The 72,089-nt window shown below is 35.5% G+C and overlaps 1 long non-coding RNA gene across 2 annotated transcripts; it reads left to right on the top strand.

The window, feature by feature from the left end:
- Window positions 1-16,645: 16,645 nt before the first annotated feature.
- LOC137205083 (uncharacterized) lies at window positions 16,646-55,585 on the top strand. 2 transcript variants are annotated; one of them, XR_010933994.1, is made up of 3 exons: window positions 16,646-17,407; window positions 40,910-41,010; window positions 55,370-55,585. It is a non-coding gene; the product is annotated as an uncharacterized lncRNA (long non-coding RNA). The 2 variants fall into 2 exon arrangements; XR_010933993.1 differs by lacking the exon at window positions 55,370-55,585 and adding an exon at window positions 41,124-41,225.
- The last annotated feature ends 16,504 nt before the right edge of the window (window positions 55,586-72,089 follow it).

Raw genomic sequence — 72,089 nt, 5'->3', positions numbered from 1 at the left:
AAAACTGGAGAAGTTTATACCATTTTTCTAGATTTCACATATATGTGTTAATATACAATATTTGTTTTTCTCTTCCTGACTTCCTTCACTCTGTATGACAGTCTCCAGGTCCATCCGCATCCCTAAAAATGACCCAATTTTGTTCCTTTTTAAGGCTGAGTAATATGGCAGAAATAGAGGCACAGATGTAGAGAACAAGCGTATGGACACCGGGGTGGGGGGAAGCAGGGTGGGGTGGTGGTGGTGGTGGTGGTGGGATGAATTGGGAAATTGGGATTGACATACATACACTAATATGTGTAAAATAGATAACTAATAAGAACCTGCCATATAAAAAATAAATAAAATTAAAAAAAAAAACGCAGAAGTGCTCCCTGTCTTCCTCTGCAATCACTGTCTCTGGTAGGTAACACTACCCTGCGATTCTGTAATCTCAAAATTAAAAGTTAAATAAGAGGTACGTGGCAAATACTTTTTTTAAAAACAGGTTTGTCAAAATTATTATCATAAAAATCAAACCTAAAATCAAATATTAGTAGTAGTGATAAAATAGATCATGACCTGATAAAAGGAGCAATTCATCCCAAATTTAAAATAAAAGCTGTAATCTATATATGCCTAGCCACACAGCCTCAAAATAAATGACAAAGATTGACATGATTATCAATAAATTGACAAAGCCAAAACTATATAATTTCCTGTATTTAACTTCTTATTTTGGAAGTAGAAATAGATGATTTTTGTTCATTTGTTTCTTTTTTTATTATCATTATTTTGAGTGGGGAGTGCTGATCACTCACTGTTATAAACCACTAGTATACAATTTCTATGACTTGTAGATAGACCATAAAATTTACTAAAAGTTATTATTTGATTTTCTTCACAGAGCACCTTAAATAGTTAAAGTTTGTTAATATTTCCTACTCATCAGGAATATATATTAACTATTGCCTATAGTAATGATTTCAGAACATATGCTCCTGGAGTGCTGCCTAATTTGAAATAATACCTATTCATAGGGAGGCGGAAAGCTAAGCTGGGACGAAGTGAGAGAATGGCATGGACATATATACACCACCAAATATAAAATAGATAGCTAGTGGAAAGCAGCTGCATAGCACAGGGACATCAGCTCAGTGCTTTGTGTCCACCTAGAGGAGTGGGATAGGGAGGGTGGGAGGGAGACACAAGAGGAAGGAGATATGGGGATATATGTATACATATAGCTGATTCACTTTGTTATACAGCAGAAACTAACACACCATTGTAAAGCAATTATACTCCAATAAAGATGTTTAAAAAAAGAAAGAAATAATACCTATACAGACACAATTCAGTAAGAATATTGCTTATCTTTTGACTCTGCAAATGTTGTTCAATCAGTTCAACTCCAATAAGTTTTCTTGAAACTACTTGAAGATATTCCTGCAATGTGGAACTTTTAAAGAACTACATATGATTTGATAAGTTTGGAACGTATATTAATGACTAAATTGTCTTTATCTATCCACCTACATATCAAACATCTACCTATCATCAATCTATTATCTATCTATGATTTATCCATAAAGTCTCCTTATGCCTTGATAAGTGTAAGTATAGCTATAGCTTGTTTTTTATTTATTAATCAAGCATTTATTGATAAGTTGCTGATGAAATTCTAGGCACTGAGGACAAAGCAATGAACAATGGCCTTACATGTTCATGTTATGGCTTTATGATTAACTATAAAACTTTGAGTTTACTGTGGTGCAGACTCTTTGGGTTCAGAACATGTCTTATGGTTCTTCTTCATGTACTTTTAAGTCCCTTGCTGTTCTGTAGCCAAGTATGGCCCAGAGTTTTTTTGATGCAGTTGTCCCAAGTTGATACACTGATTTTTGCTGAATTCTTTAATCTCTTTATTTGTATTTGCTCCAGTGTCAAGCTTTGAAGGCTGATGCTTTCTATTGCAAATGTACACACTTTATTAACTGTGTTTATTGATCTACCTATTTCTATTCATATTCACTATTTTATAAAACATGAGAGAAATTTTATTGCTACTTACCTGCAGTATCAATGCATTCCTCAGACTATCTCCTGTCTGTAAGGATTGGGATATTACCTTCTACAAAATTTCTTTTGAATATATTATGTAAATAGTTTTAAGAACCTTTCTGGCATTTGGGAAAAAATACCACACAGATAGACTCATCATGAAAACTGGGCATGAACCATACATTTTTGTTATTCTTTTTCTATTGTTGTATTTCTTATTGTTATAAGTTGTTTCATTTCACCATTGTCAAACACCCTCTATTTCCATTGCCGCAGCTAAAATTAAAAGCTCAGAGTTTCTCTCTTCAACTGTGCACGTCCACAGATAAATAACATAATATTTATTAAGTCAGTATACTTGAGATTCAGTGTCTTATTATTATTATTTGTGTGTGTGTGTGTGTGGTACACGGGCCTCTCACTCTTGTGGCCTCTCTTGTTGCGGAGCACAGGCTCCGGATGCGCAGGCTCAGCGGCCATGGCTCACAGGCCCAGCCGCTCTGCGGCATGTGGGATCTTCCCGGACCGGAGCACAAACCCGTGTCCCCTGCATTGGCAGGCGGACTCTCAACCACTGCGCCACCAGGGAAGCCTCTCAGTGTCTTATTAACAAAATATAACATAAGTCCTTTTAGAAATTTACTGAGATTAGTATTCCTAAATATACTGGAAAAAAAAGGCAAAAATTGTTAAATTTTTCTGTGAAAAAATTATTTTTATTAAAACATTATATTACCTTTTAAATACTTTATATTTAAAATGAGGTCTTTTTTTTAAAGAAGTGAGTTAGATCTTATTTAATAAAACTTGTGGTAAACATTTATTTAAAGAGGTCTCTGGCCTATTATGTCTCCTTAGGGAATAATTTTTTATTATTTTTCCCAATCTCCAGCTTTAGGAAGTATTGTCAAGGCATTTAGATTTTACAAATCTAGCTACATATAAGCTTTTATAAATAAAGTAAAACTGCACATTAATTAAGCTAATTACTCAGTGGGTTTTATAATAATTAAGGCTGTATTTTAATTCTTACATGGTTGAGAGAGACAGCAAATGTTTTCATTGGAGTATGAGGACATAATTTGATCTACTCTACATAATAGTTGCTATATTATGAAGAAGAGGTTTTAAATAAAACTTTCTATAAAATAAGTGTACATTATACAGTGAGGGTACTAACTGCAATTTATTTGGGGAAATGCTGAAATATAACATGATGGTAAAGTAGAATGACATCTCAGATTCTCAAAATACATGTAAAATTATTTATATCCGTTTGTTTTTCCATTTACCTCTCTTTCCATTACAAGTTATTTACAGTAACTCATAAGTTTTCAAAAATTAGCAAGATATAATGCATTAGATATGTAAGAAGAATGTAGTGAATAGAAATTCAGAATGGTAATTTAAAATAGTGACAGAATACAGTGCCAGAATTTTGACAAAGCCTGTCAAAATCCATTTTATAGTTTTGAAAAGAATAGATAAAGAACCCCAGGGAAAAAAGGACAAACAGTATGCAAAAGTAAAAGTAAGCATAATATGCTTAGTGAAATAAGTCAGACAGAGAAAGACAAATACTGTATGGTATTACATGTGGAATCTAAAAAATAATACAAATGAATGTATATGCAAAACAGAAGCAGATTCAGAGATAAAGAAAACAAACTTGTGGTTACCAAAGAGGAGAGGGAAGGAGGGGAGGGACAAATTAGGGGTATGGGACTAATAGATACAAACTACTATATATAAAATATATAAGCAACAAGGATATACTGTATAGCACAGGGAGTTTTAGCCATTATCTTGTAATAACTTAGAGTGGAGCATAATCTGCAAAAATACTGAATCACTATGCTGTACACCTGAAACTAATATAATATTGTAAGTCAACTATACAATTTACAAAGTAAATCAAATGAATTAGAAAACAAGTGTCTTACTCAATATATCTAAAAATATATAGAATAAAACTGATAAACTGTTGGCAAATATAATCAAGAAAGTTTAAAATAAGAAAGAAGGAGGAAGAGAGGGAGACCCAAAAAGAGGAAAGGAATTCAAGGATAAAGGAACTCAAGTGAATACATTAGCACAGTCTCTTACTCAAAACCGTGAGCCCAGATGTATTTTGGTATCAGAACTTTTGAGAATTTAGAAATGGAACGTAGTGCATATATTGTTATTGCATTTCTAAGAAGAATCAAATGATTCATCATTTGATGATGAATATTATCCATAGACTGTAAAACCAGGCAACATTACATGTTATTTTAATAACCTATTATAACTTTGATACAAGTGATGCACATAAGGAAAATTCTTGCCAAATCCCACTGCTAAAACTAAATTTCAGAATAATAATCAATTTCAGTTTCATATAATATAATTATACCCCATGATCAAGTAAATATGTTTTAGGAATGCAAATGTAGTTCAGTATTAAAATATACAACAGGGGGCTTCCCTGGTGGCGCAGTGGTTGAGAGTCCGCCTGCCGATGCAGGGGACACGGGTTCGTGCCCCGGTCCGGGAAGATCCCACATGCCGCGGAGCAGCTGGACCCGTGAGCGTGAGCCATGGCCGCTGAGCCTGTGCGTCCGGAGCCTGTGCTCCGCAACAGGAGAGGCCATAGCCATGAGAGGCCTGCGTACCGCAAAAAAAAAAACCAAAAAACAGATTCAGTAAGAAAATAAAATTTTTCATTTAGTCTGTGGCAAAATATTTCTAGATAAAGTCACTATAAGTTTATAAATAAATATCTTCTTAATGTTATCTTTGGCATGGTGGAGAGTATAAAATTCCAGATGATTTTTTAGCTTCTACAATATAGCAATAAGAGTTCCCTCATTAGAGTTAAAAACGAAGTGTGATCAGTGATTGCTCTGCTTTCATTAAACTTTGTTTGAACATTTAAGCCGTGGAAATACTGAGAATAGAAATTAAAATTCTAAGTAAAGGAAAGAAGGATCAAATATTATTTTCTAAATTTGTAGATGGTATCTTTATAAAATTTAAGATGATCAGTTAGGGGAGAGGAATGCAGTTATTCTTACACATAGAAGAGTTAACTGCTTTTTACCATAATCAAGAGGTTTTTTTTTTTAACACAATCATGACAGTTAAAAAATATATCATATAAACGTAATCCATTTATAAAACCAACAAAAGCATAAAATCCCTAGGAATTAACTTAACAATAAGCATGAAGGATATGTAACACTTTTACACCAAATTAATTGATATTTTTAATTGATTTCAAAACTTCATAAGCATATATTTTAAATTATCCCTATTATCATCTTACTTGACATTGTGAAAAATCCAATTCAATTTGCATAAACAATAATTTATGAGAAACTACACCAAGCCATAATATAAAATATGTAATGATAAGCAGGAACAGGAAAAAATGTTAATTGCAAAGTGAAAAAAACTCAGGGTATATATATATATATATATATATATATATATAATGATGGCAATTTTCAAAAAACAAATATATATATATATGTTTTTATGTTTCTTATATATATTTTATATATGTTTGTGTATATATTACGTAGGAACATATTTATATGGTGTTTTGTACGTTTGTGAGTGTATAAATTTAATATTAAATATATGCCACCCAAATTAAAGGCAAAGAAAACATACCAATGTATCAACATACTTGTCTTTGTGAGTTGGGACTATACATATTTTCACCATTTTTTCCACTTTTTTGACAAAACATAATTTGTCTACAACAATCAAAATTGCTTATGTAAAATACTTAAAAGTTAATGCACATACAAAGTCATGGGCATAAAAAAATTCCATGCTAAAATATGTTTCATCCTTATTAAATATTATTTTTCCATGTGACTCTAACTTATTTATTTATTTATTTATTTATTTTGCGGTACGTGGGCCTCTCACTGCTGTGGCCTCTCCCGTTGCGGAGCACAGGCTCCGGATGCGCAGGCTTAGCGTCCATGGCTCACAGGCCCAGCCACTCCGCGGCATGTGGGATTTTCCCAGTCCGGGGCACGAACCTGTATTCCCTGCATTGGCACGCGGACTCTCAACCACTGCGCCACCAGGGAAGCCCTGACTCTAACTTTTATAAAAGCTAATATAAATAGGTAATAATAACCAGTCTTTAATAATCACATTCATAGTGTTTTATTCAGGAAAAACACATCTATTAGTCATGTTGAAATTAGAAAAAGATTTTCCCTAAGGAACATCATAGAAAGCTTCCCCTGTAATTTCATTAATTGCATCTTTGCAAATTTTTACATAAAAGAGTGACAATTTTCATGTGATTTTTTAAAGTAATGTTCCAAATAGTGTGCTTTCATCTTCCAATTTAATTCAGCAAAAGCAATTACAAGCTTGGCCAATCTAGCAAGGTCCAAATATGTAGTTAACTGATGGTTAAAGTTAATCCAGGGATAGATTTATTAAAAGCATAATTGGTATATAAATACTATTTTATTGTAAATATGCCAGTAATGTAGAAGGAGATAAATTAGAAATTGGAATTTTCTTTTTAAACTGATAAACATTTCCCTGAATACCATACCCTTTCCCAGTGGTAACCTGTCTTCAAAGTTTGCTGAGTGTGTCATTCTTGAAATTTTCTATGCATTTATCTAGTTTACTCACTAAATCTATATAACATTTTGTTCAGTTTTTTACACTATATGTTTACCTCTAGCCCTATTTACTGATCTCTTTTGTCAAGAATTGCTATCATATTTTTCAAGTGCTTTTGCATTATCTCTCAAGATGGCCTTGTTGTTTTATTTTTTAATCTGTTAATATATGGGATTGTATTGATATATGTATTAATTATCCTCAAATTCTTGGATTAACCCTATTTGGTTATGTTGAAATAGTTCTTTAAAACACTGCTGGAATTTATTTTCTAATGTTTTAGCTGGAAACTTTTAATCTGTCTTTGTAAGTGAAATTGGCTTGCACAATGTGGTGTGTGTGTGTGTGTGTGTGTGTGTGTGTGTGTGTGTTGGTATCTGACTTATTTGGATAGCATGTAAATAATATCCTCATAGAATGAACTGGCAAAGATATTATATTTTCCACATTCTAAAATAGTTTATATGGCATGCAGTTATTTTTTTCCCTGAAGATTAGTTAAAAAATATTTCACATATAAATTTTTAAAGAGTGATGATTTTAATAACATTTATCACGTTACTGTAAACTAGTATGAAAAAAGGAGGCTTTTGGTCCTGAAATGATTGGCTTTCTGTTTTGTCTTTAATCTTTCTACCCCACATGTATGTGCCATCCTGACCCTTCCTGACAGGAAGATGATAAAAGGAAAAATGTAATTTAAAAAAATATATCTAGCTTAAGGTACTAGTAAGTGATGGCATTTTTACCTGGGGACTAAATTGTATTTTAAAATAAACAGAAGTTACACTTTTCATCACTTAGATGACTAGTTGTCCAGATCTGCCTTACTTGTTCTCTAGCCATCATTGCCTGACAGGTTCTCATTGGCCCAGAGACTGTCTGTATCTGTTTGTACTAAGTAAGTGAAGATAAAAATTTGGCATGACTTTTTTTTCAAGAATGCATTCTCACTTAATGAAAAATATTGGATTGTTGAGTACTCATGGACTAAATCTGAAGGACATTTTGATCAAACCATCCAAACTTCATTAAAATCAAGTGGAACATTTACTTCATTATTTCCTTTCCATAAAATGCACTGTTTTCAAATGCAAAGAAAGTTCAATGCTGCAACATTATGAGCAATTAATAAAGGCCTCATAAATTTCATAGTACCTATCATGACAATAGAGAAATTCCTACAAGTCTTCACAATCTCACTGTTGTCAATAGTGTAATTACAGAGACAATGGAGCGTTTTTTTTAAAAAAAATGAATTTCATAGTCAAGGACCAAACTGATAGCTTAGCTGATTTTAACAACCTTTATGTCTTATAAAAGGTCAAAGCACTGTCCTTTTTTCTCCATTGGTTTTATTGAATATTTTATGAAGATAATTTTAAGCAAGTATCAATATGTATTTCACTCAGTGCCTGCCTACAGATGCTGTGAGAGGGAAAATTCTGTTTCCTCCGTCTTCCAAAGCTGATATTATATTTGAATCTTTGTCAGAAACATCCATTGCCAATGATATATAAGTAATGTTGTGGTATAACTTGATGATACTTGACTAACATTAATTTTTTCATCAGAATTTTTGTATTTTAAGCAAAAATAATATTTCTCGCTTGATTTTAACACACTTAGTGTGTTGGTTCCTAGCAGAAAATATGCTTGGGCAAATTTTGAGTTGAAGAATGTACTTCCTTTTAAAAACTACTTAGAAAATGAGACATTCCTTTGACATTAAAAAACTATGAATTCAGTACTATATGACTAATTTGGAAGCTATGTAGAAAGCATTGGGTGTAGTGGATTTGAAACTTTCAGAGAAATACACAAAATGTATTTTGCATTGTAATATGCTATGAGCATTTATAGCCCAAAACCCATGATGGAACTGTGGAAACAATGCATTGGCATTAAAACTTTATTTTCAGAGATTATAAAAAAGAAGAAACACTTACTTTCATACTCTTAATAGATAGAATTATGCATTCATCTCATCTACACATGTTATCAAGTAACTAAGATAAGAGCAACAGCAAATACAACTGTTTCATTCAACTGAAAATTATATTCTGAATAGTTTAAACATTATTCTAATTAACCTATGTCTTAATATCATGGTAAATATTATCAAATAGTACTGCACAATGTTCTATTTTATAATTGTCAATTAAAGGTTATTCATAAAAAAATGAAAGCAAAATTCAGTGAGGTGGATAGTTAAGACACCAAAACTTCTAAATATAAACATAGAACAATGCTGAAGGATTTGAATTTTACTTAAATTAAGTAGAATTGCTGTTAGTATGAAACCATTAATAACTGGTTATTAACCTTGAAGACTGGGTGAACAGAGGATTGACCATACAGGGCATATTGCTACTGAGCTGCAAAGTGTTACCAATTACCCTTCTGGTTCTTAGTGAAATTTAAAGTATAGATTTCATTTCCAAATTCTGATATGGTTTGGGATTTAGTTACCTTGGAGACTGCTTCTCTACCCTTGCCAGAAAAAGGATCATTTGAGGGTTCCCATTGTTTCCAGCTTAGAACAATTGAGAAATTACAACATTTCTTTTGAAATATACTCATAGTTCAAAATTTCCACTATAAAATGCATCAGCAGTATAAATTCCATATCATCAGTAACTGTGTACCACTGTTCATGTAATAGCCTACATCATTGAATGCATATTTGTGACTGGCACTGTCCTAAGGCTCTACATAGATAATCTCACTTAATTTCACAAGAGAATACTGGATTTGTTCATTAGTGCTAACATTGTTTTGGTGGAGCGTTTAGGATTTTCTATGTACAAGATCATATCATCAGCAAACAGAGATAACTACACACACACATACACACAAATTCTATTGGTTGTGTTTCTTTGAGATCCCTGATTTATACATATGTCTTCTTTCTATTTTAACAGTTTTTATCTGTGCTGTAAATTTTTGATTGATTGAATGGGGTGTGATTCTATTTATTATTTTATCCCCTTGAAAGAAAAGAACGTGGTTTGCTTTTAAAGCCTAACACAAAGATTACAATTCTGGGCTTGATTTTGAAGGAAACACATCCAGGGTGATGAAGATGAAAAAAAGGGAATAAAAGGAAGATGAGGCTAGAAAAGATACATAGCAGTAATCCATAAACAGAAACACCAAATTATTTAGTAGATGTTTGTTGCACTAGGCACATGAGACTAACTCATCTTAGAATTATTCATGGAAGAGAGAATTAAGGGAGAAGTGATATGTTCAGCTTTCTTTCTCTTATTACTGATTCACCAATATTAATTACAAAGGGATGCAACAACCCCAGACTTTATGGTTGCAATATATGTCTAATCAGAAAGCCATATTTGCTGCCCTATAGTGTAGTATTTTGTCCAAGAATGGATTTGAGATCCCATGAAAATGCAACCTCAAAGAAAAGAACAAAGAAGACATTCAGAGGAATTGAAGAAGTAACAGAGACACACATAACCTTGCCCAATTCAGTCCACTCATTGTGCCACTTAAATATTTTATGACTTCCCATTTTATCTTAGTTCTATATTCTCCATTTTTTCCTCATGTTAATAAATCATCCCTACTTTATAAATCAAGGAGAAGTATGAGTCTAATTAGTCAGTCTCCTCCAAAATATCAGCTAATTATTGGGTTGACCAAGCAGTTCATTCATTTTTTTCCATAAGAGGGCTCTAGTAGTACTTAGTTGTCTTTAACTTCATTCAAAACAATTTTCTTAAATTGTATTGTGACAGCTGTCATATCAGTGTGCATTTAAAAAAACATCAGAATTGGTGAATTTTTGTGTAGCCATTTTAATACTGAAGATGGAAGAATAAAAGCAACATTTTCGGCATATTATACTTTATTATTTCAAGAAGGGTAAAAACACAACTGAATCGCAAAAAAAGATTCGTGCAGTATATGGAGAAGGTGCTGTGACTGATCAAAAGTGTTGAAAGTGGTTTGCGAAGTTTTGTGATGGAGATTTCTCGCTGGATAATGCTTCACGGTCGGTAGACCAGTTGAAGTTGGTAGCGATCAAATGGAGACATTAATTGAGAACAATCAACGTTATACCACGTAGGAGATAGCAGACATACTCAAAATATCCAAATCAAGCGTTGAAGATCATTTGCACCAGCTTGGTTATGTTAATCACTTTGATGTGTTTGGGTTCCACGTAAGTTAAGCAAAAAATCCCTTCTTGACCATATTTCCACATGCGATTCTCTATTGAAACATAACAAAAAGTTTCGTTTTTAAAACAAATTGTGATGGGTGATGAAAAGTGGATACTGTACAATAATGTGGAATGGAGGAGATCGTGGGGCAAGTGAAATGAACCACCACCAACCACACCAAAGGCTGGTCTTCATCCAAAGAAGGTGGCATTGTGTATATGGTGAGATTAGAACGGGGTCCTCTATTATGAGCTCCTTCTGGAAAACCAAATGATTCATTCCAACAAGTACTGCTCCCATTTAGACCAACTGAAAGAGGCACTCGATGAAAAGCACCCGGAATTAGTCAACAGAAAACGCATAATCTTCCATCAGGATAATGCAAGACCATGTGTTTCTTTGATGACCAGGCAAAAACTGTCACAGCTTGGCTGGGAAGTTCTGATTCATCAGCTGTATTCACCAGATACTGCACCTTCGGATTTCCATTTATTTTGGTCTTAACAAAATTATCTTAATGGAAGACTGTAAAAGGCACTTGGAATAGTTCTTTGCTCAAAAAATAAAAAGTTTGGGGAAGATGGAATTATGAATTTGCCTGAAAAATGGCAGAAGGTAGTGAAACAAAAGGGTGAATACGTTGTTCAATAAAGTTCTTGGTGAAAATGAAGAATTATTATTACTTAATAATAAAAGTAATTATTATTACTTTTATTATTACTTAAAAACCAAAGGAACTTTTTGGCCAACCCAATATCATTGCTTAGAAGTAAAAGAGGCTCATAATTAGCTATCACTTTGGCTAGTCTGGCTTATTTGTTTAGAAGAGGGACCAAGGTTGTCATTCCCAAGGAGTCTGATCTGTTAAATGCTATGTCCTTATTAGGCAGTTGTTTTAGTTGTACCTTGATAGTCATTACCATGCATGACACTATGTTTCATGTCATATTATAGTTATAGTTATATAATATATAGTTATAATTATAGTCATATGTTTTGGATTGATTTTCCTAGCCAATATAATAATTCCTATTTGGCCTATAAGACTAGTGACATGAAATTAAAGTCCCTAATTGGTAATACAATTTCCAATTTAGTAGAAGATCCTGTTGTATTCCTCTAGCAGAAATGTTTCCCATTTCTGATTTGAAGGAACCAGAAATTCTAACCCAGAAGAATATAATATTGGGGGGACAGAATCAAATTTTATAAATGAATCTCTGGGTATTATTTTAAGGGAGATAATTTCTACTCTTCACACATTCCCTTGGCTCCCAGAGGTGTGTATTATAGCTTTAGCAAGCAATTTTATACAGTGGATTTTGTTTCAAGGTGTATACCAGATCAAAGAGGACAGTGCCAGAGCCTGTGCCTTGGATGAGGTTTCATCACTGTGTTCCAATATTCTATCAGGCTGACTGTTTCCAAGAGATAGGGTTCAATGCTATGCATTGGTTCCAGGCAATATTTGTGTGATACCACGTTGATACAATGGGTGTTTGAAGGCAACAGACTCTGATGCTGGTATGGATACTGTGAACAGGGAGGGTAAACCCTCATCTGGAGTATATGTCAAGCCCAGTAAAGACAAATTACTGCTTCCTCCAAGTTGGAAATAGTCCAATATAAATGACAGCCTTCAGGTGGCCAAAATAATAGTGCTATTTTGAGGCCCAATATCTGTCTCTGCTATCATTTTAAACATTCAGCAATGGCAGTAACTGAATCAGCCTCACTGAGAGAAATTCCATGTTATTGGACATATGAATATCTTCCACCTCTGCCACCATGATCCCTCTGTTCATGGGATTTGGGGACGCTCAATAGAGAAGTTGTCTGACATGCAAAATATGGGTGATCCTGACACATGATACTGTAGAAGATGGTGATTTCTGGCAGGTATTATTGTGACATGAAAAATCCTCATAGTTCATGTCCCTCCCATAAGCCCATCATGCATTTCTTCCCTGAAACTTGTTTTTAGTGGTCCTGTCTTGTTTAGTTCAGGTCCTGATGAAATGACCCTGAAAGTATCCACAGTCCAGAAATTCATGTATGTAAAAACCCCAGACTACCTCTAATCCACAGGAAGTGGATAGAAAGGTATACTCCTCACTGTGAAGATTTTCCTTCACTATTATATCTTCGAGGCATCCTTAAATGTGGCTCTTATGTGTCTCCACTATTCATCTGACTACTGCCAATATATTGTGGAAACCCATCTGTGAATCAGTCCCAAGTCCCTTCTTTTTTATCAGTCGGCCGTAGGAAGGTTTTCATAAAGCCGCAGATTTGGATTAAGGATGAGCAACAATGCAGCAGAGGTAGTTGTCATGGGACTCTGTTCATGTAATTTACTTGTGCTTTCTAGACCTGATTAAGTCTGGTTTAACTAAAGGATGGCTGCAGGACACACATGACTTATTAACATGGTTGATGAGATCAAACATAGCTCATGGTGAGCATTAAAATATCAATTAATTTGTGGTCCTGGTTAGGAAATCTTTCACTTCTAGGATGTGGTAGCATCCCAGGTGCTATAAACAAATAAGGAGTAGTTCTATGACAAAGAATGCATATTCTTTCCCCCAAACCTTAGAAATTACTGCTACTCTCATATTAGGGCTTGATATATATCATCCAGCATCCTTACTTTTCTTGGTATATCACTGAATATGCTACAGTGTACAACACAAGAAAAAGAAAAAGTTTACCATAGCCTGGAAATGTGGCTTTTTTCCCTCTGGAACTTACTTTAATTTAGCAAACTTTCAGGTAACCCAGTGAATAGGTTGGAACAGTTTTCCAAGTGTAGTCAGTGTTTTTCAAAATCTAGAGTTGTCAACCAAGACCTGGGTCTTTTACTTAATGGTTGGAGGTACAAGGATAAAGATCTTATCCATGTAAAAGGATAGTGAATATGTAATGAGAATATATATGTATCTTACATGGCATCTAGGGAACTTGACACTTCCAGCTCAACAGATCAATTTAACTTGATGCAATCAATATAGCAAATTACTGGTATCTTCTATGGATTATTGAGGTTATAAATGCCCTATATACAGTATTATATAGAAAGCAAGAGAGTTGACATAATACTTATATAAAACCATGAAGGTGGAATTATCGTCCTTGGTCCTTACCATATAAACACACACACATAGACACACACACACTTAATGGAGATTGAAAATTTACTTATTTATTATTTTCCAAACCAATAGATGCACACCTAAATCTCCAATGATAATGTCTATGATAAGCTTTTCTAGTCAGGGTATCACATGTAGACATAGCAGTTTCAATTCAAAATCAGGCTACCACCTGTTAAATATACAGGAGTCCATGTTTATGTGCCATGATCCATCACTGTTGTGCTAAAGCCATGTAAGAAAATTAAATGGGGATATCCAGGAATCACAACTACTACATTTTTCATATCTTTGACAGTAATACACATCTCTTCAATAATTCCAGAAATGCAGTATTGCTGTTGATTTCAAGCTTGTTGGAATGGGAGACAAGTTCAGTTTAGTTTCGTTTGGCTTTCCTACACAAATTTGAAAAGCAAGACAAGGGATGTTCTATCACTAACTGTGTTTTCCCCACTTATATATCAGGAACGGGATAAATATCCACAAATTTCATTATGAACCAGTGAGCACACTGTGAGTTGGGCTTGGGTCAGAACTCAGTTTATCACCTGACCTCCATATCTCTCATGCTAACAACTTGAGAGGGTATCATTTCTGTTTAATAGATGTTATTGATACCTCAGACCACTTATCTAGATGTTTTCGTAGTGTCTGAATGTTACTCCAAGTCAGTGTCAGATTCAATAATTCAGTTGCTGATTCAAGACTCTTATAAGATACACATATGCATGTGCATGTGTGCACACACACACACATCCATTCATTCATCTATCTGTCATCTACCTATCTATATCTATAAATATTTTTTGACATAGCATTAAGTGAAAGAAGTGTGAGAACATTTCCCAGTTTGTGGATTTTCAATTTTCCCTGGTGAAGACTGAGTTGCTATATTTATAGAAGCTTGAGAAACTGGAGTTACTAGGTCTTCTTAATGATTCATACATTTTATCATAGTAAATATCTTTTAATCCCTGATAGTATTTTTGACTTCTTTTTCTGATATTATTATAACTAAATCCATTTCTTTTTGATCAGTATTCTCCCCTTAGATTCTTTCTGTCACTTATACTTCAGACTTTCTATGTCCTGTTAAATTGGGTATGTCATAAATAAATAATAATAATTGTCTATTTAGCTAAATTAAATCTTACATTTAATGTTTTTATTGTGATTTTAATTTTAACATTTTTCTTTCTTAAGAACTGCATTGGATATTTTGCAAATAGATATAGACTTTTTCTTGATTTTGTCTTTTATAAAATAACTTTATATAATTTCTTTACATTTAGAACTGATTTTTCAAAAATCACTGGATTTATTGAAAGGCATGGTATGTATATCAGTTCCTCTTTTTTTTAGCTGACTTTTATTTATGTTTGACTTCATTTCATCTACAGTTCATATTTGATATTGAGGTTATTTTTTTTTTCAATTCAGTTTGCTGAAATTCTGAGGGCTTAAGTAGAGAATAATTTCCTCTAAAATAGGTCTAAATGTGCTTCTTCTGGGTTCCAAGGAAGACTATTAACCTGGGAAACTATCTTGAGCTTAACTTCAATTTATCAGTATATGATTTTTATGATTAGAGATCTACTTCTAATTTGAACTTCAGACCCAAGTGAGATCTGTAATTGCAAACATGCAGGGTATATTATTATTAACCCCCATCCACAGCATAAAAATATGATTTCTGGGGCTTCCCTGGTGGCACAGTGGTTGAGAGTCCACCTGCCGATGCAGGGGACACGGGTTCGTGCCCTGGTCGGGGAAGATCCCACATGCCGCGGAGTGGCTGGGCCCGTGAGCCATGGCCACTGAGCCTGTGCGTCCAGAGCCTGTGCTCCGCAACGGGAGAGGCCACAACACTGAGAGGCCCGCGTACAGAAAAAATATATATATGATATCTTACAGCCTTCCATTAGTGATAGGCACATTTTTGTACCCTCCTGTTTTAGCCCCCAGTGAGACTCTGCACTTAATATACAGGTGTAAGATTCATCCCCAACTTAGCAAAAGTCCATGATTTAGTCAGTTTTTCCTAAACTGTTATTGAATTTGCCTCTAAGACAGTCTCAGATTTCTTTGACTAAAATCACTTCTCTGATTACAAGTCATCTTTTGTTGCTTTTATTGTTTTGTGTTTTATTTCTTTGGTGGGAGAACTTAATTGCCTGCCTTATCTTCTTACAATCTCAGCAATTCATTAACTTTTATGTTATTTTATCCTCTCTCTAGTAATACTGTGGACTGGTATTCTTTTTTTTTTTTTCTTTTGCGGTACATGGGCCTCTCACTGTTGTGGCCTCTCCCGTTATGGAGCACAGGCTCCGGACGCGCAGGCTCAGCGGCCATGGCCACGGGCCTAGCCGCTCCACAGCATGTGGGATCTTCCTGGACTGGGGCATGAACCCATGTCCCCTGCATTGGCAGGCGGGCTCTCACCAACTGCACCACCAGGGAAGCCCTGGACTGGTATTCTTTTTAAAACCTACTCTAATATACTTATTTATATATTTTATAAAAGGTATGTTTATATTCTTAATATCAATTTTTTTTTCTTTTTAGCACCTTGGTGAAATCCACCATGTACAGACAGACATAAGAAAGACCAGGAGTTTATTCATCATCAGAAACTCATCCTATTAGAAACACCATGTATTGGATAATGGGATAATATCTAATTGACCCAATCAGATTCTGTAGTAGATAGAATTCCCTTGGAAACAGACTCTAAGAATATGAGATTTGTATGTAGTAGAGCTATTAATGTGTGTTCTTGGGAACAATATCTGTTAATAATATAGTAAAACAATGCAGGAAGAAATACAACATAGTTCTCCAAAGAAAATACATCTAAAGTTAGTTGAATTTCCCGAATGTCTTGTAATCATGAAAAACTATATATGGAGTCCCTATGATTACTGTACTTACCTATGGGGTAGTACTGCTCTTATATTTCCATCAGTTCTATCAATCTTCATGTCCTAAGCCTTAATACATTTTTTTATCAAGAAATCCAGTAATTTCCTAGTGTCCTTACAGTAGATACGGTTGTTTGCTTAAGCCATAGCATTGCTTCCTTTTACATACAACTCTGATTTTGATTAGATATCAACCTTCCCACAGGCAGCTTGGATATCCATAGGCTGTGGATGACACATTGGAAACCAATAACATGTCATTCAAACATTCTGGTTAAGCTGTCATTCTACTTGTCAGTGATCTTTTTTTTTTTCAGGAATAGAAATGTAGTGAAATTCAGATCACAGAGAATCATAAAGAAATTTGTTTTTGGAAAAATCATTTCTCTGTAATTAGCAATGATTTCCAGAAACATTTCTTCTTCTATCACTGATGTGAAGGAAAATGCAGGTAATCATGATCATTCTTGGCAGTAATTCTACAAGTATGTACAGAACCAATTTTAGGGTGGCATCAATACTGTGGCCAGGAGAGCTGAGAGATAGTAAAACTTGAGCCTTTATAATACTAATGAGCTCCTAAATTGATAAATTCTGAAGATTGTCTTTCTCCTAGACTTCTTCTGTATCAGCCTAATCATAGCAATCATATTTAAGCTGTTTGAATCAGAGTTCCTTGAGTCAGCATCCTAAATGAATAAAATATTTGTGTAGAAATGGAAATCTGAAAATAACATTCTAAAATATGGAATTGAGTAAAATTGATACAAGGCAATAAGGATAATATTTTTCTGTCACAGGAATCTGAAAATACTAGTTATTCTACAGAAAAGTTCTGTTTAACTATTGCCTGTTGTATATTGAGATGTATCAACTTTTGATGATGGCTGAGTCATCATGAATCCTAGTAGGAAATATTTATGAGATTGAACTAGGTTGAATCTTTTCTTTGGCATTACATAACACCTTAAATATGAGAAAACTTTTGTCTGCAAGTGACTCATAGGAAATCTGAGCGAGAAAAATATGTCTCTGCTAAGATAGGTCATCTTCACTTATGCATTATAATCAAAACAATTGGAAGTTTAGTAATCAGGGGCCTGGATGATTTAGAAAAGCTAAGGCTTGTAAGAACGATACTCTAAATGTTTGGGAATTTGAGAGAAAATAAGATTAGAACAAAACACTTGTCCCCCCCAAACCTCTTCCAAGCACTTCCTGTAAAGCATTGTGTGACTGATGAAGGGCACAGTCTGATAATTGTGAAGATACAGCTGTCTAAAGCAGCGATATTCGTGCCAGAGGCAGTTGGTTAAATCACCTGGTAACTGAGACCAAGAGGAAAGGAAAGTGTTACATTAAGGTCTCATGGCACAGACAGAGCACAGAGCTTGTTATCATAAACCAGAAACTTCCAGATTCATAGGCCCAAATAATTGCTGATTGTGTATTAGTATTCATGCAGTTAATTGAAAACAAGTAGACTGTATAACTAGTTTTAAAAGAAATGTATACCAAAGTGACCCCAAGCCTGGTTAGAGTATATGATTGCTAAACCTTCTAAAGTAAACACTAGTCCCAAGAATTTTCACCTACAGAAAGTACGTTGCTAAAGTGGTGCAGACCCAGAAAAGAAATTTTACACTGTCCACTCTAAGGTCACAGAGACAACAGACATGGCTATACTCTGAGAGAGGAGAATAAAAGCTCTCTGATTCACAAGCTATGAAAATCACTTCACTGACAGAACAGGAAGTTTTTGTATCCCTGTCCAACAAGTAAAGTATATTATAGACAACTGCATATTTTCCCATTGTCCACCTTTACAAAAGGGAGTTCTTTATTGTAATTATCATGCTTTTTTACCACTTTGTGTACAGTTAAGGAAGATAAATCACCTTATCACTGGACCATTGGGAGCCATGTCAGAGGACTGAATACTACCCAGAGATCTTGTACTTCAGAATAAATGCAGTAATTGACTTTGGATTTTCTCCCTTTGGGAAGGACTTAAGACATATTTCAAGTGGGCACGAATTTTTTTTAAATGTATTGTAGAATGTGTGGAATGAAAATATGTATGTGGAATAAGTTCTTGGATAGCCAAAGAGCGTGTAATATTGGATTTTAATTGTTGCTTATCCATTTATATTCCATATTCCCCCTTCATTTCCCTACTAGAAACTGAATTCATTTTCCCCAAATACCCAGTTCATCCTATGAAGCTTATATAACTTAGTAGAGACTGAGTGGGCTCTGTTTAGTCTGAACCAATCACAATATTTATCTTTACACCTCTCAGTGATTGGTTGGAAAATAGACATGGAATTTACTGAGAATTAAAAGAATTGGGAAGTCAGCTAAGGGCTTCTGGGAAAGTTCTTCTTTGCTCTTCAGTCAAGAACCTAAGAACAGGAATAAGCCTCTAAAACTGATTGCTACTGGCAGTCACCTTGTAACCCTGAGGGCAACCAGTCTTAGCATAAAACCAACCTGAAGACAAAAAAGATAAAAGACAGATAAAACCGATGACTCTGATGACTTCATTAAGTCATGTATTCAGTGAGCTTAGAAATCTGCTCCAGCTTCCAGTTTTATGAGACAATAGATGATCTCATTGTTTTAGCAAGTTTATATAGAATTCCTATTAATTAATCCAAAAGCATTCTAAATAATATAATCATATTCCCCATCTATTCCCTCTGGAAAACCTAGAGGGTGCTTGTGAAGAGATTCTATATAGGACAGTTTTCCAGGGGTATCCACAGCAATTCCATACGTCAAGCATCTCTGTGGCCTAGTTTTACAGAAAACTAAGTGCTTTTTACTCCATTCTGTCCTCTTTTATGATAACCCCCTGTAAAACTGGATGGTCTATATATGTCTGTACTTCATTTCTGGACTATTCAGGTACTGAGCCATGTGACTTCAGGTTTTCTTGAAGAGCAAAAAATTACACTGGGTATTTATTTCAGTGTCTGGACAGCTCATGATAAGAATATTCTATTTCATTTTAGTTTTGTCAATAGGGAAGGTTGTGTGCCCAGAGGAGAATGATAATCAAAACAGTAAAATGTTTTCTCATGCTTGAGAATACTAATGCTGTTAAATATTTCTTCTGAAACACTATGTGTAATGAATGACTGGAATTCAATCCTAGGTATAAACTTTAATTTACTCCATCTTTCCCCAGTTTTTATACTTACATTTTTTATTGTCCTTTGCTTTTGTAAGTAATGCCTCTATAAATATGTTTATACAAAATCAGTATTATTCAATAGAATTATTTTTGAATTCCTATCTTAGCAAGATGCTTATGTATTTCAAATTTAGTACTAGGTATTCATTAGTAAATTTGATTCTTGTTATCATGGAGCTTACAAAGTACTGAGGAGAGAGATGCAAAATAAAATCTCACAATAACATATTTTTCTGTGATGAATACTATCCAAAAAATGTATAGTATTTTATGAGACTAAGAGTGAAAGAACAAACGTGTTTTCCATTAAGAAAAAATCTGAGAGAGACCTTCAAGATTGCAGAGGAGTAACACCTTCCTCCCCACAAATACATCAAAAGTACTTCTACATGTGGAACAACTCCTACAGAACACCTACTGAACACAGGCAGAAGACCTCAGACTTCCCAAAAGGCAAGAAAATCCTCATGTACCTGGAGAGGGCAAAGAAAAAAGAAAAACCAGAGACAAAAGAATAGGAATGGGACCTGCACCTCTGGGAGGGAGCTGTGAAGGAGGAAAAGTTTCCACACACTAGGAAGCCACTTCACTGGCAGAGATGGGGGCGGGGTGTGTGTGTGGGGAGGCTTCAGAGTCACGGAGGAGAGTGCAGCAACGGGTGCAGAGGGCAAAGCGGAGAGATTCCTGCAAAGAGGCTCGGTGCTGACCAGCACTCACTAGCCTGAGACGCTTTGCTCACTCGCCGGGGGGCTGGGGACTGGGAGCTGAGGATCGGGCTTCCGAGGTCAGATCCCAGGGAGAGGACTGGGGTTGGCGGCGTGAAGACAGCGTGAAGGGGTTAGTGCACCACAGCTAGCCAGGAGGGAGCCCAGGAAAAAGTCCGGACCTGCCTAAGAGGCCAGAAACCGTTGTTTCGGGATGCACGAGGAGAGGCGCTTCCTGCTCTGTGTGCCCACAGATGGTAGAGCACAGCCTAAGCAAGCTCCACAGATGGGCATGAGCCGCAGCTATCATCTCAGACCCCAGAGTCAGGCACGGACCACTAATGCTGCCACCACTGCCACCAAAAATCCTGTGTGCAAGCACAGGACACTACCACACTCCCCCAGGAGCCTGTGTAGCCTGCCACTGCCAGTGTCCCATGATCCAGGGACAACTTCTCCAGGAGAACACAAGGCATGGCTCAGGCTGTTGCAATGTCACGTCAGCTTCTCCCCCTGCAGGATCACCCCACATTCCAATTATGACTATCATACCTTTCCTCCTCTCTGACCTGTGTGATCAAGAGAGCCCTAATAAACCGCTGCTTTAATCCTTTCCTGTCTGGGCGGGGAACAGATGCCTGAGGGTGGCCTACACACAGAGGCAGGGCCAAAACCAAAGCTGAACCCCAGGAGCTGTGCGAGCAGAGGTTAGAAAGGGAAATTTCTCCGTGCATCCTCAGGAGCAGTGGATTAAATCCCTGCAGTCGACCTGATAAACCCTGCATCTGTGAAATACCTGAATAGACAATGAATGTTCCCAAAATTGAGGTGGTGGACTTTGGGAGCAACTGTAGATTTGGGGTTTGCTTTCTGAATCTGATTTGTTTTTGGTTTTATGCTTAACTTAGTTTAATTTTTAGTGCTTGTTATCATTGGTGGATTTGTTTATGAGTTTGGTTGCTCTCTTTTTTTTTCTTTTAATGAGTGTGTGTGTGTGTGTGTGTGTGTGTGTGTGTGTGTTTCTTTGTGTGATTTTGTCTGTTTAGGTTTACTTTTACCTTTTAACCTAGAGTTCTGTCCATTTATCTGTTATTTTTGTTAATTTTTTTTGCTTGTTTGTCTTTTCTTTTAATGAATGTGTGTGTCTATGTTTCTTTGTTTGATTTTATCTGTTTAGTTTTGCTTTGACCATTTGTTTTGGGGTTCTATCTGTTTGTTTGTTTGTTTTCTTCCTTTTCTTTCAAGGCATACGGATGGCAGGGTCTTGGTGATACAGCCAGGTGTTGCACCTGGGCTTCTGAGGAGGGACAGCCAAGTCCAGGACATTGGACAACCAGAGACCTCCCAGCCCCATGTAGTATTAATTGGCAAGAGCTCCCCCAGAGATCTCCATCTCAACACTAAGACCTAACTCCACCCAATGGCCAGCAAGCTCCAGTGCTGTATGCCCCATGCCAAACAACTAGCAAGACAGGAACACAACCCCACTCATTAACAGAGAGGCTGCCTAAAGTCATACTAAGTTCACTGACACCACAAAACACACCACCGGATGGAACCCTGCCCACCAGAAGGACAAGATCCAGCCCCATCCACCAGAACACAGGCTCCAGTCCCCTCCAACAGGAAGCCTACACAGCCACTGAACCACACTCAACCACTGGAGATAAACACAAAAATAGCAGGAATGATGAACCTGCAGCCTGTGCAAAGGAGATCCCAAACAGAGTAACTGAAACAAAACGAGAAGACAGAGAAATGTGTAGCAGATAAAGGAGCAAGGTAAAAACCCACCAGACCAAACAAATGAAAGGGAAATAGGCAGTCTACCTAAAAAAGTATTCAGAGTAATGATAGTAAAGATCCAAAATCTCTGAAATAGAATGGAGAAAATACAAGAAACGTTTAACAAGGACCTAGAAGAACTAAAGAGCAAACAAATGATGATGAACAACAAAAGAAATGAAATTTAAAATTCTCTACAAGGAATCAATAGCAGAATAACTGAGGCAGAAGAATGGATAAGTGACCTGGAACATAGAATGGTGAAAATAACTGCCACAGAGCAGAATAAAGAGAAAAGAATGAAAAGAATTGAGGACAGTCTCAGAGACCTCTGGGACAACATTAAACACACCAACATTCAAATTACAGTGGTCCCAGAAGAAGGAGAGAAAAAGAAAGCGTCTGAGAAAATATATGACGAGATTACAGTTGAAAACTTCCCTGATGTGTGAAAGGAAATAATCAAGTCCAGGAAGCACAAAGAGTCCCATACAGGATAAATTCAAGGAGAAACATGTCAAGACACATATTAATCAAACTATCAAAAATTAAATACAAAGAAAAAATATAATAATCAGCAAGGGAAAAGCAAGAAATAACATACAAGGGAATGTCCATAAGGTTAACAGCTGATCTTCCAGCAGAAACACTGCAAGGCAGAAGGGAGTGACAGACATATTTAAAGTGCTGAAAGGGAAAAACCTACAACCAAGATTCCTCTACCCAGCAAGGATCTCATTCAGATTCAACAGAGAAATTAAAAGATTTACAGACAAGCAAAAGTTAAGAAAATTCAGCATTACCAAACCAGCTTTACAACAAATGCTAAAGGAACTTCTCTAGGCAGGAAACACAAGAAAAAGAAAAGACCTACAATAACAAATCCAAAACAATTAATTAATATCAATAATTACCTTAAATGTAAATGGATTAAATGCTCCAACCAAAAGACACAGACTGTCTGAATGGATACAAAAACAAGACCAATATATGTGCTGTCTATAAGAGACCCACTTCAGACCTAGGGACATATACAGACTGAAAGTGAGAGGATGGAAAAAGATACACCATGCAAACAGAAATCAAAAAAAAAAGCTGGAGTAGCAATTCTCAAATCAGATAAAATAGACTTTAAAATAAAGACTATCAAGGGATCAATCCAAGAAGATGATATAACAACTGTAAATATTTATGCACCCAAAATAGGAGCAACTCAATACATAAGGCAAATGCTAACAGCCATAAAATGGGAAATCAACAGTAACACAGGAATAGTAGGGAACTTTAACACCCCACTTTCACCAATGGACAGATCATCCAAAATGAAAATAAATAAGGAAACACAAGCTTTAAATAACAAATTAGACCAGACACACTTAATTGATATTTATAAGACATTCCAACCAAAAACAAAAGAATACACTTTCCTCTGAAGTGCACATGGAATATTCTCCAGGATAGATCATATCTTGGGTCACAAATCAAGCCTTGGTAAATTTAAGAAAATTGAAATTGTATCAAGTATCTTTCCTTTTCACAACACTATGAGACTAGATATCAATTACAGGAAAAAAATTTGTAAAAATACAAATGCATGGAAGTTAAATTATATGCTACTAAATAACCAAGAAATCACTGAAGAAATCAAAGAGGAAATAAAAAAATACCTAGAGACAAATGACAATGAAAACATGACGGCCAAAAACCTATGGGATGCAACAAAATCAATTCTAAGAGGGAAGTTTATAACAATACAATCCTACCTTAAGAAACAAGAAAAATCCAAACAACCTAACCTTACACCTAAAGCAATTAGAGAAAGAGGAAAAAAACAACACCCAAAATAGCAGAAGGAAATAAATCATAAAGATCAGATAAGAAAGAAATGAAAAAGAAATGAAGGAAACAATAGCAAAGATCAATAAAACTAGAAGCTGGTTCTTTGAGAAGATAAACAAAATTGATAAACTATTAGCCAGACTCATTAGGAAAAAAAGGGAGAAGACTCAAATCTACAGAATTAGAAAGGAAAAAGGAAAAATAACAACTGACACTGCAGAAACACAAAGGATCATGAGAGACTACTACAAGCAACTCTATGCCAATAAAATGGACAACCTGGAAGAAATGGACAAAATTCTTAGAAAAGTACAACCTTCCAAGACTGAACCAGGAAGATATAGAAAATATAAACAGATGAATCACAAGCTCTGAAATTGAAACTGTGATTTAAAATCCTCCAACAAACAAAAGCCCAGGACCAGATGGCTTCACAGGTGAATTCTATCAAACATTTAGAGAAGAGCTAACACATATCCCTCTCAAACGTTTCCAAAATATAGCAGAGGGAGGAACACTCCCAAACTCGTTCTACGAGGCCACCATCAGCCTGCTACCAAAACGAGAAAAGATGTCACAAAAAAACAAAACTACATGCCAATATCACTGATGAACATAGATGCAAAAATACTCAACAAACTTCTAGCAAACAGAACCCAACAGCACATTAAAAGGGTCATGCAGCATGATCAAATGGGGTTTATCCCAGGAATGCAAGGATTCTTCAATATATGCAAATCACTCAAAGTGATGCATCATATTAACAAATTGAAGCATAAAAGCCATATGATAATCTCAATAGATACAGAAAAAGCTTTTGACAAAATTCAACACCCATTTATGATAAAAACTTTCCAGACAGTGGCCATAGAGGAAACCTACCTCAACATAATAAAGACCGTATATGACAAACCCACAGCCAACATCATCCTCAATGGTGAAAAACTGAAACCATTTCCTCTAAGATCAGGAACAAGACAAGGTTGCCCACTCTCACCACTGTTATTCAACACAGTTTTGGAAGTTTTAGCCACAGCCATCAGAAAAGAAAAAGAAATAAAAGGAATCCAAATTGGAAAAGAAGAAGTAAAGCTGTCACTGTTTGCAGATGACATGATAGTATACATAGAGAACCTTAAAGATGCTACCAGAAAACTACTAGAGCTAATCAATAAATTTGGTAAAGTAGCAGATACAAAATTAATGCAAAGAAATCTCTTGCATTCCTATACACTAATGATGAAAAATCTGAAAGAGAAATTAAGGAAACACCCCCATTTACCATTGCAACAAAAAGAATAAAATACCTAGGAATAAGCCTACCTAAGGAGACAAAAGACCTGTTTGCAGAAAACTGTAAGACACTAATGAAAGAAATTAAAGATGATACAAACACATGGAGAGATATACCATGTTCTTGGATTGGAAGAATCAACATTGTGAAAATGACTATACTACCCAAAATAATCTACAGATTCAATGCAATCCCTATGAAACTACCAATGGCATTTTTTACAGAAGTAGAAACAAAAATTTTACAATTTATATGGAAACACAAAAACCCTGAATAGCCAAAGCAATCTTGAGAAAGAAAAACAGAGCTGGAGGAATCAGGCTCCCTGACTTCAGACTATACTACAAAGCTACAGTAATCAAGACATTATGATACTGGAACAAAAACAGAAATATAGATCAATGGAACAGGATAGAAAGCCCAGAGATAAACCCATTCACATATGGTCACCTTATTTTTGATAAAGGAGGCAAGAATAGACAATGGAGAAAAGACAGCCTCTTCAATAAGTGGTGCTGGGAAAACTGGACAGCTACATGTAAAAGAATGAAATTAGAACACGTCTTAACACCATACACAAAAATAAACTCAAAATGGATTAAATACCTAAATGTAATTCCAGACACTGTAAAACTCTTAGAGGAAAGCATAGGCAGAACACTATGACATAAATCACAGCAAGATCCTTTTAGATCCACCTCCTAGAGAAATAGCAATAAAAACAAATGGGACCCAAATGAAACTTAAGAGCTTTTGCACAGCAAAGGATACCATAAACAAGATGGAAAGACAATGCTCAGAATGGGAGAAAATATTTGCAAATGAAGCAACCGACAAAGGATTAATCTCCAAAATGTACAATCAGCCCATGCAGCTCTATGTCAGAAAAATAAACAACCCAATCCAAAAATGGGTAGAAGACCTAAATAGACATTTCTCCAAAGAAGATATACAGATTGCCAACAAACACATGAAAGGATGCTCAACATCACTACTCATCAGAGAAATGTAAATCAAAACCACAATGAGATATCACCTCACACTCGTCACGATGGCCATCATCAAAAAATCTACAAACAAATCCTGGAGAGGCTGTAGAGAAAAGGGAACCCTTTTGCACTGTTGGTGGGAATGTAAACTGATACAGCCACTATGGAGAACAGTATGGAGGTTCTTTAAAAAACTAAAAATGAAACTATCATATGACCCAGCAATCCCACTACTAGGCATATACCCTGAAAACCCATAATTTAGAAAAAGAGATGTACCACAGTGTTCATTGCAGCACCATTTACAATAGCCAGGACATGGCAGCAACCTAAATGTCCATCGACAGATGAATGGCTAAAGAAGTTGTGGCACATGTATATAATGGAATATTACTCAGCCATAAAAAGAAATGAAATTGAGTTATTTGTAGTGAGATGGATCAACTAGAGTGTGTCATACAGAGTGGAGTAAGTCAGAAATAGAAAAACAAGTACCATATGCTAACACATATATATGGAATCAGAAAAAAAAATGGCTCTGATGAACCTAGGATCAGGACAGGAATAAAGATGCAGACATAGAGAATGGACTTGAGGACATGGTGGGGGGACGTTAAGCTGGGATTAAGTGAAAGAGTGGCCTTGACATATATACACTACCAAATGTAAAATAGATAGCTAGTGGGAAGCAGCTGCATAGCACAGGGAGATCAGCTCGGTGCTTTGTAACCACCTAGAGGGCTGGGATAGGGAGTTTGGGAGGGAGGTGCAAGAGGGAGGGGATATGGGGATATATGTATACATATAGCTGATTCACTTTGTTATACAGCAGAAACTAACACAACATTGTAAAGCAATTATACTCCAATAAAAGTGTAAAAAACATAAAATAAAATGAAATAAAAATTAACAAAAAAACCCTTTGAGAGGGACTAATGTTTTTACTGAAGTTTGAGTGCGTTGTTGAGGAGAGTGGGCTTTTCAGGGAGAAGAAACATTTTTCAATGATGTCTAAGTGTCTGAAAGAGCTTTCTGCACTAGAGAAGCTTGAAGAAATATACTGTGCTTGAAGAGGCAAGAAAGTACACAAGATAAAGGTGAAGAATTGGAAGGAACTAGAATATGCAAATCTCAGATTATGTGAGGAATATACTGGTGTACCAATTACAGATTGCTTAATATAACTGTTTTACATACTTAAAAATATCTGGTGTAGGGAATTAGAATTTTACACAGTATTATTCTTAGTTACCAAGACATAGTGTAACTCAACATTATTTGTCTAAGAAATTTATAAATAATAGATTGGCTGCAGTGTGTAGGAGGAGAATGTACCCAAAAGGAGCCCAGGTTTCTGATGTGTATAACTGGATAGGAAAAGCAGAGGAATGGTTGTAACAAAGAAATTAAGCATTTGATTCTGAAGAAAGAAAATGAAATGTGGTATAATATTTCATATAGAGAAAAACAGAAGAGGCTTGTGTGTTGATACAGTTATGGTCTACTGGAAAATTCCAAGTGAAGAAACTAAAATACAAGAAAGTAATAATGATTAGATTTTCTATGTATTTCTTTATAATAGCTCAGCAAACATTTTTCATAAAGGGCCAGAAAATAAATATTTTAGGTTTTGAAGCCATATGGTTTCTATCTCAACTCTAGAAATCTACCATTGTAGAATTGAAGTAGGCATAGTCTATAGGTAAAAGAATGAAACAAAACTCCACAGATGGATTGAAATTTAACTACGAAGTGTTATCTGGAACTATATTTCAATAAATTTGAAAACATAATAATAATTTATGTGTAAAATACCAATCTTGATTTTAAATTAACTAGGACACTTGAATAGATCAATCACCTTAGAAAAGAGATGCAGAAAAAGATTTTGCATCTTTTTTCAACATTCATTCATAATAAAACCTGTCAACAAAGTGTAGAAGGAACTTACCTCAACACAATAAATGTATATGAGAAGCCCACAGCTAATATAATAATTAATGGTGGAAAATGGAAAGCTTTTATTCTAAGATCCAGCACATGGCAAGGATGCCCACCCTTGCCAATTCTATTTAACATAGTACTGGAATTTCTAGCCAGAGAAAGTAGATCAGAAAAAGGAATAAAAATCATCCAAATAAGAAAGAAAAAATAAAATAATCTCTGTTTTCAGATAATACAGTCATATCTGTAGAAAAATCTAAGGATTCAATAAAAAACTCTGTTAGTATAATAAACAAATTCAGTAAATTGCAGGGTACAAAATCACTGTACAGAAATCAGTCACATTTTCCATTGTCAATAATACTGTATTGTATATTTAAAAGTTGCTAAGAGAGTAGATCTTAAAAGTTCTAATCACAAGAAAAAATTTTTTTAACTTTGTATGGTGATGAGCTTTCTGCAATATATACAAATATTGAATTATTACATTGTACACCTGAAACTAATATAGTGTTATATGTCTGTCATAACTGAAAAAAAATCAGTCACATTTCTACACATAAACAATAAACTGTTCAAACAGAAAATTAAGAAAAATTTCCCATTCACAGTAACAACCAAAAGGATAAAATACTTGAGGATAAACTTAACCAAAGAGGTGAGACACAGTCAAATGGAAAGATATCCAGTGTTTGTAGATTGGAAGAATTAATACTGTTGAAATGTTTGTACTACCCAAAGAGATCTACAGATTCAATGCAATCCCTATCAAAATCCCAATGATGCTCTTTGTAGAAATATAAAAAACAATACCAAAATTCAAATGGAACTACTAAAAACCCCAAATAGCCAAAGCAGTCTTGAGCAAGAAGTGTAAAGCTGGAAGAATCACACTTCCTGATTCAAAATACATTACAAAGCTACAGTAATAAAAACAGTATGGGACTAGCATAAAAACAGACATGTAGAACAAAGGAACAGAGTAGAGAGGCCAGAAATAAATCCAGGTTTCTAAGGACAACTGATCTTCAACAAAGCTGCCAAGAACCCACAATGAGGAAATGATAGTTTTCTTTAATAAGTAATGCTAATAAAACTGAATATTAACATGCTGGAGAATGAAATTGGACACTTATACCACATACAAAAATCAACTCAAAATAGATTAAAGTATTAAATGTAAACCTGAATCTATAAAATTACAATAATAAAACATAAGGAAAAAGCTTACTGAAATGGGTCTTGGCAATGAGTTTTGGGATATGACACCAAAAGCACAGGCAACTAAAGCAAAATAGACAAACAGGACTACATCAAACTAAAAAGCTTTGGCACAGCAAAAGAATCACCAGAATGAACTGGCAACCTAAGAATGGGAGAAAATATTGCAAATCTTATATGTGATAAGGAGCTAATATCCAAAATAGGTAAGGAACACATACAAATCAATAGCAAAAACACAGACCAATTTAGAAAATGGACCAAGGGCCTGAATAGACCTTTGTCAAAAGAAGACATCAGAATGGCCAAAAGTTACATTAAATGCTGCTCAGTGTCACTAATTAAGGAAATTCAAATTTAAACCTCAATGAGTTATTACCTCATACCTGTTAGAATGACTGTCATCAAAAAAGACAAAGAATAACACGTATTGGAAGGATATGGAGAAAAAGAACATTTGTCCACTGTATGTAGGAATTTAAATTCATATAGCAATTATGGAAAACAATAGGAGTTTCCTCAAAAGATTAAAAATGGAAGTACCTTATGATCTAGCAATCCCACTTCTACATATACAGCATATCCAAAAGAAATGAAATCAGTATCTCAAGAAGATCTGCACACCTATGTTCATTGCAGTGTTATTCACAACAGCCAAATAAGGAAACAACCTAAATGCTCATCAATGGATGAATGGGTAAAGAAAATGTAGATATATATTAGATTATTCAGCCTTAAAAAGAGAATGAAATCCTGACACTTGTGACAACATTGAGGAACCTGGAGGACATTATGCTAAATAAAATAATCCAGATTCAGAAAGACGAGTACTGTGTGATCTCACTTAATATGTGGAATCTAAAATAGTCATGGAACTCATGGAAACAGAGAGTATACTGGTGAGTTCCAGGAGGCAGGGTGGGTGGAGGAAAGGGGGAGATGTTGGTCAAGGGGTACATAGTTTTAGTCATGTAAGATGAATAATTTCTAATGAACAGCAGTGTGACTATAGTTAACAATATTGTATGTATACTTGAAAGTTTCTGAGAGGGTAAATCTTAAGGGTTCATACCAGACGCACACACACAAAAGCAAATGATAACTATGCAAGGTGATAGATATGTTAATTAGCTTAAGTGTAGTGATTATTTCACAATGTTTACATATATCAAAACAAAGCTGTACACTTTAAATATAAATAATTTTTATTTGTCAATTATGCCTTAGTAAAGCTGGAAAAAATAACAGAAAAAGGAAATGAGGTAAAGATATTTGGACAGTTAATTTGTCTACAAACTTTATTTATTTTTTTTATTTGCTGTACGTGGGCCTCTCACTGTTGTGGTCTCTCCCTTTGCGGAGCACAGGCTCCGGACGCACAGGCTCAGCGGCCACGGCTCATGGGCCCAGCCGCTCCGCGGCATGTGGGATCTTCCCGGACCAGGGCACGAACCCGTGTCCCCTGCATCGTCAGGCAGATTCTCAACCACTGCCCCACCAGGGAAGCCCTGTCTACAAACTTTAAATGGTAAGTAACTTTAATGATATTGAACCCATTTCAGTCATGAAATAAAATGTAAAACTTTTTATTTATTTTGTAAAATAAAAATATAGCAACATAAAAAGATTAATGTTAAAGCCCATTTCTATATCAAATGTAATTGATATGTTTATATATACAATATAAATAATATAATAAACAGTGTACTGAAAGCATAATATGTTATGATAAACTGGAATATATTGCAAGACTGAAAATTTAGCTCAGTGACAGTAATACTATCAATACATCTCATAAAATAAAACATTAATATTTTCTCTAATATCCAGGCAAATTTCTTGATACCATTTGAAATTTGTTTTTATCCAATTTTATCCAATTTTATCCAATTTTAATAGCAAGCAACACTTTAGATAACTTTAGATAACACTTTAGATAACAGGTCTCTAAATCTTCAGCATGGAGAAACCAGGATTAAGACAGAGAGATTAAGGATTAAGACAGAGAGAAACCAGGATTAAGACAGAGGGGGATAGCATCCACATTATTGTGCAATATTATTATAAATTTTCAGTTACAACCAATAAGATAACATGAAATAATCTTTATAAATTTTAAAAATGAAGAGATAAAATATATCTTTTTGATGATGTATTTTTGTACCTACCAAAACTAAGAGACAAGTCAATTCTTAAAAATCTATTAAGGGATCTAAGAAAATTGAAGGGATGTAAAATGTAATTTATAACTAGGTCTTTCCTATTAGAAGTAGTAATAGGATTTTTTAATAATCCATTCAACACAGTAGAAAAGCTATGATACTTTGGAATAAACTTAAGGGGAAAGTACCCAACTTTTATGAAGAAAGTAATAGTTTTATTGAAGGACATAAAACAAGACCATAACAAAGGGAAGGAATGTACCATATTGTTTGATGGGAACATAACATGTCTATGAAATCGTCTATTTTTCCAAAATTATATTAAAATTCAATGTGATTCCAATTTGAAATCAATGTTTAGAGTTATGCTGTGACCTTTATGCCAATGTGAAAGTATTTCCTTGTTTGTTTGTTTACAAACTTGGAACTATTTATTGATTGTGAGGAGAAACTTATGTACAAACAAGGCATGAGGAGAAGGGGGAAACTGTCCAGTGCTGGCAAAGGTAGTGGGGGCTGGAGAGTGGGCCTGACAATACACCAAGAATCAAGAGAAGTTTTCTGAAAACTAGCTCAACTCCTAAACATGCTTCATGGGAACTGGCTTCAGGACACAGTCCACGTGGAAGGGGACAGACAAAGTTGGTTCTAGAAGCCAAGAAGTTTAACTGCAGTGGAGTCCCTTCAGTGGAGTCTGATCCACTGTGGTAGGGACATAACCCCCTCCGAGATCTACTTTCAATCATAGATCCCTCTGTAATTTTATTACAAGGGGCCTCCAGTCTTTGAGCCCGGGATGTTGGCGGTGGGTCAGAGCACCTTAACTAGCCACCAAAATTATTCAGAGAATGGTTATGTGAGAATCCTCTAGATTTTAATGTGTAATATAGCTTAAAACAACTAACAAACCAAACTCAGAATCTACAGAGAAAATATCCAATCATAATGAGGATAAAGAAAGACAAAATCAGGAAAACCAAAGCTGAGAGAATTTCTGGCCAGTAGAATGGTATTAAAGGAAATACTAAAGGATGTTTTTCAGGCTGAAGGGAAACACCGCCCATTGGAACTCATGTATAGACGAAATGAAAACAGAAATTGTTGTTATTAACAAAACCCCAGCATTTTTCCTGCTCTTAATTTAGTTGAAGAACAACTATCTGTATTAAGCCAAAATAATTACAGTATATGGTATAACTGTCCCAGGCAATACAAAATAAATAAAGAGTGAGAAAAGAAATCAGTGAAATAAAAAGAAACTACTCAACATAAATACAATTAATAGAGACAAAAGTTGTTTTTCCTGAAAAAAGTTAATAAAATTGATAGACTCCTAACATGACTATTTAAGAAAAGGGAGAGACGGTGATCGTGATTACCAATATTAGGACGTAAAAGTATTTATTACCACAGTCGTGAAGGATTGGAAGAAGAAGGCAGCCCAGGGCTTGTGTTGAACTGGAAATCAGAGTGGAGTTTGAGAAAAATCAAGTACTGACATTTCTGGTAAGACACTGATGGTGAAGTTATCCTTAGATTTGGCAACGTGGGGTTTGGTGGGGTCCTCCAAAGACCACTTTTAATAGAGCAAGAGGAGCGATGCCAAACTGTAGTTGATAGTTGAGTAGTGTTTAGGTGATCCTTTGAAAAAAAATTATATGCAGATAGTTCCTTCAATAAGTTTGGCTGTGGAGTAGAAGAAAATACAGTCTACCTGGAAAGGAACATATAGTCAATATGAATTGTTTCCTTCTTTCTTTTTATAAATCTTTTTATTTAAAAGTAAACTAATGTTTACACAACAGCAAGGAAATTGGCCAGCAGAACAAAAGAACATTAGTTCCCCTGCTCTGTAAAAGATATTTGGAGATAAATGACATCAGTTGTTTTTATTGTCTGAAAACCTTGCTGCAAAGAACCAATAATCTTGGTTAAATGTAAAAATATAATGTTATTTTTTTTGTGTTCACCTTCCTTTCAATAATAAGAAGACTCTTAAGGATTTATAATTGTAGCTTATTGAATGTCACATTCACAGTGGAACTGACGGCCAGTTAGTCAAGGATCTGTTGAATTAAGTAAAACTGCAATTTTTACTTAATTCAACAGAGGGGAAGAGTTTTGGAAAAATGCTACACGTTTTATGTACAGAAATATCCTTGACTTTCTCTTGTTATAGGACTTGTCATTAGAAATAAGAAAACTGTAACTTGCAGCTAAGCCATGATAATATCTATTTATTCAGCCATAAGTAAATTATGTATAAAATATTAGACACACATAATTTGTATATATCACCACATATGATTTGTCTATATTTAGTAAACTCAGAAGGTATTTTTCTGTTTGTAACCCTATTATAGAAGATGTACTAGTTTTTAAACCAATGTAGTAATCCTTGGCTCTTAAAAATAAAAATAGTGAGTTGGGTATCTGGTTAGAAATGCAAGTTTTCTGAGAGTCAAAAGAAAAATACATCCAAATTATATTTACTAATACAATTATATCAGAGTAGACTGCAGGCAATCATTTTACTTGGTCTGGTGTGATATAATTTGAAATGTAATTTTTGTAAAGAAGCAGGAGATGCCACTTTTTACAGTGATATATTACCCAATGACAAGATTGTTGTCTGTAGTATAATGTACCCAATTAAGGGGGCCTGGGATTTGCTTGGGGGAAATGACTGGTTCTGTGTTTGAGGCAGGAAATGTATAAGGTGAATCTAACACATATTAAAACACCAGAAAAATTGGCTACTCGAAACTGATGGGGTCATGTCAAGAGGACCCAAGAGTCAGTCAGCTTGAATAGAATCTTTAAGCCAATGATAAGATAGTTAAAAAAAATTTTTTAATGACCTCACAGTTGATTAAAACTCTAAATGTAGAAAATGAGTTCATAGAGATAGTGATAAAAAGAAGAAAAAAGTAACATATCAAAATGATAAAATCATTAGAGTTTGCTTAAACATCAACTCATTACTCTCAAAATAGATAATGGTAAGGAAATACACATTTTATGATCTTTATGGTAGGAACTGTATTTTAGATAGTCAAATAGCTCTGAGGGTCACTGTTCTTAAAAATGCATTCTGTCTCAAAAATGGAGAAGAAATGATCAAATTTAAATAACTTTTCGCAATCTATATTGAAATAATGGATTTAGGCAACAGTCATGATGGCTGTTACCATTGTACTAAGGTGGAATGCTAACGGGAAGAATTATAAAGAAGGAGTTATGTCATGACTGGAATGCAGTAATCAATCTTAGTATCAGAAGCAGGTTACCATGAAGGTAATTAAGCTTCAGCTTCAGGTTCCCTTATTTGCATATGTCACTTCCAAGCTCTGGGAGGGGCCAGAACAGTGTATGATGTTTGAAGAAATTAGTTAGGTTTTATGAATTTTAATTTTTGTGTCTGTAATTTCTTTACTATTCTAACTAAACATTTATATTTGTCACTTTTTTTGTAATTCTGTAGCCTTTTTGTTAAAGAAGAGACTTCAAATTGTAAAAGCTTCAGGCCTCAGCTAATCTAGACTTATTCCTGATTAGAATCACTAGTCCTGAGACAAACAAACATATTATGCTTCTCCATGTTATGCAATTGAATCACCCAAAATTATCTACACGGTATTCTTTTTTTTTTTAATATTTATTTATTTATTTATTTATTTATGGCTGTGTTGAGTCTTCTTTTCTGTGCGAGGGCTTTCTCCAGTTGTGGCAAGCAGGGGCCACTCTTCATCGCGGTGTGTGCACCTCTCACTATCGTGGTCTCTCTTGTTGTGGAGCACAGGCTCCAGACGCGCAGGCTCAGTAGTTGTGGCTCACGGGCCTAGTTGCTCCACAGCATGTGGGATCTTCCCAGACCAGGGCTCGAACCTGTGCCCCCTGCGTTGGCAGGCAGATTCTCAACCACTGCGCCACCAGGGAAGCCCTACACAGTATTCTTGACAAAATTTTTGAAGTTTAATATATTCAAACCTTTATATCTAACTAAAATATTGAGAAAATATGGAGAACAGGGAAAAAGTTAAGCTACCTCATAAGGAAACAATCAATAAAATCCAAAATTTGGAGTGTACTATAGAATAATTGCCTACATTTCTTTAAAATTTTAATAGAATTGAAAAACAAAAAATTAAAATGGAGGATTTTGCGTGATTTTTTAAAATTCTGATGTGATCAAAAACTGTGAAAATACATTTTTTAGAAGGTAAAGGAAATTGATTATGAATTGAATATTATTACATAACATTAATAAATAATTAAATTTGTAACAAGTGCTAATGTGATTGTGTTTATGTAAGAAATATTTTTATTACTATTTTTGAGATTCATATTAACTTTAAAGTTGTTTGGTTTAAATAACAAATATTAGGGGATAGATTTAAAACATTTTTTTAAGCTAGATGATGAATTCATAAGATTTATTGACCTTTCTTCTTTTGTAAATATTTGAAAATTTTTATAATTTAAAAAGATTTGTTAAATTTCCCCATAAACATTCTGTTTACTTACACCATGACCAAGTGGGATTTATTCCTGGAATGCAAGGGTGGTTCAGCATATGAAAATCAATCAGTGTAATATTGATACATCACATTAGCAGAAAAAACCAAACCAAACCAGAACAAAACACATGATCATCTCAATGGATTAAGAAATAGCATTTGACAAAATTTAACACATTTCATGATAAAAACACTCTAAAAACTAGGAATAGAAGGAAATCACCTCAACATAATAAAGGCCGTATATGAAAAACTCATAGTTAACTTCATACTCAATGATAAAAGATTGAAAACTTTTTCTCTTAATATCAAGAACAAAACAAGAATGTTCTTTTTCAACACTTATATTCAACATAGTCCTGGAAGTCAACCTGGGCAGTTAGACAAGAAAAAGAAAGTTAAACGTTGCAAATCAGAAAGGAAAAATTAATCTTATCTCTGTTCACAGATGACATGACATTATATGTAGAAAACCAAAACAATTACAACCTGAAAAAGAGAAAAAATGGAACTAATAAATGAACTCAGCAAAGTTATAGGATACAAAATCAGCAACGAAAATTAGTTGCATTTCTGTATGCTAACGATGAACAATCAAAAAGGAAATTAAGAAAACCATTCAATTTACAATAGCGTCAAAAAGAATAGAATACTTAGGAATAAACTTAACCAAGTAGAAAAAATATTTACACTGAAATTAAAGAAACAAATTTTAAAAAGACACAAATAAATGGCGAGATGTCCCATATTCATTGATTGGGATATTCAATATTGTTAAAATGTCAACACTACCCAGAGTAAACTACAGATTCAATGCAATACCGATTAAAATCACAATGATTTTTTTTTTTTTGCAGAAATAGAAAAACCCATCCTAATGTTATCATGGAATTTAAAGGGACCTCAAGTAGTCAACTGGTTTTTGACAAGGATGCCAAGACTATTCAATGGGGAAAGAAACATCTTTTCAACAAGTGGTTTTGGGAGAAGATGATCTACATGCATTAAGAAAGGAAGTTATGCTGTTAACCTATATAAAAGTTAACTGAAAATGGATCAAAGACCTAAATGTAAAAGCTAAAACTATCAAACTCTTAGAAGAAAACATGGCAAAATTTCATGACATTGGATTTGATCATGTTTTATTGGATATGACACTGAAAGCTCAGGCAGCAAGAGAAAAAATAGATAAGTTGGACTTCATCAAAATTTAAAACTTTTGTGCACCCAAGGACACTATCAACAGAGTGAAGATGTAATCTACAGAATGGGAGAAAATATTTGCAGATCATATACTGCATAAGGGATTGACACCCAGAATACCAAAAGATGTCCTACACCTCAGCAATAAAAATACAGGGCAGTCCAATTAAATATAAGGGAATTGAGTGGACATTTCTCCAAAGAGGATGTATGGGTAGTGCATGAGCATATGAGAGGATATTAAATATCACTAATCTTTAGGGAAATTCAGACTGAGAGCAGGATGGCATGTCACCTCACACACTTGGGATGGCTGTTGTTGAAACAAAACACAATGGCAGGTGTTGGCAAAGATATGCAGAAATTGGAGTCCTTGTGCTTTGCTGATGGGAATATGAAATGGTGCAGTGGCTCTGGAGGACTGTCTAGTCCTCAAAAATTGTACACCGATTGCCATGTCATCCAGCAGTTCCACTTCTGGGTATATACCCAAAAGAGGTTGGAGTAGGGACTTGAACAGCCACTTGTACACCTATGTTCTGGCAGCATTTTTAACAGTAGCCAGGAGGTGGGGGTAACCTAGGTGTCTATCCAAGGAAGAAAGGATAAACAGAATGTAGTTTATGCATACTGTTGACTATTGTTCAGACTTGAAAGAGAAGGAAATCCTGGCATGTGCTACAGCAAGGATGAACCTTGAAGATGTTATGCTAGAAGAAGTAGGCCAGTCACAGAAGGATAAATGTTGCAACATCCCACTTGTGTAGGAATAGCTAGGGTGCTCAGGTTCATGGAGACAGATACTGTTACTTGGGGCTGTGGGGAGGAGGAAATTGGGAGTTGGTATCTAATGGGTATAGAATTTCAGTTGGGGAGCATGGAGAGGTTCTAGAGATGGATGGTGGTGATGGTTGCGCAGCAATGTGGGTACGCTTAATGCCACAGAGCTGAAGTGATAAGAATTGTGGATTTTGCCACGATAGAAAAAAATGAAAAAGTAACTATTAATGAAATAACTTTTAATTAAAAATACACAAAAGATATATAAAAATACTGTGTTTACCAAAAGGCATGCATAACTTCATATTTATCCTTTCACAGTTACAAACTCAACCTTTCTCAGTAATTTCTGGTGGTAAATATGGATTGATGCTTTTCACACTCATTAATCAATAATGTAGACTCCTGTGGGGACCTCCTTGAATTTTCACATGTACAGTATTACATCAGAAACAAGCACTACTGAAAGAAAAAATGAGGAAGAAACAAAAATAAAATCTTTATCATCTGTCATGAATGCACTTACACTGGTAGCCAGCAAATTTTTCTTTAAAACTCCAAAGAGTAAATATTTTAGACTTTTCAGACCATACAGAGTTTTTTGTAACTACATAATTCTTCTGTTGTTGTATAAAGGCAGCCATAAACAATACCTAAAGGAGTGGGCATGGCTGATTCCAAGAAAACTTTACCTACAGGAACAGTCACGGGCCAGCCCTGGGTAATTTGCTGACTGTAATCTTTACCATGCAGTAGTTTGATTGCCAAGAGCTCCAGCTTTTCTTTGGGCACTCAGCTGAAGCTAATGGATAGAATATATTTAACATAGGTATGCCTGTGAAGTGCACTGGGAGGCCTCCTCAATAATTGTAGCACTTATGATTGGTGTTGGAATCATCCCAGGTTTATTCCTCTTCCATTATCTTTAAATTAAGAATTGCCATGTGATTTGCTTTGGCCAGTGAAATGTGAACAGAGTATTATATGGATTTCCAATTGGAAAAATTGAAATACAGGTGCAACTTGCCATCTAACCTTTTGCCTGCTGCAATATTGTAGAATTACGTGTCCAGAATGAGTCTGTATCACCCTAGCTTCCTGAGTGACAGTTACAAGCAGAAAGCCCCTGCAGTACCACAATAGATATGCTTAATTGGCAAGAAATAAATTGTGACTGTGTTAATCCAGTGAGATTTTGTGATTGTAAATTATCACATCATAATTTAATCCATCCTGCTTGATAGTACACTATTTGATTAATAATTGTGTAATTTTAAATTTCCATTAATTGTAAATCATGATTTGCCAGTATCTGAAGCAGCGATTAAAGGAGTTTTATGTGAAAGGGCATCGACAGACTTGTATCTGCATTGTAATTAGGGATTACAATGCGTATTTTAGAGTGCTGAAGAATTCTGGAAATCTACTGTGTCTTTCTGAAGCTGACCTAAGCAGTATGACATAGGCTATTTTAGCTCACAGCCCATATTTGATGTTTATTTGGAGTACCATAAATCTATATCAGTGCAATTCTTATAACTTCTGTTAAATCTTGACTATCAGTATGAAAATTAGGGATTACAATGAATATTTTATAATGCTGATTTTAATACTGAGGCATGTCAAAATAAAGTGATTTTCCTTTACACATAGAAGAAAATAAAGATGTCAGTCACATTCCTTCCCTCTGCCTATTGAGAAAGCTCATCCCAATTATAAAACATCATGCTTTTTATTATAGCTCTGTTTAACTGTATTTAAATAGAAAAACTCTAATGTATAAATTGATAAACATAACATGAATTCTAAAAATCCGGATCAAAGAATAAGTTGTATTGTGCATATTGCTAATTCATGTAGTTCCTTTCATTAGAATGTATACCTGACTTTATAATATTGAACTTATAACCCTTTATCATGAACATTTTAAAAATAAAATCCAAATAACTACAGCATGCCAGTTGGGTCTCTGAATTTTATGTACCTGATCATTCTGATACACAGCATCTGTCACCTTAGTTTAATGCGCAAAAAGCGCTGAGACCATCTTATTCCATATTCCTTGCCACAGGTATAGACAAATGATGACAAGCTGTGAATCTAAAAACTGTCTTTAACGGTCTGTTAGAACAGGTTGAACATTGAGAGTGAAACCATTTACTGATAAAATTTCTAACTCATGCCGTATTGGGGAATGGATGACAGAGGGAACGGACTCTTGGCAATCAGCACACACTAGAGAAAACATAAACAATGAATGTCTCTGCAACCTTCGTCACCTCCTATTTGCTTTACATTTGTCATTGGTTTTAGTGAATAGGAGCTGGGTTCCAAGAAATCTCTGCAGGTTTCTTCAACTTCTCTCGTCTCTGAGCTTCTGCAACCAACACGTCTGCTTGAACCCATCAGCTGTGGTAAGTGTACATTGAGAGTCTTAAGGGAATCTGCAACTTGAGTGCAGGCAGCACAAAGGTAAAGATCCTACGTGGCTTTAATACATTTATACATTTTTAAAATCCCATTTCAGGTAAATTTGTCCCTGAGATCAGTGTATGTGAAATCTCAAGTAAAGCCTTAAACATGTGCTTGAGACACTGGTGTTTCACGGACTTCAAAGGCAACAGATGTGACAATCCAGGGTGAGCCATTCAGTGCCAGTTCAGCCAGAGACTGGGAATACCAATGATGTTATGCTTTAATTCGAGTAAGTATATTATCTGAGTTATTTTCTCTTAGCAAAGTGTCTGCTCATTAATTTTTTACAGCGCTTTTATATAGTTTACTTTGGCTTTCATTTTACAGCCTCCGCGCAGTTCCACAGTACTTAGGTCAACACCATTTTCCCCAAAACGTCTTAAGTGAAGTTAGTTCATACTTGCAATACAGTTAGGTGTTTTGTCACATTCTGTGTTCCACTGTGGATTCTCCAGAGTATCTAAATGAATGTTTTTTTAAATTATGTATATTAAGGTTCACTCTTGGTGCTGTAAATTTCTGTGGGTTTTAACAGATGCACAGTATCATGTATCCACCACTACAGTATCATACAGGGTACTTTCACTACCCTAAACAATCCTCTGTACTTCACCTATTTAACACTTCTCAGTCCCCAGACACCTGGCAACCACTGACTTTTTAAAATGATCTCTATAGATCTGCCTTTTCCAGAGTGTCATACAATTTTTCATGATTCTTTTCAGACTGGCTCCTTTCACTTAGCAATATGCATTTATGATTTATCCATATCTTTTCATGTTCGGTACCACATTTCTTTTTCTCATGGAATGACACCTCATTGTTGGGATGTACCGCAACTGTTTATTCACACCTGTTAAAAGGAGATCTTGGTTACTTCTGATTTTTGACAATTATGAGTAAAGCTGCTATAAATATTTGCATGAAGGTGTCTTTTAGGATCTTTATCTTTGATTTTCTATGGTTTGAAAATGATATGCCTACATGTAATCTTTTGATATTTATTCTGTTGGATGTTCTCTGAGCTTCCTGGATCTGTGATTTGGTGACTGACACTAATTTGGGGGAAATTCTCAGTCATTATTGTCTAAAATATTTCTTCTGTTATTTTCTATTGTCTCCTGTGGTATTCTTATACGTGTATGTTACACCTTTTGTAGTTGTCCCACAGACTTTGGATATTCTAGAGATTCTCTCTTCTGTCATGTCTAGTCTACTAATAATCCCATCAAAGGCTTTCTTCCCATCTCTGTTGCAGTGTTTTGCATTTCTAGTGTTCTTTCTTAGGATTTCCATCTCTCTGCTGACATTATGCATCTGTTTTTGCATGCTGTTTATCCGTTAGAGCTCTTAACATATTAATTATAGTTCTTTCAAAATCCTGGTATGATCATTCCCAATCCCTGCGATGTGTGGTTCCTTCTACCTCTTGTGTTTTCTTTGCCTTTTACTATGCCTTGTAATTTTTCTTGACAGCCAGATTTGAACAAAGAACTGCTGTAAACAGGCCGTTAGTAATGTGCTGGTAAGGTGTGGCGGGAGGGGAAGTGTTCTATAATTCTATACCTATAATTCTGTAATCTCTAATAACTAGCTCTCAGTTGTTTAGTGGGCCAGTGCCCCTGGAGCTTCACGAGTGTTTTTCAGTTTTTGTCTCTCTCCTTAGGTGAATGAGGATGGCTCAAGTGGGCTAGAGCTGTGTATTCCCCCGCTCCTATGTGGAAGGCTACAGCTGACTAGAGTTGGGTATTTCCCTTCTCCCAGGTGAGCTAGGCTCTGCTAATATCGCAGCCAATTAGACTCCGGTTAATTAACTTCTCCTGAGCGCGGGCCTTGTTAAGTAGAACAGCCTGCTCTCTGGCCTATTTCAAAATGGTTCCTCTTCCCTTCCTGCTGCTGACAGCACAAGGGGATTTTTCTCTGACACTTAACTGTGAGAATCCAGTTGAGCTCCTGGAAGTAAAACTCACTAAAGTGTGGGAGCCCCACTATGACTGGGCTCCCCTGGAGTTTCTAACCGTCAGGATTGTCCACACTGAGACTCCAGCAATTAGACAATTCCAGTTCAGGTTTTCCTGCTCCGGCACTTGTTCCCTTGCCAGTTTCTGCCCGCCAGACTCTGCTCAGGTGAGTCATGACTCTCTGTATTCACTTGTCTGACTTTCCAGTCCTGGAGACAGCAGTTTGCACTGTGTCCTCCCCCTCTGTTGTGAATTCAAGAAGAGTTGTTGATTTTCCAGTCTGTTCAGCGTTTTACTGGTTGTTAGGACAGGGTGGTGACTTCCAAGCTTCTTTCATGTAGATCAAAAACCTGAAGTCTGCAGGGGTTTTGTGAATATGTTTTAAAATAAGTTGAGTAAACATCTAGGAGCATAACTGCTGGATTGTGTGGTAAGAGTATGTTTAGCTTTGTAAGCAATTGCCAACTGTCTTCCAAAGTGGCTGAACCTTTTGCATTCTCGCCGTCAGTGAATGAGAGTTCCTGTTGCTCTGCATCCATGTCAGCAATTGGTATTGTTAAAATTTTGGATTTAAAATCTTTCTAATGGTTGTGTAGTGATATCTCTTTGTTGTTTTAGTTTGCAGTCCCCTAATGACAAATAATTTTCAGCATATTCCTGTTTATTTGCCATCTGTATGTCCTTTTTGGTGAGGTATCCAGATATTTTGCCTTAATTTTGTTTTTATTGTTGAGTTTTAAAATTTCTTTCTGTATTTTGCATACAATACCTTTATCAGACGTGGGTTTTCCAAATAGCTTATCCCAATGTATGACTTGTCTTTCTATTCCCTTAAAAGGTTACTTCAGAGCTTAGAAATTTTTAATTTTAAAAATCCAACCTACCAAGTTTTTCTTTCATGGAATGTGCTTTTGGTATTGCGTCTAAAAATGTGTCACCAAGTTCAAGGTCACATAGATTGTTCCTTACTTTACTTTCGTACTGGTACACTTCAGCATCTTCTTATTTGCAAACTTCCTTTTTAAGCATTGCAATTCAGTAACAGCCCCCAAACCTGAAGATTTTTAACCTCCTAATTATCTAATCTTTAATTATTGGTTTTTCAGTCTGAACATGATGTAATCAAAATATAAAGGACTTTCTACCACAATAGTTCTATGTTTTTAAACACACTTAAGTTGTTTATAAAGCTTCTCTTCAAAGGCTTAAATATTGATATTTGAAGAGAGGTAGCAAAGAGAAAATTCACACTGCCATGTGGGAACTTTTATTTTATTATTTTGCTGTTCTAGTTTCCCATTAGTAAATTTCAATTTGGTAAATTTTTAAAACCACCACTTACTTTCTTTTCGAGTTTTATTAAGAAATAATTTACATATATTAAGGTATAAGTTTAAGGCACACAGCATGATGGTCTGAGTTACATGTATTCTGAAATGATTATCACAGTGGTTTCAGCTGATATCCATCATCTCATATAGCTACAATAAAAAGAAAAGAAATAAGAAAAAAATATGCTCATTGTGATAAGAACTCTTAGAATTTACTCTTTTAACAACTCTCTGATATATCATACAGCAGTGTTAACTGCTATTAATTTTTTAATAAACATCTCTGTTAATTGAGATAAAGTTTAACACATTCCTGGACACAAGGTGCTGACACAACTTGGAATCCATGGGTCTTTTACATTGACTCTCGTTTCCAAAGGAATTTAACATACGAAAATTCTTATACATTTTGGGTTTGATGTTTTTTAATACATTATAGAAAAATAGCCATAATAGATAAGTTTTGATAAAAATTGAAGAATCAAAGAAACCAGTGTATTCAGTACCCTAGAAACCTCAAACCAAAAGGAAATAGTAAACATGATCACAAAAGGAAATAATATGGAAGGAAAGCATAGGCTTTTATAAGTTGTCCTAGAATCATCTTCGCTTACATTATAACTTTAATGACTTTAAACTCATTTAATCTACATGTATTTAGTCAGCTTTTTTCAGTGATTATAGAACAATCTCTTAAATGATTTATGATTAAGATTGACTAATCTGGACAGGAAATTCTCTTTATATAATAAAAGAGTTCCATGTGAAATACTCTATTTAAATTAAGAGGAACAATTATGGAAAATTCCTACCATGTAGTGACCTGACACAATGAAAGTACTCAAATATGTTTGCTGAATAAGTTATAAAATGATAATAAAAAGTTAGCAGAGCAAAAAAAGATGAATAAATTAGATCCATATTTTTGAGTCTAGATTGACAAGATTATTAATATTTGCTTAATATCATTAGGTACTTTCTGTGTTTTGAGCTTTATTCTATTTTACATTAATTACTCCTCCCAACACCCTTATGAGATAGTTGTACTTTATGAGAGCTTTGCCACTTCTAATAAATGTTTGCTTTCTATTTGATTCATATGTATTTCTAAGTTTGACTACAAGCCTATCCATATTTAAGATACTCATACCCATTGCATTGAATTAAAGGATTTGGGTGGCTAATCAAGGACAAGACATATGCTAGGAGATGGCAGTAGCACACAAAGAGCTGCATTGTGGGCAGCACTTGGACAGGGTGCATGTGAGGGGAGATCCCTCACAGCAGGAGACCTCTTAGACACAGCAGCCTAGGTCCACCATCCATAAAGGGAAGAGGACAAATAAATGACTGGGGAAGAGAGCTGGAGAGGAGGCTTAAGTGTCTAGGTGATGCCTGGGTCAGAGAGCTTTCAAAGCCAGCAGGGACTTGGGATCTTTAAAGGGCCATGGTTTACCTTATTTATGGCTAGTAGATGTTGGGTGCAGTTTCTTGGGGTTTGCAGAGAAGACTGGCTTCTAAATGACTAAAAATAGGCCTATTGGGGCTATATTTAAAGCAATTGGATGTGTAAGAATTTGAGTGTAGCACCAGTAGGCTTTTGAGCTAACAGTCTAGACTACTGTGATGAAGTAAAAACATGGGGACCACAGTAAACAGGGGACATCTTTGGCTCATTTGTATAACACCTATAAAGTAATATCTATTCATTCTTAAATATACAAAATAAAAAAAGCATACAAAAAAAAAGCATACATATTGCCGATTTTAAGTTGCTTGGGGTATATGTGTGTGTATATACATATAAATGTATATATTGCATGAGCTGTATTTTCAAGCACACGCACACACACACATGCACGCATAAACCCTAAAACTATTAAATATATGAAAAAAGCTTTCTACACGCACTATCAAGTTTTCCTTAGGGGATTTTTTCCTTGTGTCTTTAGGGTTTAGGCAGTGGTATTAGGCAACTAGGGATGTCATAACAAAATGCCACAGAGTGGATGACTTAAACAACAGAAATGTATTTTCTCACAGTTCTGGAGGCTAGAGGTCAAGGTGATGGCAAGTTTGGCTTCTGCCTGAGACCTCTCTCCTTGGCTTCCTGCCTTCTGTGTCTTCATATGACCTTTTATTTGGTTTCTCTTCTTCTAATAAGAACACCAGTCTTATTGGATTAGGGCCCCATCCTTATGATCTCATTTAACCTTGATTACCTCCGTAAAGTCCCTAGTTCCAAATGCAGGCACATTGGATGTTAGGACATCAATGTGTGGATTTAGGGGAGACATAATTCCATCTATAAGTACACTGTACCTCTGGATTGCAATTTTGTATGATATATGTATTTAGATGTAGAGCCAATAATATATGTGCTGCACAATTTCACTATTTTAATTGCATGTGTATTATATACCACATTTTTATTTAAACTTGGACAAGAATTGCAGGTTCATTTGGCTTATGAAATTCAGTTCATTTATAACCTGTTTCACACAGCACTTCAGAACAGAAAATTAACTTTCTTAGCTGAATAAAACCAAAATGGAAACAAAATTTTAGTTCCTAAAAGAGCTTTGTAAATGATTTTGTATTGCACATTTCATTTCATTTATTCCAACCAGGATTAAAATATGTTAAATACTCTTTTTTGTTGTGAAGATATTCACAACTACGAAATGAAGTGGCCATTGTATTCTTAAGAGCTCAACATAATTAAGACTATACTTTATTGAGATCAACCAATTCCATTAAAATATCACTAGAAATGAATAAATTGAAAGGATCCTCAGCGAAATGAGAAGGAATGATTATGAGTTACTGAAATTTGAGCTCTATGAAGGCAGTATTTTGTTGCTGTGGTTTTGTTCATCTGTACAAATAGGAGTAAAATCTGGTAGCATTACATTGAAAAATAACTCTATATTAAGTTTATACTTCCTCACAAATATTTGGCAATGTTTAACGTTGTATCTTCATGCCAGGAACTTTTCTAGGATTTAGGAATCGATCTCTTAATAAAATAGATCTCTCTCCCTGCCCTCATAGAACTTCATTCTAGCATAGAGGCAGAAAATAATCAAACACTTCCTTTAAGTTGGGTTTCCCCTTTAGAGCTAGCCAGTGACCCTGACAGAAGTTTTTAAGTATTCAATGTATAAAAGTATATCTATAATCTCTGAACTGTATAGTTCACATACAATAATTGTACCTACAGTTGCTACATTTCAGGGCACTATCATGTCGACCTACTCTATATGACTAAAATAATCAGCAATACAGTTCAGTTGTAGTTTCTAAATGTACTAGTGGTGAACAGAGGACCAAAAGGCAAGATGTCATATAAAAGAGTGGTAAAGAAATTAGTTTTTTTGCTCTGTTTGACTCAGTTTTCTGCTGCATACTTACTATGATATGAGACAATGTATTCTACCTCTACAAAACTCAGGTGTTTCCTTTGTGAAATGAGAGAAATAATTAAAGGATGGCTCTGAGTATTATAGAAGATAGTATGTGCATTGTACTTAACATGATACCTGGTATGTAAGATTCATTGAAATTCATGGTAGCTATTACTATTGCTAAAATGCAGATGTGTTGAAGGGGGCAAAAAGATGAGCTTTTTTTTTCCATTTGGAGCAAATTTCTTAGATTTCACAACATGGATTAATTATTTTTAAACCAAACATTCCATTAGATATGGGAAATTTCCCATGACTACTATTATGATAGTAATCACCCTAGAAAACTGATAACTTAATCTTAGCTGTTTATGTTCAGAAAAAAAATTGAGAATATTTTGATGTGTTGTTTGTGGGGAGGTTTTTAGTAATTTCAGTTTTCTTGATACATTTGTATTCTCCATGTTTTATATGTGTTATTTTTGAAAAGTAAGAATGTAATTGGAGTGGCAGTTTACAGATAAGCAAGGAAAGGAGGCAGTTAAAATAAAAGTTTTTCAACAGTAAAAACTTTATAGTGGAAAAACTGGACAAACACTACCTCAGCCAGGTGGTCAAGGTCAACATCAACAGTGCTAAGTCATGTTCATAATATGTACCCTTGATATGACATGAAAGTGTCACTTTACTTCTATAGTTTTCCTTCCCCAAAATCCCAAACTCCAGTCTAATGAGAAAACATCAGTCAACTCTCAATTTAAGAACATTCTACAAAATACCTGAACAGTTTTCAAATCTGTCAAGGTCTCCAAAATATACAAACAGCTCACATAGCTCAATATCAAAAAAGAAAAAAAAAAACAATCAAAAAATGGGCAGAAGACCTAAATAAAAATTTCTCCAAGGAAGACACAGATGGCCAAAAAGTGCATGAAAAAATGTTCAACATTGCTAATTATCAGAGAAATGCAAATCAAAACTACAATGAGGTATCACCTCACACCAGTCAGGATGGCCATCATCAAAAATTCTACAAACAATAAATGCTGGAGAGGGTATGGAGAAAAAAGAACCATTCTACACTCTTGTTTGGAATGTAAATTGGTACAGCCACTATGGAGAAGAGTATGGAGGTTTCTTAAAAAACTAAAAATAGAGTTACCATATGAGCCTGCAATCTCACTCCTGGGCATATATCAAGAGAAAACTATAATTCAAAAAGAAACAAGCACCCCGATGTTCATCGTAGAACTATTTACAGTAATCAAGACATGGGAGCAATCTAATGTCGACTGACAGATGAATGGACAAAGAAGATATGGTATATATACAATGGAATATTACTCAGCCATTAAAATGAATGAAATAACACCATTTGCAGCAACATGGATGGATTAAATATCATCATACTTAGTGAAGTAAGCCAGACAGAGAAGGACAGTTATCATATGATATTGCTTATATGTGGAATCTGAAAAACAAAAATACATTTGAGCTTAATTACAAACGAGAAATAGACCCATAGACATAGAAAACAAATTTATGGTTACCAAAGGGGAAAGGTGAGGAAGAGAAATAAATTAGGAGGTTGGGATTAACATATACATAGTTATATATTTTATATATAAAATAGATAACCAACAAAGACCTAGTGTATAGCACAGGGAACTATACTCAATATTTTGTAATAACCTATATGGCCAAAGAATCTGAAATCTATATATATATATAAACTTCAGTTTATGTATATATATAAACTGAATCACTGTTCTGTATACCTGAAACTAACATGACATTGTAAATCAACTACACTTCACTAAAATTTTTAAAAATTAAAAAATAAACTTTCAAGGTCATCAAAAGTCAATAAAAGTATGATAATCTGTCACAGCTAAGAGGAGCCTAAGGTGACATTACAACTAAATGTAATGTGGTATCCTCAGTGAGTTCCTGGAAGAGAGAAAAGGCATTAAGTAAAAATTAAGCAAATCTGAATAAAGTTTGGAACTTGTTAATAATTATTTAATAATTAACAATTTGGGTTCATTAATTGTGACAAGTGTACCATATTAATGTACGATGCTTTGATAGAGGCTACTGAATATGAACTATTTGGGAACTTTCTGTACCAGCTTCACAATTTTTCTGTAAATCTAAAACTGTTCTAAAAAATAAAGTTTACTAATAAATATATAATCAAAAAATTTTTTAATTCACATAGTTTGGACAGTTCAATGACAAAATGGTGGTGTTCAGAGAAGAAGTCTTGGAAATAAACACAAAATTAAAAGTCTACTTACAAAATGGATGGAACTATACATGTATTTTTTTCTTTGTAAAAATATCAAAATTTTGGAAATATTTACACAGTCAAAATAAAGGCAAAAGAAAATAAAAGTAAAAGCAGAAGATTTTTAAGTCATATCAAATGGATACTCTTGTCTACACTTGGCCAAAATTTCGCATCAAAATTAGTATTTTTATCTTGTGATTTTCTAAATATGTAACAACTGGTAGAACTTAGAACCTGGCAAATGAGAGCAGACAATAGTAAACAGTGCTCATAACTATATAACACCTAAATATTAGAGTGGTATTTCTAAAACAGAATGTCAGCTCAGCCCAAATACAAAACGTTTAGATTGAGTACCTGAAGTCTTGCTATGTTACACAATGGGAAGAAAATTATATTACAAAAACAGATACAATGCAAGTTTCCCAGACCAGATAATCTCAACAACTATAAAGCCCTAAATCTATATCAGCCATAAACCTGAAGGAAGGAAGGAAGGAAGGAGGGAGGGAGGGGCATTACAGCTCTTCCTGGCCTCACTGCCTCGCTTGCTGTCACTTGGGACTCCCCTTGCTCTTTGACTATGAAATTTGGTATATACATCTCCTTTGGACAGCTTCCTATGCATCCTTCAAGACCTGCTCAAAAATCACTTTTGCCAAGAAGTCTTTCATGAAACTACCAGTAAGAGTTAGCTGCCCCTCATCTGAGGCCCCATAGTATTGTGTTCATTTTGTCACTCTTTCAACAAACACTTAGCAATTTCCTACTGTATTCCAGGCCTGTATTTGTATCTCTGTACCATCATTTCCTGAACTCTATGACAGCCATGTCTGATTCCTCTGCTAGATTCAGACTAGTGCTTGGTGGTCTCCTCCTAAAATGAATGAGAAAAAAGAATCAGCAGTTACTCCTCACGGCCTGCCTTGTTTGAGGTGTGTCCTATTATAAACCATACTTTATAAATGTGAAAAATGAGACACGAGAATGCAAGGTAACATATCTGAGGTAATACTGCTGCAAAATTTTCTTCTTTAGCCTTTTGATGCAATGGATTACATTGATTATTGAATGTTTAGACAGCTTTGAATACCTGGGATAATCCTAGTTGGTTATGGAGAACATTCTTTCTATACATCTTTGGATGCAGTGAGCTATAATTTTGGTTAGGATTTTTGCAGCTACCCATGATATATCGGACTGTAGTTTTCTTGTCTTTTTCTGGTTTTGTTATTGGGGTAATTCTGGTCTCAAAGAATGAGTGAGGAAGTGTGCCCTCTGTTTCTCTTTTCTGGAGGATACTAAAGAGATTTGGGATCATTTCTTTCTTAAATGATTGGTAGAGTTCACCAGTGAAAAAATCTGGGCCTGGCGCTTTCTCTTCTGGAAGGATAATTATTGTTTGAATTTCTGTAATAGATATGGGCCTATTAAGATGATCTATTTCTCCTTGTGTCAGTTTTGGTATGATGTGTCTTTCAAGCATTAGTCCATTTCATTCAAATTGTCAAATTTGGGATCATACAGTTTTTCATAATAGTCTACTATATTTTTAAATGATGGTCCCTCTTTCATTTCTGGCGTTGGTAACTTATGTCTTTATATTTATTCTTAGCCTGGCTAGAAGTTTATTGATTATATTAATGTTTTCAAAGAACCACCTTTTTGTTTCATTAATTTTCTCATTGTCTCTATTGATATTTCTCTATTTCTTATTTTAAGATTCATTAATATCTGCTTTAAGTTTGTTACTTCTTCTTTCTTTTGGTTTATACTGCTCTTCTTTCTCTAGTATCTTAAGGTGAAAGCTTACATTTTTGGTTTTAGATCTTTATTTTTCTAAAAAATATGCATTCAATGCTATAAATTTCCCTCTAAACATTGCTTTCACTGCAACTCATAAATTTTGATAGGTTTTATTTCAATTTTCACTAAGTTCAAATTATTTTTAATATCTCTTGACATTTCTTTTTTGACCCATGTGTTATTTACAAGTGTGTTGTTTGTTTAATCTCCAAATACTTTGGGATTCTCCAGCCACTTTCTGTTGTTGATTTCTAGTTTATTTCCATTGTGTTCTGAGAGCATACTTTGGATGATTTCAATTCTTTTAAAATGTGTTTGAGGTGTGTTTCATGTCCCTGAATGTGATGTATCTTGGTGAATGTTCCATGTGAGCTTGAGAGGAATGTGCAGTTGACTCTTAAATAACATGGGTTTGAACTGGGCAGGTCCACTTATACCTGGATTGTTTTTAAGAAACATATAGTCAGCCCTTCAAATTCTTGGGTTTCGCATCTGTGGATTCAATCAACTTGGATTGAAATTTCCATTCATTTTACTACTACATTTTATATGAGGAACTTGAGCATCAGCAGATTTTGGTATATGCCGGGGCTCCTGGGACAAATCCCCCTCAGATACCAAGGGATGACTGTATTCTTCTGCTGTTGGATAAGTATTTTATAAATGTCAATTAGATACAGTTGATAATGATGGTGGTTCAGTTCAACTGTATGCTCACTGATTTTCTGTAAGCAGAATCTGTCAATTACTGATAGAGGTCTGTTGAGCTCTCCAACTATAATAATAGAGTTGTTTATTTCATCTTGCCATTCTATCTGTTTTTGCCTCACTTATTTTGGTACTTTGCTGTTATGCACATACACATTAAGGATTAAGTCTTCTTAGAAAATTGACTCCCTTATGGTTATGTAATGCCTCTCTCTATCCCTGATAATTTTCCTTGTTTGAAGTCTGCTTTGCCCGACATTAATATAGCTACTCCAGCTTTCCCTTCATTAGTGTTAGTGTGGTATAGTTTTCTTCATCACTTTACTTATAATCTATGTCTTTCTTTTTAAAGTGGGTTTCTTGCAGACAACATATAGTCAGTTATTTTTCTTTATCCCCTCTGTCATTTTCTGTTTTTAATTTTTATAGTTGCATTTAATCCATTCACATTTAAAGTGATTATGTGTGTAGTTGGATTAATCTCTCCCCTTTCTGTACTGTTCTCTATTCATTGCACTTCTTATTTTTTAATATTCTACCCTTTTTCTGCCTTATCTGGTTTAATTAGGCATTTTATATGATTCTGTTTTCTCTCATTTCTTAACAAATCAGTTATACTTCTTTTTAAAAAATGATTTTAGTGGTTGCCCTAAGGATGGCAACATGTATTTACAACATGTATTTATAAGTCCACTTCTAAATAGGTCTATATTATTTTATGAGTGTGTAGGTACCTTAAAATATTTCATATTCATCCCTTCTAACATTGATGTCACTCATTTCACTTATCAATAAGCTATACTCATCCAATATATTGTTTCTGTTGTTAGTTTGAACACTTATATATTAAATCAAGTAAGAAAAATAAAAATAAAAGGGTTTATTTTACCTTTATGTGTTCCCTCTCTAATGCCCTTCATTTCTTTACGTAGATCTCAGTTTCTAACCTGCATCATTTTCTTTCTCTAAACTTTAAAACAATTAAACTTCTTTAAACATTTTTTGAAAGGCAGATCTACTGGTGAAAAATTCCTCATTTTTGTTCATTTGAGAAAGTCTTTATTTCTCCTTCATTTTTGCGGAACAATTTTCCTTAATACAGAATTCTAGCTTGGTGATTTCTTTATTTCAACATTTTAAATATTTCACTCCACTCTCTTTTTGTTTGCATTGTTGATGACAAGAAGTCTGCTATAAATCTTATACTTCTTTCTTCATAGGTAAGGTGGTGTTTTTCTCTGTGTGTGTTTCAAGATTTTTTCTTTGATTTTCTGTAGTTTGAACACAACATGCCAGGTAAAAGTTTTTTTATTATTTATCCCACTTGGACTCCTCTGAGTCCTTGATCTATGGTTTGGGGTCTGTCGTTATTTTTGAAAAATTCTTAGCTATTTTCACCTCACAAATTATATCAGTCTTGTGAACTGAAATCACATGTTTTATATTACCAATTCATACTCTCCTCTAATAAGCCGTTCATCATAGAAGACCTGCCACCTTACACTTCCTCTAGATCCATCTCTGCTGAGACCATTGCATCAAAGTGAGAACTAATCTCAAACTGATTTTTCCAATTTTCTCTTTGCACAGTGCTGAGTAGTGGGAACTTTAATTGTAACTGATCAATTTTTGTCTTTTATATAGTGTGCAGAATGTTTATTTTCACAAAACGTAAATAACATGTGTGTATATATATGTGCATGTATATGTTATATATATATGTTATATATATATGTTATATATATATATATATATATATATATATATATATATATATATATATATATATATATATATATATATATATATATAATGTTATGATTCCTTGCTTGGAAGGATGGAATCTAGGGCAACAAGAAAAGGGGGAGTGAGACATGGTCTTCCTCTTATCTTTACCTTTTTCTCTCTCCTTTTCTTTTTTTACCTAAGTTATTTATTTAATTCATCTCCTGCTACAAGAAAAGTGATGGAAAATCAGTCTACTGGTCATCATTTGATGCAAATAAAGAACATGGGCTTAAGGTCCTATACATTTTACTGGTCCATGTGCAAGAACAGTCCAAATCTGAGCTGTGGTCCATGATGTAGAACAATGGTCCAGGTTTTCTTTATTCATCTTCATTGCAGGTCAGAAGTGGCTTCAAATGAGGGTTATGGAACAAAGAATGGTTACCATATCTCTAGGAAAATGGCTTGGACCTGATGCAGAGATGGGGATAGGCAAAAACTTGCGTTCTTATGTTTTCTCTGGTGCAAACAGGAAGGCGTTCAGCAAGCTGACTCCCACCCTGGGGAACATGACAAAGTAAATAGGGGACTTCCAAGTGTGAGCTAAGCCCTCCTTGCTTGAGGCACCTCTAGACATGGGAAGCCCCAGATGTGGTTGGGACATACCTAGAACCCCGGAAACCCAGAGTCTAGCCACCACTCCATTTTCGACCTGATTCAAAGCTATCATTGCCTCTTTATTATTCTAGAGATTATAAAGAAATTATTATTCCTGATTAAAAACAGAATTATCAAATTAAAAATCATTGTGATAGCAGTAAGCAGCAAGTTATATTCCTTAGAAAATCAATGCAATGAAATACATCCTCGGCATACATACATACTCAGTTTTTCTCAGAATTCAGAAGAAAATAATAGAAACTAGGTGTGATGAGAGAATAGTTAAGTGAAAGAAGGTGGAAAATAAAATCCAATCTACAGAAAATTATAACTTCATGAAACAGTCACTTTTACAAATTACAAGATTTTTTTTTAATCCAGAAAGTGACATAGTTATTTATCAGTTACTAGTTTTGGATTCCTTTCAACATTTCTGAAGACACAAGTCAAGATGAAGCTGATAATTGCCCAACATTCGATCTGATAAAAACATAATGCTGCAAACGAAGGAGAACTTTCCTCTGGTGAATGGTGGACTGAGGGGGTAAAAATGAAGCACGTTTTCACCTCGTGGAACTGAGAATGCATGAAGAAACGTTGATAAAATATCTGATTAACTTAACCACAGATGTTCACAAACTGAGTTTTAAATAGATATTTATGGTTTTCCAAAGCAACAAAAGCAGCAGCCCATCTTCATGGGATCAGCTAGTGAGTATCAAAATTATTCAATACACTCTATCCCCGACTGTCAAAAGTGAATACTCTCAAGTGCTTGGCATTCTGTCGAATAGTGGTTAAGGAGAAGCTTGAAATGTGTTTTCTCTTGTCCAGCAAGTTAACATTTTCTGATAAGTTTCTGTTTTCTCTTGAAGGACCTACTCTTCTCTTGATGGTAAGTTATTCTCTTTAAGGACACGCTGTCCCCCCGCCCCTCCCCTCAACTACAGTAGTATGCTTTATTCAGAGGTTTCTGTAGGGCACAAATATCATGATATGATAATGCAAAATACATATGTACATTTTAGTTAGCAGATGGTTGGTCTCCTTATATAGATTTTAAAATACAAATCAAAATAAAATTCAGATGGAATAAGGACTTAAATATATAGAGCATAAAATTACTGAAATAATACAGGAGATAACTGAAACTCTGAGCTACACAATAAAAGCAGACATAATGATTTGGTTAAACACCAAAAGCTTCAAAAAGTTTAAACAACAACAACAAAAAAAGTTTAAACAAATCTCAAAATAGAGAAATAACTTCTGCAATGCAAAATAATCAATATAGGGGCAAGAGATTTCATTAAAAATAAAGGTAAATATTATATTGAATAAATGCCAGGAAGAAGAAATTCAGGAAAGCAAATGTAAAACATGTGATAAATACAATGAAATGCTCAAACTAACCAGCGTTCAACAAAACAAAATTTAAAATAAAAATAATATGAATGTTTTGTCTATACATTTAATTCATGAAATTGGTTAAATGTAAACTATTCAAATTGATGGAAATATAAACATTGGACTAATATTCTGTATTGTTTTGGATTTTGCTTTCTATTTGATGGTAAGATTTAGAGACTTTTTCATGTCTGTTTATAGATTTATAACTTTTTCAAAATACCTTCATAGTACATATTCTGGATTCTTCATAATTTATTTGTCATTCCTATGGGGATTTCAAGTTGTCCTCACTTGGTTGCTATGCCAGCAATTCTATACGAGAAAACCTTATCCATACAATTTGGTTTCGATGTGTTTTCTTAGCGCTCATTAATTCTCCTGAAGAAACCTGCTCCTTTTCCCAAACTTTAATTCAGGAAACACAAGGATAGTCACCTAATTTTATAACTTTGTTTTGTGTTATTGAGATCTGTATTGTTAATCTTATGATCTCACAGTTCTTCCTCAGTTTGGTCATATTTCCTTATGCTAACAAAATCTTCTTTTGAGAGGTAAAAAATATTTTTTATTCTTACTGAAGATGCACTTAAAATATTTTCCACTAAATTTTACTTTTGTTGTTGGCACCAAATTATTGAGAAAAGGGCAAAAGAAACAACTTTATTCAGCCATATATAATTACAAATCAGTTTGTTGGTATTTAGTAATATTGGTTCTTATTATCCATTATCCTAAATTAAAATTTAGTATATTTACAGACGATCAGAAACACTAGGAAGTTAAAATTACATATTATTTCTTTGCTCTTGAAATTACATTTGATAAGCTTTTGTATTTTTTTAAGGAAAAATCTGTGTCTTCAGCACTTTTTGATGTAGCATTACATTAAGAACATTTTCCATGTTATTAAATATTTTTTGAAAGCATGTTAATACCTACAAAACATTCCATCTTATGGAAGTACCATGTAATTTATCTGTGCCTTTATTACTTGATATTAAATGTGTTTCTAATTTCTTCTATCCCCAAACATTCTATAATAAGCATTCTTGTACATTAATCCTTGTTAATTGCTTTATTTCTTTAAAATAATTATTATAATGCTATATAAGTAAAGTATGCTGTGGGCACTCAAAACCATAGAGAAAACAGTACATCTAAATGTATTAGTGTTTAAGAATCATAACACATCGAGGGGGATTTTAAGTGAATGAACCTAGTGATTAATTTTAAGAACATAAAACTTGAGACAACCAGATATTATGTGCTCCCTAACGTGAAGAAATAAGAAGTGTAGCACAGCAACTATGAAGAACTCTTACCAATCAAATCTGAATCAAAACTGTAGTTCCCAATCACTAATTTGTTAAAAAAGAAAAACATGAAAATCAGAGAAATATGTTAAAAATAAAACAGGAATTCACACAGAAACATGCAAAATTTTGTTAACTCTACAAGGCAAATGACCACCCACAAGGAAGAATAAACTTCATGGAAAAAAGAGAGAGGGACAACCTATAGATTTAAAGACAAGAGAATAATCAACCAAGCTATCAATACTCTGAGCCCTGTTGGGATTCTGATTTCAATAAAACAACTTTGGAAATAAATTATGATATCATGCAGATATATACACTGACTAGATTTTTTAATATTAAGGGTTTATTGTTAAATTTGTGGGTGGATAGCTGGAAAAGCTTTTGTCTTATTTTGTATTTTTTTAGTCCTTATGCTATTTTTTCCCCGATGAAATGTTATGTTTAGGATTTTCATCTATACTATTTAGGTAACTATACTATTTAAGTAACTCTGAAGCAATCCTAAAGTAACCTTAAAGTAATCGTGTTTTGGGCAGAGCCAAAACACGATTGGACATATGTTGATAATTATTGATCTTCTCTATATTTACATATTTTTTGAGAATTTAAAATGCCACAAAAGGGAGCAACAGGAAATGAGCTTACTATTTTGGTGGGGAATAGATAATACAGTCTTGTTATATATATATATATGGTTTATCCTGAAGAGATTTGGGAAAGGAAGTGATATGATGGGATTCACAAGTGAGAGTGCACTCTTATGAACATGGACATGAATTCATCCAGGAGCAAGGAGACCATTAATACCTTCCTCACTTTCTATAATTCCAGTCCCCTCTCTGTCACATTCTTATGGGCTATAATTTCTCTACAGAATGATAATAGAATGATAAAGAAAATAAGAATGAATTAAAAATGAGATGTGAAAGCCAAAGGGACTCCTTGGTAGAGGCAAAGAAGCCCTCATTTTGCAGCAGGAGTGCAGAGAAAGCCAAACATGAGGCCTGAGATTTATTAGTCTGTGCGACTAACTTCAAAGGAGGTTAAACTTGGCGTATTTGTTATACCAAGGGCATTGCCCCCATTGGGAATATCTGAAGCTTTAACGCACAGAATCTAGACATGCGGATGATTGCTCCTGAAGATTTTGATTCCTCTGACTCTTCTGAACCTTCTAAGCCTGCAGAAGTGTTCCATTCCTTTTTGCTAAGAGCAGTCATCTCAATAATCCTGAGAGGCAGCAGATATACCACTCAAGATCTGCCCTCACTTTCCCTCCTGGCCACTTGGCTTATACCTAGGTTTTAAGTCATAATATCAAGCAACTGAGGATGCACTTGGCTTCATAAACAAAGTACTGTAATTTAAAGATGCTGCAAAACTATCTGACATGTATCAGTAGCCATCTGGGATGTATGAGTGGCACTGTGTTAGAAGAGTCTTTATCAAAGGGACTGGAACATAGAATTGGAAAGGGAAGAATTTATTTACCTGAGAATATTCTTTGGAGATAAAGGATTTAGTGTCCTGGAAAGAACCTCAGGAGATTGTACAAACTAATAAGGTGGCTCCCAGTGGCATGGTACACACAGTGGCCAAGCTGAGCAAAGTTGAAATGCATGAACTGCAATGTCAGATGATGGATAAAGAAATTAAAAAGTTCAGAGAAGTAGACATGCTAGAATGGATGTAATATGTACAGTCAGAAGATAAGCATGATGGTTATGTTCCCTGGGAAGGCCCAAAGGACACAAAATTTATCAAGGCCATATGAATGGCCTGGTGAGACAGGAAGCAGCATCATTAAAAAGTTCACGGGCTTCCCTGGTGGCGCAGTAGTTGAGAGTCCGCCTGCCGATGCAAGGGACGCGGGTTCGTGCCCCGGTCCGGGAGGATCCCACATGCTGCGGAGCAGCTGGGCCCGTGATCCATGGCCGCTGGGCCTGTGCGTCCGGAGCCTGTGCTCCGCAACGGGAGAGGCCACAACAGTGAGAGGCCCGTGTACAGGAAAAAAAAAAAAAAAAAAAAAGTTCAGTAGTGTCTCTACTTTTCATTTTAGGGCTGGAGATAGAAAATACTGTTACAGAATTTATCTAGCTGAAAACAGTGTCCATGCATGGACTTTAAAACAGTAGAGTCTAGGTGGCAGCAGTTAACTGTCAGTAACCAGGTGGTACTTAACCACATATATTGTGATCACTAGCAAAGTTGGAGTAATAGCCCTGGGAACCAGATACACAGGGACTTACAAGGATGGTTAGTAGAATACGACCTCCCTAGGGGCAAAATCGATTGGTGGCTGACAAAGTCACTACTCAGCTTGAACCAGCAGAAGAAATCAAGGTTTGGTGATTGGGCATCTGAGGATAGCCACCCTAATAAATATGTCATGATTCCTTGCATAGGTTTCAGACTGGGGACCATTGTTCAGAATCAGAGCCCACTAAACACTGGTTCCAAGTGGAACAATTGCAGTACCATAGCATGTATACAAAGCAATGATTTGCCGCATTTTTCCTCAAGAAAATTATGGCCATTTACTCACTTGACTATAAATTGGGAGATGGGGATTACTCATATTTTTAGCACTGTTGGTATAGGTTATAGGCTTTCTGTGATATTGAACTACGAATACTTTGAAACATTATTGTGGCCTTCCTATATGTATGGGGGCATATGGGAGACAGGTAATAAATCACTTACATAGACCACCTGATGGTCATTTCCCTGGACCCTGAATGTTTAATTGGTATTAACATACTTGGAAGTTAGTACAACTTACAGATTGGGTCCTTGGTTGTAGATAACTACCAAAATAGGGAAAGCCACATGAGAGCCTCTGAAACTGTTCCTGTCATGAGAAAGTGAGTAAAAATATATAAATAAAAATTGTATCATATATGTATTATATAGAGTTTAGGAGATTTATATCAGCCATGAGTTTCTAACAGATGCAAGGATGGTGGTCCTTACCACATCCTCAGTTAAGTTACCTAGCAATGATCTTGCAAATACCAGATGGATCCTGGAAGGTGACTGTAGACCGCTGCAAGCTCAACCCAGTAGTTGCCCTGATTGAAGTTGCCATGATGGATGTGGTAACTTTGTTAGAACAGATAGAGCCTCAGCTTCTGGTATATGGACATTGTTTTGGCATATACATTCTTTTCTATTTCAGTAAGAAAAGAGGATCAGGGAGAGTTTTTGCTCACTTCAAATGTGTAATAAACACTTGCAAATTTTGCTGTTGAGCTGTAATTCCTTTTCCTCAGCTGTAAGGTAGTCCAAAGGGATCTCGGACTATCTAAACATTGCAGAGCGCAGCACATGAATCCATTGCTTTCAGGATAGCATGTTAATCTCTTCAAATAGTTAGTACTATGAAGGCCTTCGTGAGACACTGTTTAGAGGATGGAGTGGTCATGATGGCAGAGAGAGAGGCCAACAGCATAGATTCTCACTAACTAAGGCTAATCTAGCTACTGCTACCACCAAATGTCCAACCTGTAAGAAAAAGAGACCAAAACCAAGCTCCAAAATTACATAATTTCTTGAGATTTACTATCTACCTGGTAACAAGTTAACTATTTTGAATAGCTTCCATCCTGAGAATATCACTGGTCTTGTCACTAGAATAAATTATTATATATTTCTGCCAGTGTGTATGGGTTTCAAAAATATTCCTGTTCTGCTACTTGTTTTTCAAAGAAATGAGTTTTATGGAAGGTGTCATGGTTTATTTTATACCTCAAACTTGACTGGGCCACAGGGTGGCCAGATATTTGGTCAAACATTACTCTGGATGTATCTGTGAGGATGTTTCTTTTTTTGTTTGTTTTTTTCTTTTTAACATCTTTATTGGAGTATAATTGCTTACAAAGATGTGTTAGTTTCTCCTTTATAACAAAGTGAATCAGCTATACATATACATTTATCCCCATATCTCCTCCTCCTTGAGTCTCCTTCCCACCCTCCCTATCCCAGCCCTCTAGGTGGACGCAAAGCACGGAGCTGATGTCCCTGTGCTATGCAGCTGCTTTCCACTAGCTATCTATTTTATATCTGGTGGCGTATATATGTCCATGCCACTCTCACTTCGTCCCAGCTTGCCCTTTCCCCCTCCCCATATCCTCAAGTCCATCATCTACGTTTGCGTCTTTATTCCTGTCCTGCCCCTAAATTCTTCAGAACCATTTTTTTTTTAGATTCCATATAAATGTGTTAGCATATGGTATTTGTTTTTCTCTTTCTGACTTCACTCTGTATGACAGTCTCTAGGTCCATCCACCTCACTACAAATAACTCAATTTTGTTTCTTTTTATGGCTGAGTAATATTCCATTGTATATATGTGCCACATCTTTATCCATTCATCTGTCGATGGACACTTAGATTGCTTCCACGTCCTGGCTATTGTAAATAGAGATGCAATGAACATTGTGGTACATGACTCTTTCTGAACTACGGTTTTCTCAGGGTATATGCCCAGTAGTGGGATTGCTGGGTCGTATGTAGTTCCATTTTTACTTTTTTAAGGAACCTCCATATTGTTCCCCGTAGTGGCTGTATCAATTTACATTCCCACCAACAGTGCAAGAGGGTTCCATTTTCTCCACACCCTCTCCAGCATTTGTTGTTTGTAGATTTTTTGATGATGGCCATTCTGACCGGTGTGAAGTGATACCCCATTGTAGTTTTGATTTGCATTTCTCTAATGATTAGTGATGTTGAGCATCCTTTCATATGTTTATTGGATATCTGTATATTTTCTTTGGAGAAATGTCTCTTTAGGTCTTCTGCCCATTTTGAGGTTGGGTTGTTTGTTTAATTGGTATTGAGCTGCATGAGCTGCTTGTAAATTTTGGAGATTACTCCTTTGTCAGTTTCTTCAGTTGCACATATTTTCTCCCATTCTCAGGGTTGTCTTTTCATCTTCTTTATGGTTTCTTTTGCTGTGCAAAATATTTTAAGTTTCATTAGGTCCCATTTGTTTATTTTTGTTTTTCTTTCCATTAGTATAGGAGGTGGGTCTAAAAGGATCTTGCTGTGATTTATGTCATAGACTGTTCTCCCTATGTATTCCTCTAAGGGTTTTATAGTGTCTGGCCTTACATTTAGGTCTTTAATCCATTTTGAGTTTATTTTTGTGTATGATTTAAGGTAGTTTTCTAATTTCATTCTTTTACATGTAGCTGTCCAGTTTTCCCAGCACTACTTATTGAAGAGGGTGTCTTTTCTCCATTGTATATCCTTGCCTCCTTTGTCAGAAATAAGGTGACCATATGTGCGTGGGTCACCTCTGGGCTTTCTATCCTGTTCCATTGATCTTGATTTCTGTTTTTGTGCCAGTACCATACTGTCTTGACTACTGTAACTTTGAGTATAGTCTGAAGAAGGGAGCCTGATTCCTCCAGCTCCATTTTTCTTTCTCAAGGTTGCTTTGGCTATTTGGGGTCTTTTGTGTTTCCATATAAATTGTGAATTTTTTTGTTCTAGTTCTGTGAAAAATACCATTGGTAGTTTGATAGGGATTGCGTTGAATCTGTAGATTGCTTTGGATAGTAGAGTCGTTTTCGCAATGTTGATTCTTCCAATCTAAGAACATGGTTTATCTCTCCAACAGTTTGTATCATCTTTAATTTCTTTCATCAGTGTCTTATAGTTTTCTGCATACAGCTCTTTTGTTTCCTTAGGTAGGTTTTTTCCTAGGTATTTTATTCTTTTGTTGCAATGGTAAATGGGAGTGTTTCCTTCATTTCACTTTCAGATTTTATATCATTAGTGTATAGGAATGCAAGAGATTTCTGAGCATTAATTTTGTATCCTGCTACTTTACCAAATTCATTGATTAGCTCTAGCAGTTTTCTGGTAGCATCTTTAGGATTCTCTGTGTATAGTATAATGTCATCTGCAAACGGTGACAGTTTTACTGCTTCTTTTCCAATTTGGATTCCTTTTATTTCTTTTTCTTCTTAGATTGCTCTGGTTAAAACTTCCAAAACTATGTTGAATAATAGTGGTGAGAGTGGGCAACCTTGTCTTGTTCCTGATCTCAGTGGAAATGATTTCAGTTTTTCACCATTGAGAACGATGTTGGCTGTGGGTTTTTCATATATGGCCTTTATTATTTTGAGGTAAGTTCCCTCTATGCCTAATTTCTGCAGGGTTTTTATCATAAATGGGTGTTGAATTTTGTCAAAGGTTTTTCTGCATCTATTGAGATGATCCTACGGTTTTTCTCCTTCATTTTGTTAATATGATTTATCACATTGATTGATTTGTGTATATTGAAGAATCCTTGCACCCCACTCGATCATGCTTTATGATCCTTTTAATATGCTGTTGGATTCTGATTGCTAGTATTTTGTTGAGGATTTTTGCATCTAACTTTCTTAGTGGTATTGGCCTGTAGTTTTCTTTTTTTGTGAAATCTTTGTCTGGTTTTGGTATCAGCGTGATGGTGGCCTCATAGAATGAGTTTAGGAGTGTTCCTCCTTCTGCTGTATTTTGGAAGAGTTTGAGAAAGACAGGTGTTAATTCTTCTCTAAATGTTTGATAGAATTCGCCTCTGAAGCCATCTGGTCTTGGGCTTTTGTTTGTTGGAAGATTTTTAATCACAGTTTCAATTTCAGTATTTGTGATTGGTCTGTTTATATTTTCTATTTCTTCCTGTCAGTCTCGGAAGGTTGTGCTTTTCTAAGAATTTGTCCATTTCTTCCAGGTTGTCCATTTTATTGGCATAGAGTAGCTTCTAGTAATCTCTCATGATCCTTTATATTTCTGCAGTGTCAGCTGTTACTTCTCCTTTTTCATTTCTAATTCTATATTTTGAGTCTTTTCCCCTTTTTTTCTTCATGAGTCTGGCTATTGTTTGTCAATTTTGTTTATCTTCACAAAGAACAAGGTTTTCATTTTATTGATCTTTCCTATTGTTTCCTTCATTTTTTCTCATTTATTTCTGATTTGATCTTTATGATTTCTTTCCTTCTGCTAACTTTGGGGGTTTTTCTGTTCTTCTTTCTCTAATTTTTTTAGGTGTAAGGTTTCGTTTCTTATTTGAGATGTTTCTTCTTTCCTGTGGTAGGATTGTATTGCTATATACTTCCCTCTTAGAGCTGCTTTTGCTTCATCCCATAGGTTTTGGGTCATCGTGTTTTCATTGTCATTTGTTTCTAGGTATTTTTGGATTTCCTCTTTGATTTCCTCAGTGATCTCTTGGTTATTTAGTAATGTATTGTTTAGCCTCCATGTGTTTGTATTTTTTACAGATTTTTTTCCTGTAATTGATATCTAGTCTCATAGCATTGTGGTTAGAAAAGATACTTGATATGATTTCAATTTTCTTAAATTTATGAATGCTTGATTTGTGACCCAAGATATGATCTATCCTGGAGAATGTTCCATGAACACTTGAGAAGAAAGTGTATTCTGTGGTTTCTGCATGGAGTGTCCTATAAATATCAGTTAAGTCCATCTTCTTTAATGTATCATTTAAGGCTTGTGTTTCATTCATTATTTATTTTCAGTTTGGATCATCTGTCCATTTGTGAAAGTGGGATGTTAAAGTGCCCTACTGTTATTCTGTTACTGTAGATTTCCCCTTTTATGGCTCTTTGCATTTGCCTTATGTATTGAGGTGCTCCTATGTTGGGTGCATAAATATTTACAATTTTTATATCTTCCTGTTGGATTCATCCCTTGCTCATTTGTAGTGTCCTTCTTTCTCTCGTAATAGTCTTTATTTTAAAGTCTATTTTGTCTGATAGGAGATTTGCTACTCCAGCTTTCTTTTGATTTCCATTTGCATGGAATATCTTTTTCCATCCCCTCACTTTCAGTCTGTATGTGTCCCTCAGTCTGAAGTGGGTCTCTTGTAGACAGCATATATATGGGTCCTGTTTTTGTATACATTCAGCCAGTCTAAGTCTTTTGGGTGGAGCATCTAAACCATTTACATTTAAGGTAATTATCGATATGTATGTTCCTATTACCAGTTTCTTAATTGTTTTGGGTTTGTTATTGTAGGTATTTTCCTTCTCTTGTGTTTCTTGCCTAGAGAAGTTCCTTTCGCATTTTTGTACAGCTGGTTTGTTGGTGCTGGATTCTCTTAGCTTTTGGTTGTCTGTAAAGGTTTTAATTTCTCTGTCAAATCTGAATGAGATCCTTGCTGGGTAGAGTAATCTTCATTGTATGTTTTGCCCTTTCATCACTTTAAATGTCATAACACTCCCATCTGGCTTGCAGTGTTTCTGCTGAAAGATCAGCTGTTAAATACAAGGAAATCCCCAAAAGGTTATTTGTTGCTTTTCCCTCCCTGCTTTTAATATATTTTCTTTGTATTTAATTTTTCATAGTTTGATTAATATGTGTCTTGGCGTGTTTCTCTGATAGTATCCTATCGGACTCTCTGGGCTTCCTGGACTTGATTGACTATTTCCTTTCCCATATTAGGGAAATTTTAAACTATAATCTCTTCAAATAGTTTCTCAGTCCCTTTCTTTTTCTCTTCTTCTTTCAGGACTCCTATAATTCGAATATTGGGGCATTTAATGTTGTCCCAGAGGTCTCTGACACTGTCCTCAATTCTTTTCATTTTTTTTCTTTTTTCTGCTCTGCAGTAGTTATTTCCACTCTTTTATCTTCTGGGTCGCTTATCTGTTCTTCTTCCTTAGTTATTCTACTATGGATTCCTTCTAGAGAATTTTAATCTCATTTATTGTGTTGTTCATCATTGTTTGCTCTTTAGTTCTTCCAGGTCCGTGTTAAGTGTTTCTTGTGTTTTCTGCATTCTATTTCCAAGATTTTGGATCATCTTTGCTGTCATTACTCTGAATTGTTTTTCAGGTAAACTGCCTATTTCCTTTTCCTTTGTTTGGTCTGGTGGGTTTTTACCTTGCTCCTTCATCTGCTGTGTATTTCTCTGTCTTCTCATCTTGCTTAACTTACTGTTTGCGATCTCCTTTTCGCAGCCTTCAGGTTTGTAGTTCCTTTTGTTTTTGGTGTCTGCCCCCAGTGGGTAAGGTTAGTACAGTAGGTTGTGTAGGCTTCCTTGTAGAGGTTACTGGTGCCTGTGTTCTGGTGTATGAGGCCGGATCTTGTCCTTCTGGTGGGTAGGACCATATCCGGTGGTGTGTTTTGGTGTGTCTGTGACCTTTTTATAATTTTAGGCAGCCTCTCTGCTAATGGGTGGGGTTGTGTTTCTGTCTGGCTAGTTGTTTGTCATAGGGTGTCCAGCACTGTAGCTTGCTGCTCGTCGAATGGAGCTAGGTCTTAGCTTTGAGATGGAGATTTCTGACAGCTTTCGCCATTTGATATTACGTGGAGCTGGGAGGTCTCTGGTGGACCAGTGTCCTGAACTCGGCTCTTCCACCTCAGAGGCTCAGGCCTGACACCCGGCCAGAGCACCAAGACCCTGTCAGCCACACATCTCAGAAGAAAAGTGAGGGAGAAGGAGAGGGAGAGGGAGAGGGAGAGAGAAAGAAAGCTATTAAAATAAAATAAAGTATTAAAAATAAAAAAGGAAAAAGGTAATTAAAAAGAAGAAAAAAGAAAGAAAGAAGAGAGCAAACCCAAACCCAAAACTGAACCAAAACACAAACCCACCAATGAGAGCAAGAGCTAAAAACTATACTAAAAAAACAAAACAAAACAAAACAAAATGGGCCGACAGAACCCTAGCACAAATGATAAAAGCAAATCTATACAGACAGAATCACACAAAGAAGCATGCACAAACACACTCACAAAAAGAGAAAAAGGAAAAAAAATATATATATAAATGAAGAGAGCAACCAAATCAATAAACAAATCTACCAGTGATAACAAGCTCTAAATACTCAATTAAGATAAACATAAAGCCAGAAACAAATTAGATGCAGAAAGCATACCCCAAGTCTACAGTTGCTCCCAAAGTCCACCTCCTCAATTTTGGGATGATTTGTTGTCTATTCAGGTATTCCACAGATGCAGTGTCCATCAAGTTGATTGTGGAGCTTTAATCCGCTGCTCCTGAGGCTGCTGGGAGAGATTTCCCTTTCTCTTCCGTGTTCGCACAGCTCCCGGGGTTTAGCTTTGGATTTGGCCCCACCTCTGCCTGTAGGTCACCTGCGGGCATCTGTTCCCTGCCCAGACAGGACGGGGTTAAAGGAGCAGCTGATTAGGTGGCTCTGGCTCACTAAGGCTGGGGGTAGGGAGGAGTATGGAATGTGAGGCGAGCCTGCAGTGGCAGAGTCCAGAATGACGTTGCAACAGCCTGAGAAGAAATGTGTTCTCCTGGGGAAGTTGTCCCTGGATCACAGGACCCTGGCAGTGGCAGGCCACACAGGCTCCTGGAGGGGAGGTGTGGATAGTGACCTGTGCTTGCACACAGGCTTCTTGGTTGCTGCAGAAGCAGTCTTAGCATTTCATGCCTGTCTCTGGTGTCTGCACTGATGGCCAGAGCTTGTGTCCATCTCTGGAGCTCATTTAGGTGGTGCTCTAAATCCTCTCTCCTCGTGCACCTGGAAACAATGGTCTCTTACTTCTTAGGCCATTCCAGACTTTTTCCCAGACTCCCTCCCAGCTAACTGTGGGGCACTAGCCCCCTTCAGGCTGTGTTCATGCAGCCAAGCCCAGTCCTCTCTTGGGATCTGACCTTGGAAGCCATGACCTCAGCTCCCAGCCCCCACCCACCTGGGCGGGTGAGCAGACAAGCCTCTCAGACTGGTGAGTGCTGATCGGCACTGATCCTCTGTGCGGGAATCTCTCTGCTTTGCCCTCTGCACCCCCACTGCTGTGCTCTCCTCCGTGGCTCTGAAGCTTCCCCACCCACCCACTCGCCACCTCCGCCAGTGAAGGGGCTTCCTAGTGTGTGGAAACTTTTCCTCCTTCACAGCTTCCTTCCAGAGGTGCAGATCCCATCCCTATTCTTTTGTCTCTGGTTTTTCTTTTTTCTTTTGCCCTACCCGGGTACATGGGGAGCTTCTTGCCTTTTGGGAAGTCTGAGGTCTTCTACCATTGTTCAGTAGGTGTTCTGTTCCACAGGTAGTTGTATTTCTGATGTATTTGTGGGGAGGAAGGTGACCTCCACATATTATTCCTCCGCCATCTTGAAGGTCCCTTTGTGAGGATGTTTCTGGAGGAGATTAATGCTTGAATCAGAAGACTGAGTAAAGCAGATTGCCCTCCCTAAGGTAGGTAGGTCTCACCCTATCAACTGAAAACTTGAAAAGAACAAAAATATACTGAGTTGTTTTTCCTGTCTGACTGCCTTCTGGCTGGGGCATTGGTCTTTTCCTGCCTTCAGACTCAAAGTGAAATATCAAGAGCTCTTAGTTCTCAAGCCTGTAGTCATTCTACTGGAACTTACACCATTGGCTCTCCTGGTGCTCAGGCCTTTGAACTCAGACTGGAATACACTATCAGCTCTTCCTGGTCTCCATCTTGCTGACTGCAGATCTTGGGCCTTCTCAGCCTTCATAATTAAGTGAGCCAATTTCTTGTAATAATCTTTTCAGGGAGAGAGAGAGAGAGAGAGAGAGGGAGGGAGAGAGAGAGAGGGAGGGAGGGAGGGAGGGAGAGGGAGAGAGAGATAGAGAGAGAGATACCCATCTCCTATTGGTTCTGTTACTCTGGAGAACCCTGAATAATACAGTAGGAGCTTAATAATAATAATAATATAATAATAATACAGTAGGAGCTTCTTCTGTAGGAGTTTTGATGAACTTCATGCTCAGGGATGTCCTTGTCTGTAATTACTGTTTAGTATTCAAAACATGGCCTCTTTGTGTGGCTGTGGCTCTACATCTCAGGTTTAGTGTGATTGTAACTCTGTTGTCCTGCGTGCTATAGGCCTTGCCTTCTGAAGTAACGATTCACTTTTAATACTATGCTATTTTGGAATATTGTTTTCTGAGATCTATTTACTTTGGATCCATTTACCCCTGGCATCTAAGCTGCCTTTCTGTGGGATTCCTAGTGCTCCTATCTTCTCAGCATGGATTATGTCCCCAGTAGCTTTCCTTCAGGATAGGTCTTTGTCTTTCTGAAAAAGACTATTTGTAGTACATTGAGGGATGCCTGGGGATTTAGGCTGTAATGGTTTGATCTCCTCTGTGTGCTTCCCTGGGTCTTTTTTTTTTACATGTGTCAGAAACCTGGAGCCTGCAAGTTCTTCTTACAGTATTGAAGATTGTTTTAGCTTCTTTTGAAATCAAGTTTTTGTTTGTTAATCCTGGGTTCCATGACCTGTATGGTCCCTCAGTGTTCACCTATCTCTTCTCTGCTACCACTGGGCAGCAGCTGACCAAGCAAGGATCTGATGCTGTGGAACAGTCTGGCCACACATTCACCCTCAGTGGTTCGTAGAGGATCTGGCCATATAGCTTCAGTGAATGTGTCATCTGTGAATTACTAATTTTTCTATCTCTTTTGATCTTTTATAAAAAGGTTTGGGGGGATTTAACGATTGCTCCAGTGATGGTCCTGTTGTCAGTGGCTTATAAATAATTTTTGATCTCTTTTGATAATATTAAAGTTATTCATTTTAGAAAATCCATTAAATTTATTATATATTTATATAGATTATATATAAACTTAGGCATATATTTATAAATTGTCATGTTAGTTATGAATTATGTATTATACAGTATGCATCATTCATAATACAACATTTTGTTAAATGTTAAATAATTTAACTAACATACAACCTATGTTAAATAATTTAAATATGGTTAATAATATCCAATAGCATTTTATACAATTTTATATTGACCTTATGATAATGTAATATATTTGATATCTGCACTCCCTCATTAGGACATAAGCCAATAGAGAACTGAAATTTTATTTTATGAATCTTTACAACAACAAGTGACTAAAAACAATACTTGATATGTATTAGCAATTAAAATATAATTTTTAAAGTTTACAGTTCAAATTTGGAACATCTTATTACTTAAACTTTATCACATTTTTCAACTGTCAACCTAAAACCTAAGAATAAATCCACAAAATCAACAGTCATGTGCTGGAAAAATGAGTAATAAAAAATTTCAGGGAACACCATCAAAACATATTACATAAAAATAAATATTCAGATTTCACATATGAATCCCCATAGTTGAATTGATTTTGTATATATGTCCATGATATTTAATCACTCCTGTATATAAGACTAAAGTTTCCTGAAGAATTTCTAAAATAGTATGAGATCAAAACATCTAAACTTTCATAGAGCAATTTTGTTGCACAGATATTTACTTGCTAAGATACAGTAGCAGAGGAACTGTGACACTCATTGTTCTCTCCAAAATTTCACTTTAAATATATTTTGGGGGCTTCCCTGGTGGCACAGTGGTTGAGAGTCCACCTGCTGATGCAGGGAACACAGGTCCGTGCCCCGGTCCAGGAAGATCCCACATGCCGCGGAGTGGCTAGGCCCGTGAGCCATGGCCACTGAGCCTGCGCATCCGGAGCCTGTGCTCCGCAATGGGAGAGGCCTCAACAGTGAGAGGCCCACGTACCGAAAAAAAAAAATAATAATAAAAATAAATATATTTTAGGGGTGGTGGTGGTGGAAAATAAATGTTTAACTTAGACAGTGAAATATTTTCCTGTATATCATCTTCCACCCAGTAAATTTGTAACACATTAGCCGAAGCTTCCGTAACGGAGTGCGGTTTGGGGAAGATGATATTTTGATAGAAAAAACATCCTGTATCTTACACAAAATTGACATTTTCTTCTTATTGATTACTAATATTTTTCTCGATGTACAGTAAATCAGTCCCTTAAATCCTGTAATCTATATTAAATTTTTTCCTGAGGAAATTATACTTTACATAACCATTTTAATGTGTTCCTTCACATCTTTGAAAGTGTATATCAGATTTGACTTTCCAGTTCTGTAGTTCCCCACTATCTGATAGCTATTTTTTTCCAGCATCACACCATATTATTCTAATCCAGAAAGTTTGAAAGAAACATTTATAAATAGAACTTTCTTGAAAATGTTTGCAATTTTTAGTACAAGTACTTTTGAAATTTACAGGTAAAAACGTCTGTAGACAAGTCTTTCCCATTCTTGGAGGACAAAGCCTAGCACATTTTCAGCAATTTATTTGACTTTCACTGCCTAGTTTTTCCAAGCAGTCAATTTCTCTTTTTCTGCAGAGTCTGTGAATAGGACTACATTGTCAGTTGAGAGGTGGCACAGATTTCCCTGGTTAGCTGCCCCCTTGCTCTTTTTCCAGTGCTGTCACCAGAGAGAAATGACTCTAGGCCTCAGTAAAGAAAACACTTTCTGTCAAGTTGTTCCATCCACGTAGGAAGAGGACAGTAAGTGTCCATATGCAAACCTCCGCTCGACTTCCTTCTACCTAATAGAGTGTGTGCTTTGTGTGACTGCACAAACCATT

Source organism: Pseudorca crassidens, chromosome 13 (genome assembly GCF_039906515.1).
Source record: "Pseudorca crassidens isolate mPseCra1 chromosome 13, mPseCra1.hap1, whole genome shotgun sequence".
In the NCBI taxonomy this organism is placed as follows: domain Eukaryota; kingdom Metazoa; phylum Chordata; class Mammalia; order Artiodactyla; family Delphinidae; genus Pseudorca; species Pseudorca crassidens.
This window is presented reverse-complemented; position numbering and strand designations above follow the sequence as displayed.